Source organism: Dreissena polymorpha, chromosome 7, assembly GCF_020536995.1.
Source record: "Dreissena polymorpha isolate Duluth1 chromosome 7, UMN_Dpol_1.0, whole genome shotgun sequence".
Lineage (NCBI taxonomy): Eukaryota > Metazoa > Mollusca > Bivalvia > Myida > Dreissenidae > Dreissena > Dreissena polymorpha.
The window spans coordinates 50,475,193-50,536,140 of NC_068361.1; the positions used below are offsets into that span (position 1 = coordinate 50,475,193).

Here is a 60,948-nt window from a genome sequence, read left to right on the forward strand (position 1 = left end):
TATTCGTGAAATACAAGATAAAAGCCAGCCTTTTCGGACTCGCGACACAAAAAGTTGTGTCTCCGCAATGCCCAGTGATGAGCGTGAGACTCCCCAGTTACTTAGGTCGAACATACAGATACAAACAACGAAACAGTCGATTGTATCGTGTGCTAATTATGATGGGCGTTGAACAAAGTCACGTGTCTAACAACTGAAACGTAAATATACAACGGAAACATAACGAATATATACGGCTTTGACCGATGTTTTGACAAACACGGTAACAAGGACTCGTGTCCGGTACTTATTTGACGTTTGATACCCGAGGCAATGAAATGTTGATCTAGACGTGACTACCGTTTGAAGATTGTTCGAAATTTGGTTTATTTCGATGATACAAATTTCGATTATTTTATTAATTCAATAATGCCCCGAACGTTACAGAAACCGAGCTCTATATTTTGCGATCCGGGTCCTAAATTCTGCATGATAGACATTGTGCTAGGAATCCGAGCCCTATATTCTGCATGATAAACATTGTGCTACGAATTTAAGTCCTATATTCTGTATGATATACATTGTGCTACGAATATCAGTCCTATATTCTGCATGATATGCATTGTGCTACGAATTTTAGCCTTATATTTTGCATGATATACATTTTGCTACAAATCTATGCCCTATATCTTACATGATTTACATTGTACAACGAATCTAAGTCCTATATACTACATGATAAACATTGTACTACGAATCCGAGCCCTATATTTTGTCAGATATACATAAATAAAGGATTCTAGCAACTGAAATTCGAAATTTAAAGTGTATATCGATAAACAAATTATTGTTCTAGGTTTAACATAGATTTTAGGTGTTTGAAGGTATCACATCTTGATGAATTTCCAAGAGTTTCAAGCTAGTTCTGTGTTTTGCAATCAATACATCTTTGTTTAAATGACATTAAGAATAATTCCAAATTTCCTATCTCTTGACTTATCCAAACAAAACCAAATGTATAACGGTACAACATGCTTTATAGATGTCACCCAATTAGTTCTTCCGAATTCGTCGTGCCGCTTTAATATAATATAACAATTTCTAGGATATCGATCGTCTGTAATACTAATGAATTTACACATATATTTAACGCATTTTACACGATATCCTATACAAAGCGGTAATTTACTACATTCTCCTAGTACAATGCTATAATTTACAGAGTTATTTACACCAAGAAAATATTTAAAATTCTCGATTTGTATTCAAGAATGTCTGAGAATTATATTCCATACATCTCGGAACCATATGTAAGTATAGGTTTGACCATTGAATAAAACAATTAGAAATATTCCGTATATGAAAAACTTCCATTGTTTCTTTGGTAGGTTTTAATAGCAAAAGTAGATTTTCGGGCCTGAGCTGCCCGAAAGTTTATCTTTCGCTTTTCTCCATGATAGTTTGGACGTAAAAAAAACATATATTTATATACAGATGTGACATTTACCTTATTATTTTTATAGGTCCAATGTTCGTACGATCATAGCGGACCTCCGTTTCTAAATACAATTATTTCATCTTTTGTCGATTAATTGTCATACCAGTATGTTCACAAAATTCCGATATTGAGTTCTATTGTGATTGTAGCTCGATCGCAGTATCAGCGCAGCTCGCAAGGTCATCCGCAAAAAGAATGCAAATTATGTCTGAAATGTCTTTGGTGATAAAAATCCCCCTATGCCCTTTAGATTTTATAAAGGTAGACAACTCGTTTATGTACAAATTACAAATTATTGTGCTGGTTACGTCCCCTTGCCTAGTGTATTATATTGTTGTTATATATGACAAGTCAGTGTTGTTATGTATGACAAATCAGTGTTGTTATGTCAGTGTTCTAATGTATGACAAGCCAGTGTTGTAATGTATGACAAGTAAGTGTTGTTATTTATGACACGTCAGTGCTGTTATGAATGAATAATCAGTGTTGTTATATATGACAAGTAAGTGTTGTTTTGTATGACAAGTCAGTGTTGTTATGAATGACCAGTAAGTGTTGTTATAAATGACAAGTCAGTGTGTTATGTATGACAAGTCAGTGTTGTTTTGTATAACAAGTCAGTATTGATATATATGTCAAGCCAGTGTTGTTATTTGTGACAAGTCGGTGTATCTATCCATGACAAATCAGTGATGTTATGTATGAATAGTCTGCCTTTATGAAATGTCCGATAATTTTAACTCATGGATTACAATTATTGTTTTAAAAAATGACATCTTTGTTCGCGTACATCTCAATAATAACTATGTTTTTTCAACGGGGTCTCTTCAAAGACAGAAACATATTTGCCGTTCAAACAGATTTCTAAACGATTTCAATTAACCTTACCCTACACTTTTAGGTTTTTGATACCTCGTCCTAATGACTGCCATTATAACACTAACTATGTATTACCTAATGCCGCAAACACCATGCGAATGTTACAATCGTGATACATCGGCTATCTCGGATTCCTCCGTAAGATAGGCCTCGTGGCTAACGGTCGCCATATTGCCTTGTATTACTACTTTACTACCCAAAAGGTTGTCAGTCTATTGTTATGAGGCTGTATACGATGCGCGTTGAACTAGCGCCAAACTTTTTACCGAAACTTTGATATTAAGAGCACTATTAACGTTCATTTGTGTTGCATTTTGACCTATTATCCAAGTGATTTACTTTTCCATTATTATTTAATCACCCTATCATCCAATTTTTAAGATGAAATTACGGTGTTTACAAAACCAACCAAACCGAAAGTGAAACTAGATGCATTACGTTTCGCGATGTAAAAATTAAATATTTGTTCAGTTTGAGGAAGCGAATCGATAATAGACGGTAGAATATGTATGCAATACAGACTATCATTGCCGATTGTAGTACTGGCTAAAAAATACCTTTTATGACAGGTACAAATGACTGGGTTGATCATTAATATAATTAATGCACGTTTCTGATCTAATTGCCTGTATCTAGTTGTATCTAGTTGCAAGCATGAACACAGTTTCATTTTTTGAGTATTTAAACAAGAGGGCCATGATGGCCCTGTATCGCTCCACTGCTGAAAAAAGGCTGTAACAAATTTCTCTGCATGTGCAAATACTTAAATACAGGCCCTATTTAAGCACATGTACACTTTTGTGACCTTCTGGGCTGGGTCAAATTTAACCCCAGGGGCATAATTTGAGCAAACTTAGTAGAGGACTACTATATCTCACTTCATACAAAATGTGGTAGCCCTAGGTCCTAGAGTTAAGGACAATAATATTTTTTAAAGTTTTCACAAAATAAGCAAGATATAAGCGTATATAATGTTCAATTTTGTGACCCGCGGGTCAGGATCAAATTTGACCCAAAGGGCATAATTTTAACAAACTTGGTAGAGGACTATACGATGTTATTGCATACCAAATTTGGTAGTCATAGTCCAAATGGTTTTTCGACAAGAAGATTTTTAAAGATTTCACAAAATAGGCGCTTTATAAGCGTTTATTCAGTTTTGTGACCTCCTGGGGCAGGGTCAAAGTTGACCCCAGAGGCATTATTTGAACAAATTTGGTAGAGGTTTATTAGATGTCACTACATACCAAATTTGGTAGCCCTAGGCCCAATGGTTATGGACAACAAGATTTTTAAAGTTTTCACAAAATAGGCCCCATATAAGCGTATGTTCAGTTTTGTGACCCCGGGCAGGGTCAAATTTGACCCAAGGGGCATAATTTGAACAATCTTGGTAGAGAACTATTACATGTCACTACATACCAAATTTGGTAGCTCTATGCCTTATGGTTAAGGACAAGAAGAGTTTTAAAATTTTCACAAAATAGGCACTATATAAGCATATAATTGATTTTGTGGCCCCCGGGGCAGGGTCAAATTTGCCCCTGGGGCATAATTTGAACAAACTAAGTAGAGGACTATACAATGTCACTACATACCAAATTGTGTAGCCCTAGGCCTAATGGTTATGGACAAGAATTTTTTTTAAAGTTTTCACAAAATAGGCATTATATAAGCATATGTTCAATTTTGTGACCCCCGGGGCAGTGTCAAATTTGACCCTAGGGATTAAATTTGAACAAATTTGGTAGAGGACTTTTAGATGTCACTATATACCAAATTTGATAGCCCTAGGCCGGATGGTTATGGACAAGAAGATTTTTGAAGTTTTCACAAAATAGGCCTTATATAAGCATATGTTCAATTTTGTGACCCTCGGGGCAGGGTCAAACTTGATCCCAGGGGCATAATTTGAAAAAACTTGGTAGAGGACTATAAGATGCCACTACATACCAAATTTGGTAGCCCTAGGCCCAATGGTTATGGACGAGAAGATTTTTAAAGTTTTCACAAAATATACCCTATATAAGCATATGTTCAATTTTGTGCCCCAGGGGCAGGGTCAAATTTGACCCCAGGGGCATAATTTGAACAAATTTGGTAGAGGACTATTAGATGTCTCTACATACCTAATTTGATAGCCCTAGGCCCAATGGTTATGGACGGGAGATTTTTAAAGTTTTCACAAAATAGGCCTTATATAAGCAAATTTTCAATTTTGTGACCCCCGGGGCAGAGTCAAATTTGACCCCAGGGGCATAATTTGAACAAATTTGAAAGAGGTTTACCCCAGGAACATTCCTAAGAAATTTCATCAGAATTGGACCAGTAGTTTAGGAGATGTTTAAAGGAAAAGTTAATGCACGGACGCATGATGGACACAGGACCTTTGGCCAGTGGAGCTAAAATTCAAATTAAACATTTAGTTTTGATGTAAAAAAAGTTTTTATTTGCAAGTGTCTATTTCACTTATAAATTAAAACAGCATATTATACATTATTGAAAAGATTATTCCAAGCTTGATGTCATATTTCAACTTTGCATAGTGTAGTTAATTGAACATTGTATTGAACTGTATGGGCAGCTATATTTTTTAATTTATGTATGTTGTATTATACAAAATGCATTATTTCTACCACAAGTAGACCATATAAGACCTACTGCTACTAAATAGGCACTGGTATGAATTTGACACTGTTTTTGATGCTCATACAAAACTTTAATTATTACTTCACTTTAGTATATTAAATATTTTCAAGTTTTTGTTCAACATTTTTTGCAAAAGAGTGTCTTAATGCATTTGAAAATATATTTAAAACAAACTAAAAATGCATTTTAACATACCTTTTTCCTGGTAACGTGTATTTGGGATGATAAAAAATACACTTGACGAGTATAAATGCTGTAAAAATGCAGAAAAAATACATTTGTTTCTGTTAGAAGTGTGTCTGGTCTGCATTTTTAAGTGTATTAAATGCACATCAAATGCAGATAAATACAATGCCAATACTGTTACATGTATTGTAATGGACATAAAATGCACTTGTTCTTGTAATTAAATGCTTTAGTGAATTGAAATAACCTTTTATAACGTTTTAACAATTAATAATACCTTTTTATATAAATTTTCTTTTGAAATGTGACACTTAATTGATTTTTGCACCACTAGTAAGAGATATAATTTGTGCTCATAATGCTTTATCATTACACTATAAAATATCATTTGTTGTATGAAAATACCCGTTAAATGCATGTGAAAGCTCAAGAGATCAATAGCAGCATGCTATACCCTGCTCCTTTTTACATGACATGAATTTAGTCCCCAATTCTACATGGCCAAGGGCAAATTAATGTGCAGATTTGACAAATAAGTCATAACTGGGATCCAATAGGCAGACTTTCATATTACTTGTATTTAATTTAAATCATGATCTGAATTGCTCTTTGGCAAATCTTCGTTCGTCACAGTATTCGACTGAATTTTGTTCACGTTGTAGTGATTATATTTTCAATATTTATCAGACATCTTTCTCCAAAAGTTTAACATGATTGCTTGGTTAATTTAGAAACAAGATCAATGCATCATAACATAAAATGAAAAAATGTGTAATATTAAAAATGGCAGCAAAAAAGCACTAGATTATCTGCCTTAAATCTGAGACGTAATGTTGATGTATTGGAATTTCTCATACATAATGTGTTCCATAGTTATATAATTGTATAGTCGCATGCATGAGTGTTGTCAATGTCACAATACCAATTAAAGCCTATAATTTACTCAAACAATTTGAAGTTTGATGTGTGTTTTTTTCAAGATCTGTTATATATAAGTATTTTATATATATATATATATATATATATATATATATATATATATATATATATATATATATATTATAAAAGTTAACATGCAATAAGTTTACTGTAATTAAGTGACAAATAGTTTTACTGATTTGGTTAGATGCATATATGCAGATATATCATGGTTTGTGCAGAGGACAGTAACAAAAACAAGAGCTGTCTCTGTAGGACGACATACGCCCCCGATAAACGCTTTGATAGAAGTTATGAGCATTTTTCAAAACCTAAACGCCGACCCTTAGTTCAAGGTCAAAGGGGTCAAGATTTGTGTGTGTATGGGAAGGCCTTGTCCATATACACATGCATACCAAATATGAATGTTACATCTGAAGTGACATAGAAGTTATGAGCATTTTTTCGAAACCTAAATGCAAAGTGTGATGGATAGACAGACGGACAATGCGATCACTATATGCCCACCTTTGGGAGCATAAAAATGTGTTTCACATTGTTTTGGTAAATAAGTAATGTAGTTAAAAGAACAGAATCATCAATTATAAAGTTATTGATTATAAAGTGTTGCTGGAATATTTGATGCATTCATCTAGCTATAAGAAGGTCCCTGTTTTATCCCCACTGGCACTGAGCGAGGGTTCTCAAAATCTTTAAACAAAATGAATAAGTACATATAGGGGCGATAAAGCCTTGTTGATATGGGGGCTAAACACCTGTATTCAAAGCGACCCAGGTTAAAGGCCGAGGCCAAATAAATAAACCAGAGGCCGCATGAGCCTGCTATACTCTGAACAAGTATTGTTTCTTCTCAGAAAACTGGCTTAAGTGTCTTACTAAGCTTTAGACTTTGAGTTTCAGTGCAATCTATCCTAAATAAATTGGTTAAATTAAATAATAATTTGTAAAAAATAAACATTCTGCACAAATTCAATTATTTACTTTACCTGTGTGCATGAATCATTTCAGTCTTGATGGTTAGTGAACTATGTCAAAAGCACCATAGCTATGAAACACTTGTATTTTGAATATTGCAATGTTCCACAGAAATGATGCTGATGATAATTCTACACGATGATGAATTACTAGATATATTTCTTAATTCCATTTCCACCAACAATTCGGTTATTCCACTACCAGTTCAAATGCTTTGTACACAGTTGAAAATAACACTATTCCACTCAACAACCGTGACACATGTACTCAATTTTTCAACTTTTCGCAATTAAAATTGTCACCTACTGTTATTGTTGTTGTTGTACTTTTGAAAGTAGTTCGAAAGATGGCGACCATTAACCCAGAGATTGATTTATGAAATAAATCGTCTGCTGATCCAGAGTGGCGAATGTTACAGCTTTACCATACTGTCCGTAAAACGACGCCTGTGCAGAATTATAAATCCTGTTGTACACAATACAAAAAATAATGAGTTATTTCCGTCTATAATCTAAAATGTTGATGTTCCGTTCCTTTGTTATACATTGAATAGTTTGAGTGACTAATATTAAAGATTCTCGTTGGTCGCATCACAATGCTATAACAAGTAGAACTTTGCATGCTGACATATACGTTAGGATGTTTAAAAATGTTCAGATGAGCGTGTAGATCTGAGGTTAAAAATACTTGTAGTGCATTTAAAGTTTCAACGAAGAAACGTTCCTCAAAATTAGCCCCAATATGCATTATAATTATCCAGCTATAATTGAGTTGAAATAAAACTGTTGAGGTAAAACCAAGATTTAAACGCGTTCAAATGTTAACACAGCTATTTAATGAAAGTATCAACGATTGACGTGTGTATGTTTTAAACACGTTCGAATATTTCATGATTTCACACAAAACTAATTAACCTTTAAAACTAAACATAACCTATTTTAAAAATCCCCCCTTCTCCCATTTTAGTTATAGTTTACAGACTTATTTTCTATTGTTTATTGCACATGTTAAAAGCATACATTAATATGCATTAAATAGAAAAAAAATATTATCATTTATTGAATTATTTTTGGAGGACTTTGATTGGTACAGTGTTCATAACTCCTTCTGTAGTATTTTGGAGTGATTGCTATTTGCTTATGTGTTACGCATAACATAATTACATACATTGTTTTTTTAGTATTCTAAACGGGTCAACTTGGTTGGCACCCACAGATGTGTAGCGTTTTCCAAAATCTAGCAAATGACGGTTTAAGCCTGTACACTATTTTTCATGGTTACCTATAAAAGTTTCATTACGATTGATCGGAAACATGTACGCACACAAAACAAACGAACACAACAACTAATTTATTTATTATAAACTAAACAGTTTAATTTACATTGTTATGGAATGTTAAGTTTGTACATTGGTCTAAATATTGATAATCAGTATGTATAGTAAGCATATTGCTAATTATAATCAATTAATTTCAGTGTAAACCATGCCAAGAAACAATATAATTATGAAACAGCATGCTGTTTTACTAATACATTATTTAACATTACGCCATTATTTGATTGTAATAGAGTTTGCTGTTTTCTAGCAACTATATATATTTGTTTATCCAGTGATGTATCATGATTAAGTCGCTAATTAATATGCCTAAAGCTATTTGAGGCAAATGAGAGCTATTCAAGGCACCTTAGTAATAGGCATGTACTCATCGTTATCAATTCGTCAAGAAAAAAAACTTCCAAACGGCAAATCGGCAGTCGCTTAACATTTAAACTTTTTTTCCAGATGACAGGGAATTCCTTCGACTCTTTTATACTAAATCTGTCCAAGGGATACCACTCGACTTTTGTAGTGAGAACAATCAGGAGCTAAGTCTGCAAAATGCATTTAAATGTGAAAATGAGTATAAACACATCTGTAATAACATTCTTCAACAGTGTTCATGCTTGTTATCGATGCACGTCACTTTGTTAACCAAAACAAAAAAAACAAACATCAAAATTATGAACAGTCATACATGCAGTCAACTTGATACAATGTTGTGGAGTTCAAAATTTTGGGGTCAGGAAAGTAACACGTAATCAATATTTATTTCATTATGTCCTAAGAATTGTTATTCCAGCGCATAATTTCATTTCGCTAAAAGTATCCTGTATCTATCCAAAGAATGATCCTCCTTGGTCAAATCTAGGAAATTGCTTCTGCTCCCTTTCTGTGAGTTATAGGTACTTTTGGTTAATTTTACACTTTCCGCCATTTCGGACTTTCCGCTTCCGGTCGCAGCAGACGAATCACTACGGCTACCACGTGAGCGTCTACGTATAACAATTTTGTTTCCTGGTTTCGGTGGGGGTTCTAATTCCTGAAATGGTTGGAAGAAAGAGTAAGTCAATTATGTTTTATTGTTTTCTTTTTAAAATGTCAATATTGTTTTATTATAAAATATTGGGGGGGGGGCGGGGGTATATTTATTTTTGTATGCATGTTGAATGCATACATGCACTTTGCTTTTATTTGCTTTTTTCCCTGGCTTTCAGAGAGGGGCCTGTAGATTTGACCTTATCCTTCGATTCTTGTCCATCCGTTGTAAAATTCTAGCGTATAACTTCTATCAATTCAAAGAGTTTCACGACACATTTAAAGAGTTTATTCTTTGTGAGAATGTGAACATGGGCTGCTCTATATGTGGTGCATTTTTTTGTTTTAAACTAAAGCGCGGTGATGTCGTTTTTGTTAGCAAAGTTTGGTATTTTTGGAATTGTAAGGCGCACTCGAAAAATAAATGTATGACGATTTTTAATCTATGTATGGTTTTGGTGCATGTTTTCCGGCATCAGGGAAGTGATGGCCTTTATTTCTTTTATTGAAACTGAAAGTTTTGACTTGTTTGACTGTTCGAAAAGTGTAACCGGTAGAGGTAGACGTTATCTGAGAGCAACGCAGTTATGACCCTTTTGTTAAGAAAACATTGCCATGTTGTAAATGGGACATGTGTTACTAAATCTTCTGCTGAGAACTGATCATTTTAAAGATGTTATCTACTGTACATTGATGTATGAATGGCATATACATAGTTTCTTGTGACAACCAACGCTTGGTATATTTATATAGTTGCATTCTTTATTAACCAGTTTCAAAAGATACTTCTCATTCCTTTCTCTGTGTCTAATTTTTGTTTGTTTTGAGGGTTCCAAGTAAAAGATCGGATCAACAAACAATGTGTTATAGACGGTATTTAACAGAAAGACAAAAACGCCTCGCTCTGTGACATCTGGGCTTAATGTTTGTGCGTTCAAGGTCGTTCAGGATTACCTTTTGCAGTCCGCACAGACATATCAGACACGACACTTTCCGCCATTATTGTATTTTCGTGTTGTAAATGAAGTCACTTTTTAGCAAAAAACTTAGGTGGAATGCAAGGGCTAATTTGGGACGACGCTTTACGCGCATGCATTAAACCCCGTTTTCCCATATTAAGTCTTTAACTCATTTATATCTAGCGTCTATAAAAAGGCCTTGGCAAACAGCGTAGACCAAGATGAGACGCCGCATAATGCGGCGTCTCATCAGGGTCTGCGCTGTTTGCTTAAAGGAATTTCTGTAAGAAATATTATAAATATAGAAATTAATATAATAGACATCCCTAATTTTGGAAATAAATTGATCCAATTTTGAAGGATGGGAGAGTCCACTAGGCATAAATGGGTTAATCAAAAGTGTTTAACCCAAACCTTGACTAACCAATTGGTACTGATTGATCATGCCTATTTATGAGCCGTTTTCTTTTTTTAAATCACACCGGGAAAACTTTTGAAACTTAAACTTACATTACCGGAATGAAAAAAATAAACCACGCTTATGTGGAATTTTGATGCGTTGATTGTTTAAAAAATAGAAAAGACAACCGGTTCGTTTTATTATCAGATTATTGAATCCGACTAACCTCAACTTGAAGACGCCTCAATTTTGCTACGTTTGCGCATGCGCGCGGATTATCCTTCCGTAACCACTCGGCCACTTTTTCCTCCAAGTTTTGGAGTCTTGTTTCAGTCGTGCTTCTGTCAAAATGTATTTTCGGAGAATTCGGCAAAGATCTATTCTCTTTGTCGCTTTTAATGCTGGAAGCGCCCGTTTGTTCAATATCATTTAAATGTCTGTTTTTGTCTTTATCCGCACTCTGAATACGCCTGAACGACCTTGCAATGGACGCTCGAACAGTATTCGTCCTTTCCACAACTTCAGATGTCTGCATTTTGTTGTCCTCGGTACTATGACTAACAATTACGGGGGAAAAGCTTGTTTCAGTATTATCAGGATTGTTTGAACTTGCGACCGTGTCAATTTCACTTCCACGCAATTGCTGGATATTTTCCATAATTTTATTTTCATTCGATATATGGGCATGTTCAGGGTACGCCGCTTGTGTGAGCTCGGAACCGGAATTCTGGGCCGCCATTATGAGCGACTGAGGAACACGCACCACATGGACGTGCCCAGGCGGCTTGTTGCGCTGTTGAGGGCCAGGTCGCTCCTTCCGGTGGGCCTTCAACAGTCTGGACTTCTCCCGGGCACGTATCATGTAGAACACGCTACCTGGACCGTCGATATCCAGTAGAGGACCTGATAAAACATCATGATGTCATTATTTTGCGTGTATTGTTAAATTTTTATATTAGAAAGTTTTATCATTTTTGTAGCGTCTGCGCAGATAGAGAGGTCATAGATCAGGTCCTAATGGTAACTTACATGCAAAATGTCCGATTTTTGAAAAATACCTATTGTTTAGTAAGACTGTAATGTCATCATTACACGGGGCCTATACCACGTGACTTTTTCTGATCTGTGTTGGGAGAATAAAACGCGACCCAGTTAACATTTATAATGATGTCTTTTTTAATATTTCACCATTTTTAATGGGATAAAGTGGAGAGCCCGCTCTTTAATGAGAGTTTTCTATAGGTATCATGATCTTTTTAAACAAATAAGTATTTTTTTCAGTAAAGTGCAACCGCGCGCTTTTTTTTAAAGTCCCCACACTGATCCGACATTTTTCTAACCGTTCAAACGCGCGGTTGCACTTAACTAAAAAATACTTAATTGTTTAAAAAGATCATAATACCTATAGAAAACTCTTACGAAAGAGCGGGCTCTCCACTTTATCCCATTAAAAATGGTGAACTATTTAAAAGGAGATCCTTAAAATTTGTTAACTGGGTCGCGCTTTATTCTCCCAACACAGATCCGAAAAAGTCACGTGGTATTGGCACCGTGGTTATTGATCATAAGATTAAAAACTTATTTACTAAAATTGTTCACCCATGGGGAGCATCTGCCACGACCTTTGCACCAGGGCTTTCTTTATACAATAAATCAATAGTGAGATGTATTGAGCAAGAAATGAATCTATGTATTTAAAGAATTACAATATTGACTCGCGTATGTACATTTCTCGCAAACAATATCACTAGGCTGTCAGCGTTTTGAATTTTTAAAACGCCTGTAACAATGAATAGCAACAAAGTTAATCATTATGTTAAGTGAGATTGAGTCATTATTTTGAAAATGTAGAGGCGTTTACGTTTGTACAATCAAAGTACTGGCAGTACTGGTGTGACGATGCTTTTGAAGAGGATGGATATAAAACATCAATTTAAGTTTATCTATATCACCACAATTGTGTATGTTGATACGAACATTTGGGTACGATAAAAAATTTGGGTACGAAAATTTTGGGTACGAAAAAAAATTTGGTACGAAAAAAATCTGCGTACGAAATATTTTTGGTACGAAAAAAAGTTTAGGGGTACGGGGAAGTAGTACCCGTGGGTAACTTGACCCATTGAGCGAAACTGGGAGGCGGGTCACATTCTTGTTCATACCTTCATGATGATTCTCGAAAGAAGGTATGAGCACATAGCCGGACCAAGTGTGCTCAATCGTATGACCACTTGACTATCCGAGTTCGCCCACGAACATATGGATAAGTTAACTAATAGCGAAATGACCTTATACATGTATATGCTGAAATCTAACAATCGAACGAAATATCAAACATGGTATGTACACCTAGGTGGTTGTGTAGTTTCTGTTAGAATATCGTATTCAATATGTAAATTTTAAATGATTGTGCCCGCACTTGAGTTTGTTGCCTTGTTTGAGTCTATACGCGCCTAGGCTGCACCCAGTGTGTGTATTTGTGCTTTTCCAAGGTAATGAGTTACCTCCGCGCTGAGGCTGCATAATGTTGGGACCCGGAGTGTGTCCAGCACTCATACCTAATAAGATTAGATTGACGACAGTTGGGGCGAATTTTGAATGATAGCTGCAATTTCCAGCTATTTGTTTTGTACTGAAATACTTTTTAATTTTTTATATGGTCAAATGCTGCGAGGGGGGGGGGGATGAGATTATCCGGAAAAAAACACCTGTCCGGAATGGTGACCACAAAACAGACAAAATATAACATTGCGCCGGGAGCGGGAATCAAACCGGTGTCGTAAAGGTGAAAAAGCGAACGTCCTTACCACTGCGCTAGCGGGATGAACAATTACTCAAAGCAATGTTGTTTTATCTATAAATATCATAGCAGTGCAGCGTTTACAATTTGCAGGTTCGAAATTGTTCGCATTCTTTAGTTTTGTGATCACGTAAAAAGTTAATTTTACATGTTTTTATTCGCAATTTATTTACTAAATCGGGAACATCTATCGAAAAAAATAGAGAAAATATATAGTTGTTTCATAGGTCCATAAAAATAAAATGGATGTAAAATTACTAATTTGAAATTAACGTTCTGATACACTTATTGAATCTGTTTCCCCAGAATATGCTGTTCTATTAATATTTACCTTTATCAACACGAACGACAACTCTGCTAGGAGAATGTTATCAATGAAAATCAACGAGCAATCTCCTACGCAGTGGCGAATGCCAAGGGAAGTAACTGAAAAATCGAGTTATCTCAATCGGACTGGCTCGGTCTTTTATATAGGTCGCCATTGTGAAGATTTTTGTTACTGGTTATCATACCTTAGACGATGCTGTTCCAGCATCGTCAAAAGGCGCATAGGATAAAGCATAGTCTCTTACCCTGGTGGTTAAAGAATAGTTTCTCTGCGATTTGCACGGAGCTCTCGTGGGCCTTTTGTTTGTCCCCAGGGATTGATGGAGGGTTGTGTAACAACTTCAGTTTCAGTTGCAGCAGCTTGAGTAGAGGCACCGCATCGTATTCCTACGAGTAAAGCAGAACCGTGTCGTGTGCCATAATGTTTTGGTCAGTTTACGCGATCGTTATTTTGGCATAAAGGAAACAGAATGTAAGCACTGAAAACTATGTGCGTGTACTAAAAGCGAAATGTAACGTTAAATGTTATATTTAGTGTGCAGTGTGTGCAAAGAGTAAACCCTTGTACAATAACCTCGAGTATTAGCAAATGAAAAAAATACTATATATAACTGTGTGCAGAGTATGCAAATAGGACAACCGTGCACGAGTACCTTTAGAACGGAAGTGCGCGTGTTGAGCTTCACCTCAATGCGCCTGCGCATGACGTCGATGGTTCTCTGGTGCTTCTTAACGAAGAGACGCTCATAGTGCTTCATCTCGAGCACTAAGACCTCGGTGCGCTCCGTGCAGATGGCTGACGTCATATACGTCTCCATATCCATGAGGACCTCTATCTCGCCTGTGAGGAATATGTAATAATCGCTATTGGCATATAATTGAACCTCGCTCTCGAAAAACGGTGACTTAATGCATTTGCGTAAAGTGGCGTCCCAGATATGCCTCGAAGTCCATATAGGCTATTCAGGGACGACACTTTCCGCGTTTATGGAAGTTTTCGTTTAAAATATAGTATCTTCTTTGCGACAATCTAGTTAAGGCGGAAAGTTTCGTCCAAGATTGGCATGCGCAGACGACACAGGCTTATATGGGATGACACTTTACTAGCATACGTTTAACCCCGTTTTCCCAGAGCGATGCTGAATGCATTTTGCTAATTAACATAACGTACAAATACAAATAACATTTTCCATGGGTTTGTTTATTGCAAATAACGCTAAAGTTTCTTATTCCTGTGACACAGGTATATATACAGTCAGCGCAGGCTTATCAGGGACGACACTTTCCGCTGTGATTGTATTTTCGTTGAAAAGAAGAAAATACAGTTAAGGCGAAAAGTGCCGTCCTTGATTAGCCTATGTGGACGACACATGCTAATCTGGGATGACACTTAACGCACGTTCAATACACCTTACTTTTCCAAAGCGAGAATCGTTTTATTTGCTAATTTACATAACGTACACATAAAAATAACATTATGTCCGTGGGGTGATATAGACCGAAATAGATTGTCACGTGTGAATATTCATGTGACCCAGGCGCAAACGCAATTCGGCTAACAAATTTTCCATGTAAATAATAATAATGGAGAGACATTTAAAAAGCGTATTTGGTATCATATAAATAACATATTTTATAAAAAAATATGATTTTCTTGTCTATTCTGTGCTTAATGTTATAACTACATCTTGATTTTAGACAATGGAAGGAGCTGATATTTTCTTCAATAAAGTCGACATTATTGAATCATGCAACATATGCCATAAAGAATACTTAAAAAATATAATGTGTGAAACGGGTATATGTGTACCTTTAATGACAGACAATTATCACTAAGACATATTTAGCTCTCTGTTCATTTATACTAATACAATTGAGGTGCGTGAAGTTGGCTCGCCGTTCGACGTTCGACATTAGTTCAACATTCAAATTACTGAATGTCGAGCTGGCTCGGCATTCCAGCTCGACATTCAGTTCGACATTCGGAGAAAGTGTTGTACAATATTTTTTGAATGTCGAGCTGGCTCGGCATTCCAGCTCGACATTCAGTTCGGCATTCGCAAATAGTGTTGTACAATAATTTTTGAATGACGAGCTGGCTTGGCATTCCAGCTCGACATTCAGTTCGACATTTGTATGGTTATTTTCGAATGTCGAGCTGGCTCGGCATTCCAGCTCGACATTCAGTTCGGCATTCGCATATAGTGTTGTATGCTTATTTTCGAATGTCGAGCTGGCTCGGCATTCCAGCTCGACATTCAGTTCGACATTCGGTTATAGTGTTGTACAATAATTTTTGAATGACGAGCTGGCTCGGCATTCCAGCTCGACATTCAGTTCGACATTCGGATATAAAGTTGTACAATAATTTTTGAATGACGAGCTGGCTCGGCATTCCAGCTCGACATTCAGTTCGACATTCGGAGATAGTGTTGTACAATATTTTTTGAATGTCGAGCTGGCTCGGCATTCCAGCTCGACATTCAGTTCGGCATTCGTAAATAGTGTTGTACAATAATTTTTGAATGACGAGCTGGCTTGGCATTCCAGCTCGACATTCAGTTCGACATTTGTATGGTTATTTTCGAATGTCGAGCTGGCTCGGCATTCCAGCTCGACATTCAGTTCGGCATTCACATATAGTGTTGTATGCTTATTTTCGAATGTCGAGCTGGCTCGGCATTCCAGCTCGACATTCAGTTCGACATTCGGTTATAGTGTTGTACAATAATTTTTGAATGACGAGCTGGCTCGGCATTCCAGCTCGACATTCAGTTCGACATTCGGATATAAAGTTGTACAATAATTTTTGAATAACGAGCTGGCTCGGCATTCCAGCTCGACATTCAGTTCGGCATTCGCATATAGTGTTGTATGCTTATTTTCGAATGTCGAGCTGGCTCGGCATTCCAGCTCGACATTCAGTTCGGCATTCGCATATAGTGTTGTATGCTTATTTTCGAATGTCGAGCTGGCTCGGCATTCCAGCTCGACATTCAGTTCGGCATTCGGAAATAGTGTTGTACAATTATTTTTGAAAGACGAGCTGGCTCGGCATTCCAGCTCGACATTCAGTTCGACATTCGGAGATAGTATTGTACAATAATTTTTGAATGACGAGCTGGCTCGGCATTCCAGCTCGACATTCAGTTCGGCATTCGCATATAGTGTTGTATGCTTATTTTCGAATGTCGAGCTGGCTCGGCATTCCAGCTCGACATTCAGTTCGGCATTCGGAAATAGTGTTGTACAATTATTTTTGAAAGACGAGCTGGTTCGGCATTCCAGCTCGACATTCAGTTCGACATTCGGAGATAGTATTGTACAATAATTTTTGAATGACGAGCTGGCTCGGCATTCCAGCTCGACATTCAGTTCGGCATTCGCAAATAGTTGTGTATGCTTATTTTGGAATGTCGAGCTGGCTCGGCATTCCAGCTCGACATTCAGTTCGACATTCGGATATAGTGTTGTACAATAATTTTTGAATGTCGAGCTGGCTCTGCATTCCAGCTCGACATTCAGTTAAGCATTCGCAAATAGTGTTGCATGCTTATTTTCGAATGTCGAGCTGGCTCGGCATTCCAGCTCGACATTCAGCTCGGCATTCGCATATAGTGTTGTATGCTTATTTTCGAATGTCGAACTGGCTCGGCATTCCAGCTCGACATTCAGTTCGACATTCGGATATAGTGTTGTACAATAATTTTTGAATGTCGAGCTGGCTCGGCATTCCAGCTCGACATTCAGTTCGACATTCGGAGAAAGTGTTGTACAATATTTTTTGAATGTCGAGCAGGCTCGGCATTCCAGCTCGACATTCAGTTCGGCATTCGCAAATAGTGTTGTACAATAATTTTTGAATGACGAGCTGGCTTGGCATTCCAGCTCGACATTCAGCTCGACATTTGTATGCCTATTTTCGAATGTCGAGCTGGCTCGGCATTCCAACTCGACATTCAGTTCGGCATTCGCATATAGTGTTGAATGCTTATTTTCGAATGTCGAGCTGGCTCGGCATTCCAGCTCGACATTCAGTTCGACATTCGGTTATAATGTTGTACAATAATTTTTGAATGACGAGCTGGCTCGGCATTCCAGCTCGACATTCAGTTCGACATTCGGATATAAAGTTGTACAATAATTTTTGAATGACGAGCTGGCTCGGCATTCCAGCTCGACATTCAGTTCGACATTCGAAGATAGTGTTGTACAATGATTTTTGAATGACGAGCTGGCTCGGCATTCCAGCTCGACATTCAGTTCGGCATTCGCATATAGTGTTGTATGCTTATTTTTGAATGTCGAGCTGGCTCGGCATTCCAGCTCGACATTCAGTTCGGCATTCGCATACAGTGTTGTATGCTTATTTTCGAATGTCGAGCTGGCTCGGCATTCCAGCTTGACATTCAGTTCGACATTCGGAGAAAGTGTTGTACAATATTTTTTGAATGTCGAGCTGGCTCGGCATTCCAGCTCGACATTCAGTTCGGCATTCGCAAATTGTGTTGTACAATAATTTTTGAATGACGAGCTGGCTTGGCATTCCAGCTCGACATTCAGTTCGACATTTGTATGCCTATTTTCGAATGTCGAGCTGGCTCGGCATTCCAGCTCGACATTCAGTTCGGCATTCGCATATAGTGTTGTATGCTTATTTTCGAATGTCGAGCTGGCTCGGCATTCCAGCTCGACATTCAGTTCGACATTCGGTTATAGTGTTGTACAATAATTTTTGAATGACGAGCTGGCTCGGCATTCCAGCTCGACATTCAGTTCGACATTCGGATATAGTGTTGTACAATAATTTTTTAATGGCGAGCTGACCGATGGACGACCAACCGAAGACCGATGGACGACCGACGGACGGGAGAGTGATTATCGATGGACGACCGACAGAAAGATAAGGGACGACCGATAGACGACCAACGGACGGACAAGGGCAGACAATGGACGACCGATGGACGGCCAACAGTTGGAGGAGGGACGACCGATGGACGACCGATGGAAGGCCGATGGACGACCGATGGACGACCGATCGACGACCGACGGACGACCGATGGCCGACCGATGGTCGCCCCATGGTCGTCCCTGGTCCAACTGTTGGCCGTCCAGCGGTCGTCCATTGTCTGCCCTTGTCCGTCCGTCAGTCGTCCATCTTTCGTCCCTTATCTTTCTGTCGGTTGTCCATCGGTTATTCCTCTCCCGTCCATCGGTCGTCCATCGCTCGCCCATCGGTCGTCCATCGGTCGTACATCGACCGTCCATCGGGCGTTCATCGGTCGTCCATCGGTCGTCCTTCGGTCGTCCATCGGTCGTCCATCGGTCGTCCATCGGTCGTCCATCGGTCGTCCATTGGTCGTCCATCGGTCGTCCATCGGTCGTCCATCGGTCGTCCATCGGTCGTCCATCGGTCGTCCATCGGTCGTCCATCGGTCGTCCATCGGTCGTCCATCGGTCGTCCATCGATCGTCCCTCGTCAAAACTGTTGGTCGTCCATCAGTCGTCTTTCGGTCGTCCCTCGTCCAAATGTTGGCCGTTCATCGGTTGTCCATTGTCTGCCCTTGTCCGTCCATCGGTCGTCCATCGGTCGTCCCTCGTCAAAACTGTTGGTCGTCCATCGGTCGTCCATCGGTCGTCCTTCGGTCGTCCCTCGTCCAACTGTTGGCCGTTCATCGGTCGTCCATTGTCTGCCCTTGTCCGTCTGTTGGTCGTCCATCGGTCGTCCATCGGTTGTCCCTTAACTTTCTGTCGGTCGTCCATCGGTTATCCCTCTCCCGTCCATCGGTCGTCCATCGGTCGCCAATCGATCGTTTATCGGCAGTCCATCGGCCGTCCATCGGTCTTCCATCGGTCGTCCCTCGCCCAACTGTCGGCCGTCCATTGGTCGTCCATCAGCCGTCCGAGGGTCGTCCCTCGTCCAATTGCTGGCCGTCCATCGGTCGTTCATTGTCTACTCTTGTCCGTCCGTTGATCAACCATCGGTCGTCCCTTATCTTTCTGTCGGTCGTCCATCGGTTATCCCTCTCCCGTCCATCGGTCGTCCATCGGTCGCCAATCGATTGTTTATCGGTCGTCCCTTATCTTTCTGTCGGTCGTCCATCGGTTATCCCTCCCCCGTCCGTCGGTCGTCCATCGGTCTTCGGTTGGTCGACCGGTCAGCTCGACATTTAAAAATTATTGTACAACACTATATTCGAATGTCGAACTGACTGTCGAGCTGGAATGCCGAGCCAGCTCGACATTCGAAAAAAGGCATACAACACTATATGCGAATGCCGAACTGAATGTCGAGCTGGAATGCCGAGCCAGCTCGTCATTCAAAAATTATTGTACAATACTATCTCCGAATGTCGAACTGAATGTCGAGCTGGAATGCCGAACCAGCTCGTCTTTCAAAAATAATTGTACAACACTATTTCCGAATGCCGAACTGAATGTCGAGCTGGAATGCCGAGCCAGCTCGACATTCGAAAATAAGCATACAACACTATATGCGAATGCCGAACTGAATGTCGAGCTGGAATGCCGAGCCAGCTCGTCATTCAAAAATTATTGTACAATACTATCTCCGAATGTCGAACTGAATGTCGAGCTGGAATGCCGAGCCAGCTCGTCTTTCAAAAATAATTGTACAACACTATTTCCGAATGCCGAACTGAATGTCGAGCTGGAATGCCGAGCCAGCTCGACATTCGAAAATAAGCATACAACACTATATGCGAATGCCGAACTGAATGTCGAGCTGGAATGCCGAGCCAGCTCGACATTCGAAAATAAGCATACAACACTATATGCGAATGCCGAACTGAATGTCGAGCTGGAATGCCGAGCCAGCTCGACATTCGAAAATAAGCATACAACACTATATGCGAATGTCGAACTGAATGTCGAGCTGGAATGCCGAGCCAGCTCGTCATTTAGAAATTATTGTACAACACTATATCCGAATGTCGACCTGAATGTCGAGCTGGAATGCCGAGCCAGCTCGACATTCAAAAAGTATTGCTCAACACTTTCTCCGAATGTCGAACTGAATGTCGAGCTGGAATGCCGAGCCAGCTCGACATTCGAAAATAAGCATACAACACTATATGCGAATGCCGAACTGAATGTCGAGCTGGAATGCCGAGCCAGCTGGACATTCGAAAATAAGCATACAACACTATTTGCGAATGCCGAACTGAATGTCGAGCAAGAATGCCGAGCCAGCTCCACATTCAAAAATTATTGTACAACACTATATCCGAATGTCGAACTGACTGTCGAGCTGGAATGCCGAGCCAGCTCGTCATTCAAAAATTATTGTACAACTTTATATCCGAATGTCGAGCTGAATGTCGAGCTGGAATGCCGAGCCAGCTCGTCATTCAAAAATTATTGTACAACAGTATATCCGAATGTCGAACTGAATGTCGAGCTGGAATGCCGAGCCAGCTTGACATTCAAAAAAATGTACAACAGGATATCCGAATGTCGAACTGAATGTCGAGCTGGAATGCCGAGCCAGCTCGTTATTCAAAAATTATTGTACAACACTTTCTCCGAATGTCGAACTGAATGTCGAGCTGGAATGCCGAGCCAGCTCGTCATTCAAAAATTATTGTACAACATTATCTCCGAATGTCGAACTGAATGTCGAGCTGGAATGCCGAGCCAGCTCGACATTCGAAAATAAGCATACAACACTATATGCGAATGCCGAACTGAATGTCGAGCTGGAATGCCGAGCCAGCTCGACATTCAAAATAAGCATACAACACTATTTGCGAATGCCGAACTGAATGTCGAGCTGGAATGCCGAGCCATTTGAGCGGTGTTAGGTCGACTTATAAAGATATAATCAAAATGACATCGTCTATTGGCCGATAAGTATGTTGTATACAAAATATCGTTTTACTATGAATTTTACCATGAGTTGATAAACATATGAGAAATGACATGATTCTCGCTCTGGGACAACGGAACTGAATGCATGTGCGAAAATCAGAGACGACCCTTTCCGCGTAAATTGGATTTTCGCCCAAAACAGACTTCCTTTAAACAAAAAATACCATAAAAATGGAAAGTGTCTGCACATGCACATGCTTATTGGAAGACTCTTAAAGCACATGCATTAAACCCATTGTCCTACAGCGATGCTTATCTGTTGCAATCAATCGTGGTGATATCCATAAGACTGAAATTTTTTTTTTTTTTTTTTTTTTTTTTTTTTTTTTTGTATAAGTATATTTATTCACCAAATGACGATACAATTGCACACATTTTGACATAGCAATAAAAAAAAAAAAAATAGCAAAAAAAAAACATGCGATAAACATATCTGTCGAAATTTATAAACGAGACAGCAGCAAGCAATATTCATAATTACATACGGTTCGACAAATAGATCAAAGCATACAAATGCATGTTCTGGCAAAAAAAAAATTATGTTAAAAAGTTGTTCCAAATTGCTCGAAAAGTTTCTATTTGATCTTTATTGAAAGCAATTATCTCCTCAATGTTAAGCCTATTATGAAGATACGTGTTAAAATGATAAATATTGGGAATGGTGTTCTGATACTTATTTCTAAAAATATAAAATTTTGCCAACAATATGATAAAGTTAACAATATGTGATGTTTTGGAATGACCAACCGAAACGTTACAAAAGCTAATATGTTCATAATCAAAATTTGAAATGCTCGGCAAATTCGCAGTTTGTTCGATATACACTTTTACACTGTTCCAAAACTGTTGAATTATAGGACAATCCCAAAACATATGCATATTTGAATCTACTGACATGCTGCAAAAATCACACAAATTGGAATGTGTCAAACCACACTGCAGTAAATAACTATTGTTAGGAATAATTTGCATAATATATTTATACTGAAAAGTTCTTAGTTTGGTATCGTGGGTCAGTCTAAACGGTTGAGTAAACAGTTTATTCGTTTCAAATTCTTTATCAAAAATTAATTCCCATTTTGTAACTGCCTGGATTGGATTGATTTGCTTCGTCAGTACGAATTTTTGGTATACTAATTTGCAGATTTTAGTTGACTCTGTAATTGATGAAAGTAAATTTTCTGGTGGTTGATAAATTATGTTTTCAGTTTTCAGCTTTTCTATCCAATCTTGTGGCACACTTTTTATGAGACTATAGTATTTCAGAAAATCACTGTTATTTAACTCGTACAAGTTTTTTAATTGCTCAAAACTATAAAATTGCTTTATTCTATAGTCGTATATTTGTTCTACATGATTGAGTCCTTTAATATGCCAGCTTTTGTAGAAAAATAAACCCTGAGAGTTTTTTATAAAAGAGTTGTTCCAAATTATTTCTTTTCCTATAGTTGTGATGTTATTTTGAGCGTTAACCTTATTCCAGACCTTAAGTATCTTTTTTAAGAACACTGATCGAATTTTAAGTGTGTCTATATCGTCAGGTTTAATGTGATTTTTTAAAATGAAAAAATTTCCATAGCTTTCCAGAAAAGTACTGTATAATTTTGTTATTTTGGATTCCGGTTGGTGTATAAATCGTTTAACCCAAGAAGCTTTGAGACCATCCACAAAGCTTTCTATGTCAATCATTTTTAAACCGCCATTTTTATATTCTTGTATAATTTGGTCACGTTTTATCCTGTCTGGTTTATCGTTCCATAAAAATTTGAACATAGTTGTTTTTAAAGTTTTAATTTTACTTTCATCTGGTCCTTCTAACACTGTAAATGGGTATATTAGTTTTGGCAATGCAAAAGTTTTGATAACTGTGATTTTTCCTATAAGTGAAAGATTCCATTTTTTCCATTTATGTAAACAGTGTTCAAATTCCAGAATTTTTTTACATATATTGTGTTCAACCGTTAGATTAGTAGTGTTGAATATAGTTATCCCAAGTGTGGTCGCGCTTTCACATTCCCAATCAAATTTTTTATGTGGACAGAATTTTACATTTCTCCTCATAAGTGCACCTAGTTTCATTACAGAGCATTTATTGTTATTCAATTTTAAACCTGATATGGTTGCAAAATTGTCAAGGGTCATAATTAAATATTCAAATGATTTTTGACTGCCGTCAAGAAGAAAACATGCATCATCTGCAAATAATGTTTGTTTGAGTTCAATATTGCCTATGTAAATTCCTTTTATATTTGTATCATTTCTTATATAATTCGCTAATAATTCAATACATAAGATAAACAGATAGGGCGAAAGGGGGCAACCCTGCCTCACTCCCTTTTTGATGTCGAAGAATTCCGAGAAATAACCATTATTAATAACACTAGTTTTTGCATTACTATAGAACAGTTTCACCCACTTTAGTAGAGATTGGCTGAACCCCATGCCTTCTAAACATTTATACATAAAAGTATGGTCTAAACTACATAAGACTGAAATTTATATGTGACAAGTTTAGTAAAAATAATACCTAGCATAGTTGTGCTTCTGTCGCTATGTTAAGTATTCTGGAATGCATTATTCAAAACCAACATGACAAATAATCATAATAAACAAATAACGCAATGTGTATGCTTTGTCCTGATAACACTCTATATTTAATGACAACTACAATTTGCGCATTATATATGCAGTTATATGAGTCGTGTTCTAATAAAACTGTTCATAATGCATGTGCGTAAAGCGTCGTCCCAGATTTTCTTGTGCAGTCCGCACAGGCTAATCAGGGACGATACTTTCCGCCTAAATTGGTTTTTTGCTAAGAAGAGACTTCATTTAAACGAAAAAATGTCATAAACGCGGAAAGTGTCGTCCCTGATTAGCCTGTGCAGACTGCACAGGCTAATATGGGACGACACTTTACGCACATGCATTATGCCCAGTTTTCTCAGAACGCGGGTCATATGCAATGGCACTGACCATAGCGACTTACCGAGCGACTCGTTCTTTCCGAGGTAACACATTTTCAGGGTCTTAACAGGCGCGTCCTTCTTTCTGAGCGGCGGCGGGATGTTTTCCACTTCCGGTTGTTGACGCCGCTGCCGTTTCTCCTTGATCAGTCTATAACAAGGAATTAATCAGGGCTGAGAGTGAAAGTATCATATTACAGTAACATTTCTATATCAGACACAGATGTTTCGCGATCGAGTGGAATGCGTTTGAGAAACAATATAGACGAACAATGGGTCTAGATGTAAATTATCAAGTAGAACCAAACATGTTCTAAAGGTTACCAACAACATCAGGTAACCAACGTATCCCATTTTAGTTGTCAGAAGCGTTTTCGTTTTATACGTATTGTTATTATTCTTGTTATTTTCAATTGCTATCAATTTAACCTCAAGGAAGGCCATGTTTTAACCAGGGCCGAAATAATCAAACGATTAACAGTCTTAAGTCTAAGAATAAAGGAAAAGGGAATTCTTTAAATTGAAATATGCAAGGATTTCTTTAATATTGAGTCAGATTTCTCATGAACCACCTATATTTACATCATTCTTCTTGTAGGGCATTTAGTTTATGACATTCTTTTCTAAGTATATTCTTCATAAGTTACTTCAGTCTGAGAATGGGTTGGTGAACACGGTACTTAGTTGTCTACAGGGGACACATCGAAGAAACTTCAAGAATAAGACTACACCAACGAAATCAAGCTTTTCAACTCGTATGTAAATACCATGCTACGGTATGTATAAGAGGCAAGCAGGTGAACAAAGATGATGAACCAACTAAGAACTATGGTGTGAACAAAGGAGGAATCATTCATTAAGTAAAAACGCTTACGCACATTTGTGGAAATGTCAAAAACTGGTCAAAGGGCAGTCCGCAATAATTTAATAGGTCAAACGAAAAGAAGTTTAGCAGTTTTGACACGGAAATGGAACTGTGCATGATATAATTTTTTCGTGTGGAATCAAAACAGAGTGGCATATGATTGGTAAAAACTGAGAAATATATGTAATGTCCTTTTCCCAACCGCAAACGATGTGTGTCCGAACAGGTGAATTACCATTGAAGAAAATGCGATCGAAGAAGAATTTAAAGTCGGCAAAACGCATTTGATTCACGTGAATAAGCATATCGTCCTGTAAACATCAAAAGGCGTAAACACAATGAGACGATAAGCTAGTCTGGCTTTCAATGTACAAAATAATAAGACGACGATAGAAATATAGAATGCAAAACACATGCCTAGGCTCGATTGGTCATTGTCGACTCGGGTACTTATATATACCCCGGGTACTCTTATGTACGCACATGTACCCCGGGTAAGGTAAATAAACTATAACTTACCCGTGAAATTTAACGCTAAATGGGTCGTTGTTGGCTAATTTTTGTGAAATTGATTATATTCACATTTATGTTAACCTTTCTTTTAAATGGCCTCTATATTATCGAATCTCATAATCAAAAAGCACGTTGATGCTGTTTTTAAGAGAAGTTTTTGTTTAAGATAAACAATATCGTTTTACGGTATTCGTTAGCGCGTTTAACGACATCGAATTTTTAGCGGGAATACAACTCGGGTACAGTCTCAAGGTGCCTGAACCACGTGACTTTTTCGGCTATGTGTGGGACAATCGGATGTAAACAAAACGTCGCTTCAGGTAACGTTTTTGATAAGTTCTTCATTATTTCAAAACCATTTTCAAAAAAAAAAAAAACGAGTGCCCGGTCATTGTCAAAAGACACAACTTTGGTAAGTTTGCGCTAAATTAAATAAGTAATTTTTCCAAAAAGTGCAACCAGGTGCTTGAAAACGCACGAAGTGAAATGCTATGTGTAGTATATTTTTTATTCGATCAACAAAAACGTTGATTACAATGTTGTCGAGGGTTTAAAAAATAGGGCGGACATTGTAATTCTTCATAGAGAAGCTACATACATTGTATGTTTGCGCAAATACATCTAATTGGGATTGGGTATGACATTAACTTCAATAATATTTAAAGTCTGTCTGAATAACAAAAGTTGGTCAATAAACATTGGTGGTAGTGTTTTGCGCGCCTTAAATATGATACTCCTACGTTCATGTTACTCAAAATTATCATGATTGTCGATAACTTATATTCATATTTTGTTTACTTTTAGAATGCCATTTGTTTGCGAACAGTGTGGCAGAGAGGTCAAAACACGGTCGGGGATCTCCTAACACAAAGTCACCCACGCACGGACAGAAAAATAGTTCCGTTGGGCAAACTTTTTCTTGTTTGTTTCTATAAAATTGATTGTTACAAAATGTTGAATTTTCAGTGAATTGTTACTGCCAACTAATGCACTTGTTTAATACACAAAATTGTAAGGATTGATTGTGCAAGATGTCATGTGAATATTATTGCAACAAAACTACAAAAAGTGTTAGTTGTGTGTTTTTTAGCAGGAATGTTTAGGCATTTTTGACTGTAACGTTAAGTGTTAGTTGTGTGTTTTTTAGCAGGAATGTGTAGGCATTTTTGACTGTAACGATAGTTATTAAATAAGCATAAAGAGATCATATAGCATTTTTAAACAAATAGACACTAGGATCAATAACATTTTTTTTCTGGAAAATCATGTATTTGTATCTAAATCCTATTGAGCTATCTGATATATCACGCATGTTTTTTTTTAAGTTTAACAGTTTATTTCATTTGTATTTTGTTCTTTTCAGGGAGATTAAAGTATTTTTGGAAGCACCTTCAAGAGACGAACTGATATCTTGATCAATGAAATGTTGTCATATACAAACATGTATAGTAAATATTCCAAAGTTTAAATGACTGTTTGTTTCATTACCAGATGGTGCAAGTATTGCAGGGAAAGAAAACAATCAAAGTAAACATTATATAAAAATTTGACATTTCAACAAATTGAACAACATTATATGATTTAATGTTAATTACTTGGTGCAGTGGTAACAAGATCTTGCAGCGCCCTTTCATGACCGGGGCGAATGAGTATTTTTATTAAACATCTCCAACTATTTTCAGTTATTCAGATTTCATTTGAATTTGAGTAAATGAAGTATTGATGCAATTCAATATGTTTGTTGGTATAATAACCCCCACAAGTCACGACGTTTTGGCGATGATCATTTGTTATGACTTAATTGGAGCATTCATATGTTTGAATAGCAAGATTTGCAAATTCATAAATTGACTGATTACAATTTCTTTGTGAATACTAATGTACTTCTTTATGTATTTGGTGCTTTAATTTCTATTGTTAAATTTGCATGCTAGTTATAAAGTAATGTTATTATTAATGACGTGTTAGTTTTGATATACTAAAGATATTCATATGGAGATAATAATGGAATAGACCACAAACAAGCATTATGGATTCGAAGATGTTCATATGGAGATGATATTGGAATAGACCACAAACAAGCATCATTGGATTTAAATTGTTATTTTTTATGAAACACCTGTTTTATTTACACACATAATCAGATTTAATATTCATCTAATCAATTTTAGTAATAACATAGAAACAAAACCCATAAATATTCACACATATCAATACACACACTTGCTTATGCAAAAATACATGTTAAATGGTATGTTTGCACAGGGACCTATACATAGGTCCTTGGTTTGCATAGTTAGTTGAAATAGCTTTCCATAAACATCACAGAATGAAGCGGGGTCCCTGTCTCTGCCACTGTGGTTTTGATAATTAACTTGCCACATATCACCTTCCGTGTGGTTTGATGGTGTTTATGTAGTTCTTACACAGCTTCGAACCTCAAAAGCGTTACAGATCTTTCGACTAATCCTTTTCAAGTCTGAAAAACAATAGAAGTAAAACCCATTTTAAAGCATGTGCTCTTATTTTCTTTGTCATTTATTAAAAAATGGACCAAATTCAATAATCAGGCAGAAATATCAATCATTATATTTATTTAAAGACAATAAGTAAAACAAAGAAATAATATATTTCAACATAACATGTATGCTTTTATAAGAATTATGTTCAGTTAAACATAAATTGTTTAATCATTACACGATTACTTCAGTATTCAATAATGTAACATTTGGTTAATTTGATATATTTTCAGGACAGATCTTGTATACCACACATAGCATTTAAAAAATGTGTTCCACACATAGCAGTTTAACATTAATATACACACACTCCGAATTAGATGTATTTGCGCAAACATACAATGTAAGTAGCTTATCTCTGAAGAATAACAATGTCCGCCCTATTTTTTAAACCCTCGACAATATTATAATCAATGTTTTTGTTGATTGGACAAAAAATATACCACACATAGCATTTCACTTTATGTGTTTTCAAACACGCGGTTGCACTTTTTGGGAAAAATACTTAATTAATTTTGCGCAAACTTAACAAAGTTGTGTCTTTTTACAATGACCGGGCACTCGTCATTGTTTTTTTTTGAAAATGGGTTTGAAATAATGAAGAAATAATGAAAAACGTTACCTGAAGCGACGTTTTGTTTACATCCGATTGTCCCACACATAGCCGAAAAAGTCACGCGGTTCAGGCACCTTGGTCTAATATCGACCGGATAGGTTTAAGTATATTTACCGTACCCGGGGTACATGTAAGTAGAACCCGAGTCGACAATAACCAATCGATCCATATTACTGTATATCCGTTAACGTACACATCTAGAACCTGTGCATTTGTCCAACTATTACGGAACTTACTTTTCACGTTCGTCCTCTAGTAGTCGGTACAGTTTTGGGTATTGAGACTGATGCATATTGATATCGGCTCGAATCTCAACTTGACCGCTGAAACGAACAGATGGATTTTCTAGTCTTAAAAAAAGAATTTAGAGTTTCATTGTGTTCTATTTTTAGACAAATTTTAAGTATGTTTTTGGCCTGGGGCGAAGCCCTAAGGCCATAGCAATGAAACAAATTTCTGAGACAGTCAGAATTGGCTGGCTGCCAAAACCCACGAATGAATGAATTCCCAAAAGTCCGATTTACCACTTGGCGGTAATTCATGCGCTATCAAAGAAGTTCTTCGCAGATCTCAATAACCCGCCTTGTAAATACAGAACATCACTACATAACATGACAGTGTTTTACAACGTGTAAAAACATAGTATTTAAGCAAAATTGTTATGCATTGTCTACGACATAGTTTTTATTATTGTTTGCATATTCATGCGAGAATAAGTTCCTCACTTGACGGTCTAGGCCGAAAAGATACGAGTGTCTACGGAGACAGTAAGAATACTTTTTTTCTGATATATTTTTTGGAGACATAACATTTGGTATTTATAAACATATTTTAAGATATTGTCTTTTATTTTGCGTTAACGAGACATTCAAGAAAAAAAGAAAATGAAAAAAAAACACAATAAATATTCATGATAATTCTCGGAAATATACGAAGTTACCGGATATGATATTTCACTGCGCAGATCGAGCGCGCAAATTGAGCGAAAAAAGTTCTACGTGAGACAACGTACACAATCTGTACACCGTTCTTTATCAGGGTAAAGTCCCAGTCTCAACATGATTCCGGCGGAGCCCCTTGCGTGATCCGGTATCTACCGGGCTGAACCGTGGCTCTACCGGGATGAACCGGGGCTCCATCGGGGACGATCGGGATGCACCGGGGAAAACCGGGGCTCTCCGGGAAGTATTAAAATCTTTAATACCTCCGCGATGAACCGGGAGTCACCGGGAAGGACCGGCAACGACCGGCGCGGCACCGGGAACAACCGGGATGGCACAGGAAACAACCGGGACGGCACCGTAGCTCCACCGGGACCCATACAGACCCCGGCAGAGCTACGGCAACGCCCCGGTGAATGCCGTTAGAGTCCCGGTATAGCTACGGTATATAAGAAAATAGGCGCTCTGCCGGAACGCCACCGGCATTCACCGGGGCTCCGCCGGGGCATTACCGGCGACGACCGGGGTAAAACCGGGGAGTTGCCGTAGCTCTGCCGGGGTCAGATGCCGGTATAGACACGGTGAGTGCCGGCGGTGTTACGGTATAGCGGGTCTCTGCCGGCTTTCATCGGGGCACTACCGGCGACAATCGGGACTATGCCGGGACGCTGCTGGCTTTCACCGGGGTACTACCGGCGACAACCGGGGCTCTGCCGGTGCTTCACGGGTATAAACCGTAGCCAGTCCGGGTAGACCGGGACTCTTCCGGGCTGTTGACCGACTTCAACCGGGGCGGCACCGGGAAATAGTGTGACTGCGTAAAACAAATGCTACGAATCATCCCGGTCCTCGCCGGTGAACCGGCGTTAGCAAACCGGGATGGACCGGGGCTCTACCGGCAAAAGTGAGACTTGGGCTTAAGTGGATTTTCTTTTGTTTACACATTACAAAGGAAGTATGAGTGTTTTCCTGATCTGTTAATTATGTAATAGAAAGCTTTTTTAGGCTATTGAACGTGATTTATTTGACGCCAACAATAACAGTTTTTTGCCGCCATGTTGTTGTTGTTGTATATTTTCACCGCCTATGTAGGCGAACCTCTACCAGATCTGTAGAGTTGAACAAAAGGTTATGGTTCCCACAACCAGTATCGTATTGTTCTCCACCGTATATGAACACTGTAGTATATACACAACTATTGTCTTGTCTTACAGTCTCTGAGCTTCTGCACTCAACCGCTAGGGTCAACCCGTATAAATTCGGACAAAGGTAGAAATTCAGACAAAACATCGTAAATGCATTTAATGTCACACTAAACCTAGCCCCAGGCCTTCAGCGCCTACAGCGCTTTGAATTAATAACTAGTCATTATATAAACACGTTCAGTGAATCAAATGATGGCAATAGACAAAACACACCCGTAAAACGAACCACAATCCGTACAAGAACAACGGAACATATTGTTGTGTTGCCTGATTTGCTAGAGCCTTAATGAAATATTTCACAACATTAGTTCTATAACGAGAACTATTTCTCGAATACTTGATAGGTTTGCTGCAAAATAGCTTATAGAAAGTAACAATGCTGTAAAGTAGAATATCTTTGTACAATGAATATTACCTTAAATTGTGTTTAGTAGAAATAAGTCAGGCTTAAACACGAGCTAGACATACAATGATTTCACACATTAAAGCGAAATGGCGTCAATGGACTGCGCGTGTTTGCTTGATCACACAGTGCGCAAATACATATGAGTACGCCACATGCGATGGTATGTTATAATCACATTCGTACATTTACCTGACAATAAAGTAAATGTTTTGAACGGTGTCACCCTGTCGAACTAGCACCGATTCATACGGAAACGTCTCTTTGTACATAGCCATCGCTAGTTGCTTCCGGTACTTAGGAATCCACGAGGAAAACATGTCGTTGTGCTTGATAAAGAACTGCTTTTCCTCGAACTCCGCCGCGAGGACATCTCGGACCGCTCGATTGTAGAGGGCCCGATCGACCACGAGCAAGTCCGTTTCCTCTTCGGCAATAATCGTAGCCGTACGTACGGCGTCGTCGGAAACGAGCGCCACTTCGCCGAACGGAAATCCAGATCCTGTGTGTTAAATCAAGTCTTTTTTTAACTAATCAGAGCATAATTAGACAATAGTTAATCAAATACAATTTATAAAGAGGTTCGAATTTGCGTGCTAACGGACCCACTTCATTTTGTACTGGTAGTCATGTTTAATGAATGTATTCAACAAATTTATCTATTTTGTAGACAGACTTTGCAAAGTTTGTATACAGCACAAAACACCTAACTCTGTGCACTCCAAAGTAAGTCAATTTAGATTGTAGAACGTATATCACTTGAACACTTCACATTTTTCCACTAGTGCATACTTATACAAAACTCTTCCTGACTGTGTCCACTCACCAAGACTTGTGACAAAGTTGCCCAATTTGCTCCGGTCCAGATTTCCTTCACTGTCAAGGCTACCGATGACGTCATATGCAGACTGCTCGTCGCTGCTTCCGGTCCCCTCTCTGTCCTTGTTGATGATGAATATGGAGATCTTACCCGCCAGAATAATGTAGAAACTGTGCAATTGTGGAAAGATTATTATATGTGTCTTGTTCTGTGAAAAATGGGCAAAATGCATGTGCGTTAAAGGGGCCTTTTCACAGATTTTGGCATTTTTTAACTTATTCATTAAATGTTTTATATCGATAAATGTAAACATTGGATCGTAAAAGCTCCAGTAAAAAATCAAGAATAAAATTAAAAAAAGGAAAAGAACATTGCCCGGACCAGGTTTCGAACCAGTGACCCCTGGAGTCCTGCCAGAGTCCTGAAGTAAAAACGCTTTAACCTACTGAGCTATTCCGCCAAGTACACATACTTGACGTATTTTATACGTTATATAAGCAATCTTCGTAGTTTCACAAAATTTGACGACAAAAACAGAACTCTCCAAATTATTCAATCGTTTCGCGTTGCAACGCTTTATAACTTTTAGGTTTTAAAATCGTCAAAAGATGCATATAATGGCTATATTAGACCATGGTAAATGTCCAGTATTACTGTTTCCTCACAAATATCATAACTAAAACGAAAATTTGCGAATCTGAAAAAACTTTTTTCAATTTTGTCAATTTACCAAAGCGTGAAAAGATCTCTTTAAGTGTCATCCCAAATTAGCCTGTGCAGTCCGCACAGGCTAATCAGGGACGACACTTTCCGCTTTAATGGTATTTTTCGTTTTAAGGAAGTCCCTTTTTACCGAAAATCTAGTTTAAGTGGAAAGTGTCGTCCCTGATTAGCCTGTGCGGACTGTGCGGACTGCACAGGCTAATCTAGGACGACACTTTACGCATATGCCTTATGCCCAGTTTTCTCAGAACACGACTCATATAAACACATTGATACATAACACAGGTATTCATAGCTAATATGTACAGCTGAAAGTCTTAAATACAAAAGGAAAACAACAACAACAACAACATTTATACGTGGAATCGTTGAATTAGTGTGCACAGAGCATAATGTGAGTTAGGATATAGCTTAAGTGGAATTTAAGGGGAGGGGGAGGACATTTTCATGTGTTTTCACCGCCCTGTTTGACTGTGTTGCTCTTCCGTTTGTATGCGCTATCCCCTTATAATATGTCCTACTCTTTTGTTCCTTTTTCATTTCCATTTTCTTATAAATTTATCGTGATTTATTGGTTGTGTACGATCCGGCAGAAAGTATCATAAAGAGATACTTGATATTAACATAAACATATTTTAAATTAAGAACATTCCTCATGGAATTTAGGATAAATACATTATTGAATATAAGTACTTAAGATGAACAGAACATATCAGTCACTTTCAACTTTGAACTTTTACCATCATAGGATTTTCCCGAAACGCAAGTTACATGTACATACCAGTCGCCAATCTCCCCCTGACGGATGATGACGTCATCTATTTGGAACTTTCCTACGCTGCAGTTCCGTACTATGTCCTTCAAGCATTCTGGAATTAAGAACATAAAAAACATTGAATGGTTAAATGTAAATAAGTACAATAATGCTAAACAAAGTTTCAAAGATCGAATAAGTTGATCTAAACATTAGCACTATCATGCTGAGTACAATTTCTAGCATTTTGACGGTGCTTGAATATTGTACACGTTTGTAAAGACAATGCATTAAGCAAACTACACTAATGTCAATATCGTTCAAATTGACAATGAAAGAAAGGTTAAGATAAAAGAAAAACAACATCGCCAAACACTTCGTATCACCGGATAAAGAGGCTGCATAAACTCACTGTGTTTTATGACAAAAAAAAAAATAGTTATAAAAAAAGAAATACTATATTATGCTGTTTTCCTTGCCCTTGTTATACATTAGAATATGCTAAAACGCATATTAAAAATGGTGACATATAAATACACAGTACAAAAGAGGTCAACCTCATTTAAATGGTAGCACATGTTTAACTTATTGCATGTTCATCAAATCACGAGATTTATGTTTCGCAAATGTGTGGAGATAATATAATTATTTACGCTCACATTTATATCTCTTCTATTTCTTTATTCATCCTTATGTGAAAGTTATGCACCAAAAATTTCGGACATTGAACTGTTAAAAGAAATAAAATGGCAAGCATATAATGTGCTCTGTTGACAGATCTTAAAAATTTTCATCAAAGAAAGATACACATCGAATTTGTTTTGAACATTCATCTTGAAGGTTATTAATCGCACACCAAAGAAGAGTTTCTTTGATGAAAAAAAATCTAAATATCGCAACTGAAGCAACAAAAACTGGTTTATAAGCATTTGATACTTGACTTGAAATTAACTATTGGGATTGTATGCAGTTTGGAATATTCAGACACACAATAAGATCATTTACTACATAGGGCATGCTGATTAACTCTTCCGTTATGTATACGTAATAAAGGCGTCCAGCATAAACATACACACATACGTACCTACCTTCGTACCTACCTTCATACCTTACCTTCGAACCTACCTCCATACCTTACCTTCGTACCTAACATCATACCTACCTTCGTACCTACTTTCATACCTACCTTCGTACCTACTTTCATACCTACCTTCGTACCTACCTTCGTACCTACTTTCATACCTACCTTCGTACCTACCATCATACCTACCTTCGTACCTACCCTCGTACCTACCATCATACCTACCTTCGTACCTACCATCATACCTACCTTCATACCTACTTTCATACATTACCTTCGTACCTACTTTCATACCTACCTTCGTACCTACCATCATACCTACCTTCGTACCTACCATCATACCTACCTTCGTACCTACCTTCGTACCTACCATCATACCTACTTTCATACCTACCTTCATACCTACCATCATACATTACCTTCGTACCTACCTTCGTACCTACCTTCGTACCTAACATCATACCTACTTTCATACCTACCTTCGTACCTACCATCATACATTACCTTCGTACCTACCTTCATACCTACCTTCGTACCTACCATCATACCTACTTTCATACCTACCTTCGTACCTACCATCATACATTACCTTCGTACCTACCTTCATACATTACCTTCGTACCTACCTTCATACCTACCTTCGTACCTAACATCATACCTACCTTCGTACCTACCTTCATACATTACCTTCGTACCTACTTTCATACCTACCTTCGTACCTACCATCATACATTACCTTCGTACCTACCTTCATACCTTACCTTCGTACCTACCTTCATACCTTACCTTCGTACCTACTTTCATACCTTACCTTCGTACCTACCTTCATACATTACCTTCGTACCTACCTTCATACCTACCTTCATACCTACCTTCATACCTACCTTCATACCTACCTTCATACCTACCTTCATACCTACCTTCATACCTACCTTCGTACCTACTTTCATACCTTACCTTCGTACCTACCTTCATACCTACCTTCATACCTACCTTCGTACCTACCTCCATACATTACCTTCGTACCTACCTTCATACATTACCTTCGTACCTACTTTCATACCTACCTTCGTACCTACCATCATACCTACCTTCGTACCTACCATCATACATTACCTTCGTACCTACCTTCATACCTACCTTCGTACCTACCTTCATACATTACCTTCGTACCTACCTTCATACATTACCTTCGTACCTACCTTCATACATTACCTTCGTACCTACTTTTATACCTACCTTCGTACCTACCTTCATACCTACCTTCGTACCTACCATCATACCTACCTTCGTACCTACCTTCATACCTACCTTCATACCTACCTTCGTACCTACCTTCATACCTTACCTTCGTACCTACCTTCATACATTACCTTCGTACCTACTTTCATACCTACCATCATACCTACCTTCGTACCTACCTTCATACCTACCTTCATACCTACCTTCGTACCTACCTTCATACCTACCTTCATACCTACCTTCGTACCTACCTTCATACCTACCTTCGTACCTACCTTCATACCTTACCTTCGTACCTACCTTCATACATTACCTTCGTACCTACCATCATACATTACCTTCGTACCTACCTTCATACCTTACCTTCGTACCTACCTTCATACATTACCTTCGTACCTACCTTCATACCTTACCTTCGTACCTACCTTCATACATTACCTTCGTACCTACCTTCATACCTTACCTTCGTACCTACTTTCATACCTACCTTCGTACCTACCTTCATACCTACCTTCGTACCTACTTTCATACCTACCTTCGTACCTACCTTCATACCTACCTTCGTACCTACTTTCATACCTACCTTCGTACCTACTTTCATACATTACCTTCATACCTACCTTCATACATTACCTTCGTACCTACCTTCATACCTTACCTTCGTACCTACTTTCATACCTACCTTCATACCTACCTTCATACATTACCTTCGTACCTACCTTCATACCTACCTTCATACCTACCTTCATACATTACCTTCGTACCTACCTTCATACCTTACCTTCGTACCTACTTTCATACCTACCTTCATACCTACCTTCATACCTACCTTCGTACCTACCTTCATACCTACCTTCGTACCTACCTTCATACCTACCTTCATACCTACCTTCATACTTACCTTCGTACCTACCTTCATACCTTCCTTCGTACCTACCTTCATACATTACCTTCGTACCTACCTTCATACATTACCTTCGTACCTACTTTCATACATTACCTTCGTACCTACCTTCATACATTACCTTCGTACCTACCATCATACCTACCTTCGTACCTACCATCATACCTACCTTCGTACCTACCATCATACATTACCTTCGTACCTACCTTCATGCCTACCTTCATACCTACCTTCATACATTACCTTCGTACCTACCCTCATACCTACCTTCGTACCTACTTTCATACCTACCTTCGTACCTACTTTCATACCTACCTTCGTACCTACCCTCGTACCTACCTTCATACCTACTTTCATACCTACCTTCGTACCTAACATCATACCTACTTTCATACCTACCATCATACCTACCTTCGTACCTACCATCATACCTACCTTCGTACCTACTTTCATACCTACCTTCGTACCTACCATCATACCTACTTTCATACCTACCATCATACCTACCTTCGTACCTACCTTCATACCTACCTTCATACCTACCTTCATACCTACCTTCATACCTACCTTCATACCTACCTTCATACCTACCTTCATACCTACCTTCATACCTACCTACGTACCTACCTTCATACCTACCTTCATACCTACCTTCATACCTACCTTCGTACCTACCTTCATACCTACCTACGTACCTACCTTCATACCTACCTTCGTACCTACCATCATACCTACTTTCAAACCTACCCTCGTACCTACCATCATACCTACCTTCGTACCTACCATCATACATTACCTTCGTACCTAACATCATACCTACCTTCGTACCTAACATCATACCTACCTTCATACCTACCATCATACCTACCTTCATACCTACTTTCATACCTACTTTCATACCTACCTTCGTACCTAACATCATACCTACCTTCATACCTACCATCATACCTACCTTCATACCTACTTTCATACCTACTTTCATACCTACTTTCGTACCTACCATCATACCTACTTTCATACCTACCTTCGTACCTACCTTCATACCTACCTTCGTACCTACTTTCATACATTACCTTCGTACCTACTTTCATACCTACCATCATACCTACCTTCGTACCTACCTTCATACCTACCTTCGTACCTACCTCCATACATTACCTTCGTACCTACCTTCATACCTACCTTCGTACCTACCTTCATACATTACCTTCGTACCTACCTTCATACATTACCTTCGTACCTACCTTCATACCTACCTTCGTACCTACCTTCATACATTACCTTCGTACCTACCTTCATACATTACCTTCGTACCTACCTTCATACCTACCTTCGTACCTACTTTCATACATTACCTTCGTACCTACTTTCATACCTACCATCATACCTACCTTCGTACCTACCTTCATACATTACCTTCGTACCTACCCTCGTACCTACCTTCGTACCTACCCTCGTACCTACCATCATACCTACCCTCGTACCTACCATCATACCTACCTTCGTACCTACCTTCATACATTACCTTCGTACCTACCTTCATACCTACCTTCGTACCTACCTCCATACATTACCTTCGTACCTACCTTCATACCTACCTTCGTACCTACCTTCATACATTACCTTCGTACCTACCTTCATACCTACCTTCGTACCTACCTTCATACATTACCTTCGTACCTACCTTCATACCTACCTTCGTACCTACCTTCATACCTACCTTCGTACCTACCCTCGTACCTACCATCATACCTACCCTCGTACCTACCATCATACCTACTTTCATACATTACCTTCGTACCTACTTTCATACATTACCTTCGTACCTACCTTCATACATTACCTTCGTACCTACTTTCATACCTACCTTCGTACCTACCTTCATACATTACCTTCGTACCTACCTTCATACCTTACCTTCGTACCTACCTTCATACATTACCATCATACCTACCTTCATACATTACCTTCGTACCTACTTTCATACATTACCTTCGTACCTACCTTCATACATTACCTTCGTACCTACTTTCATACCTACCTTCGTACCTACCTTCATATATACCTTCGTACCTACCTTCATACCTTACCTTCGTACCTACCTTCATACCTACCTTCGTACCTACTTTCATACCTACCTTCGTACCTACCTTCATACATTACCTTCGTACCTACCTTCATACCTTACCTTCGTACCTACCTTCATACCTACCTTCGTACCTACCTTCATACCTACCTTCGTACCTACTTTCATACCTACCTTCGTACCTACTTTCATACATTACCTTCGTACCTACCTTCATACATTACCTTCGTACCTACTTTCATACATTACCTTCGTACCTACCTTCATACCTACCTTCGTACCTACTTTCATACCTACCTTCGTACCTACTTTCATACATTACCTTCGTACCTACCTTCATACCTACCTTCGTACCTACTTTCATACCTACCTTCGTACCTACTTTCATACATTACCTTCGTACCTACCTTCATACCTACCTTCGTACCTACTTTCATACATTTCCTTCGTACCTACCTTCATACCTACCTTCGTACCTACCTTCATACCTACCTTCGTACCTACCTTCATACATTACCTTCGTACCTACTTTCATACCTACCTTCGTACCTACCTTCATACATTACCTTCGTACCTACCATCATACATTACCTTCGTACCTACCTTCGTACCTACCTTCGTACCTAACATCATACCTACTTTCATACCTACCTTCGTACCTACCATCATACATTACCTTCGTACCTACCTTCATACCTACCTTCGTACCTACCATCATACCTACTTTCATACCTACCTTCGTACCTACCATCATACATTACCTTCGTACCTACCTTCATACATTACCTTCGTACCTACCTTCATACCTACCTTCGTACCTAACATCATACCTATCTTCGTACCTACCATCATACCTACCTTCGTACCTACTTTCATACCTACCTTCGTACCTACTTTCATACCTACCTTCGTACCTACCATCATACATTACCTTCGTACCTACCTTCATACCTTACCTTCGTACCTACCTTCATACCTTACCTTCGTACCTACCTCCATACATTACCTTCGTACCTACCTTCATACCCTACCTTCGTACCTACCTTCATACCTACCTTCGTACCTACTTTCATACCTACCTTCGTACCTAACATCATACCTACCTTCGTACCTACCCTCGTACCTACCTTCGTACCTACCTTCGTACTACGAGCCTACGTACCTAGGTAAGCACCTACTAACGTACCTACCTACGAGCGTATGAACCTATGTACGCACGTACGTAATTACCTACCTACGTACCTACCTACGTACCTGCCTACGTACCTGCCTACGTATCTCACTTCAAACCAATGCACTTAAGTGCGTACCTACGTAATTACCTACCTACGTGATACCTACGAGCCAATGCACCTAGGTACGTATCTGCGTAACGACCTACTGACGCATATACCTACGTACTTGACTACGTACATACGTACCTACCTATCCTACGTACCTACCTTCATACCTATCTGTCTACCCTCCAACTAGCCGCTGCATTTTGAACACATTGCAAATAATTACAAGAGCCTTTGCTAATACGGAAAACTGGAAACCAAGAATTTCAGTGCCGAAATTACGCAAGGATGTTGGACAACCGTCATTAGGGTTAAAGTTATTGACTTCATCGATTAAGTGTTTCCACAATTGTTTACTGACGTTTTGTGTTCATGTTACTATGTAACTTCGGTACTGACTTATTGAGGTTTCAGATTTCGATTTTATTATGGTTATTTTTCCATGTAAGCCTGTCTGCACAAGATGATCCTATTGTGACGTGATTAACTATACGCGTCATGTTTGTAGACGATAAACGTATTGACAATGGTAATTCCATGTGTAATAATCTTTCATTTAAAATCAACAGTGTTTTTCAATACACCCACCGGTGCTGCCTACCAGTGCTATTTACGTACACTTAATGAAAGCTCTTACACCAACACACGGTTGATGTTCGATTACAAGCGCCTTTGTCAATACGGAAGTCTGAACACCAATTGTGAGAGCGCCGGAATTCCGGAAGGAAGTTTGACAAAGGTTATTATGTTTATAGCCATCGACTTTATCGAATAAATGTACTTCCCCATCGTTAATTGTCGAAAGTGTAGCCATGTACCTATACAACTTCTGTACAGACATATTGAAGTTTAGAAACATGTTATTCTCAAGGCTTTTATGCCAATAAATGATTTATCTGGTTATTTTTCTTATGAATGACTGTAATGGGTATTACGCCCATAAATGATTGTAATGTGTATTACACCCATAAATGATTGTAATGGGTATTACGCTCATAAATAACTCTTAGGGTATTACAACCATTCATGATTGTAATGGGTATTACACCCATAAATGATTGTAATGGGTATTCTGCCCATACATGACTGTAATACGTATTACGCCCATAAATGATTGTAATGGGTATTACGCTCTTAAAAAACTCTATGGGTATTACGCCCATAAATGATTGTAATGGGCATTACGCCCATAAATGATTATTATGGGTGTTACACCCAAAAATTATTTGAATTGGTATAACACTCATAACAGAATGTAAGGGTACTACGCAAATAAATGACTGTATTTGGTATTTCTCCAAAAAATGATTTAATTTATACGCCCATACATTACTGTAATGGGTATTACGCCAATAAATGTTTGTTACTATGGGTGTAATACCAATAATGCGGCGTCTCATCTGGGTCTGCGCTGTTTGCTTAAATGAATTTCTTTATGGAATATTCTAAATATAGAAATAAATATACTTGACACCCCTTATTTTGGAAATAAATTGATCCAATTTAGAAGGATGGGAGAGTCCACTGGGCATAAATGGGTTAAAACATAATAAATGTAAAGTAATGAGCCGCGTTCTTGGAAAACCGGCCTTAGTGCATGTGCGTAAATTATCGTCCAACATAAACATGTGCGGATGGTACACGCTAATCTGGGCCTACACTTTTCGCACTTGTATAAAGGCAGATTTTCCTAACGCGAGTCTCATATATTAAAACACATAAGATGTAAAGTATTGATGAGCATTCGTATGCATGTCTTTGTTTTCTACTCCATGATGACAAATAAGGCACATGAAGCTTTATCGAACTCGTTCGTTGTCTTATTTTTTTACACAGTGCAACTGCAGTCGCTGAAAACCCGATTAAGCATTGCGGTAGATACCATATTTTTATTGCAATATGGACTAATCATATATGACATGTTTAATGGGTTTTCTAATCCATTTGGACAATTTGTTTACGCTGGTGTGAGACAAATTTCATCAATCAATTCATAGCTAAGAAATATCTAATCACACCACGAGAAAAACACGTGAACTGTGAAAAATTTTAAGAACGGAAAACGAACGATGCGCCATTTTGACAGATCTTTACATTCTTCAAAGCCAAAAACAAATCGAATTCAATTAACCAAGAGAGTTGTCTGCCCCAAAGGTCGTGTGAAAGCAATTGTCAAATGAGATGTAAATCTTTCGAATGCATCAAAATAAACTGGTGTATCAATATGCGCGAAGTAGAATTTATGTACTAGTATTCGTAATGTGTCTTACCTGCTATTTTATATTAATTGTATATAGTTTACAAGTAAATCAGTGACTACTCAGAAGAACAATGCCTATTGTTTACAAGTAAATCAGTGACTACTCAGAAGAACAATGCCTATTTAGACCGTTAATATTGATGAACCGACGACCTGTTTTATCACGTGTCGGAAATCAGTGGGGCCGCGAGAATCGACGGGAACTCAAAATAACACGTATTTGTGTTCATTGATGGATCTTTAGCGTGTATGTCTTTATTTGCCTAGTACATTTATGCTGTGTCTTACTGTCGTTTTGGTAAATAAAAGCCCACAATCTATACTAAGGTTTATGCTCTTCTGGTGCAGCCGAACTTGTCTGAGTATATATCTGAGAAAAAGCAGTAAATTTCTCTTAAACTAACTGTAATATAGGCTCTTATTTACAGAAAAATGAGTAATTATAAATCCCTGATATAACGGAATTTCTATATTTGAGCAGCGTTGTTATAATCCACTCATCACACCAGTGCGGCGTGCAGATGTTTAAACAATTACTTAAGGTTTGGTAAATATGTGCTTAATTCACACGGTTTACATTGGCTTTTCCAATAAGCGTTGGTTGTTTAACAGGCACTATCAAATATTATGACTGCGTTCGATCCTTAATTGAATTTACGAATTAAAGCCCCCCCCCCCCCTCAACATACGAAAACTCTCGGATGCGGAAAAAAACTACACCTAAATAGATACTCGTTTGCTGCTGCTGCTGCTGATGCTGCTGATACTGCTGCTGCTGATGATGCTGCTGCTGACGATGATGATTAAACTGTTGATGATGATAATAATGATGATGATGACGATGACGACGATGATGACGATGCTGATGATGATTATGATAATGCCGATACATTACTGCATGACTGCACTAGTTAATGCGACAATACATGACTGCAATAGTTACTTTGCTAAAACATAATTGTAATGGTCATTGTTCACATAAATCACCTAGAAAAACAACATGTGGTAAAATGTTGATTGCATATGAGGAACATTGGGTCAAGGCTTAGCGTCAATGTTATTTGTAGCAAATACATAAAACATAAGTTTAATCTAAATATAAATATGACAACATAAAATGTTTGATAAAACATCAATACACTTTTCAAATACCGTATGATTCAAACATTTAATTGTGTTACACTAGTAAGATTGATCGTAAGAAACAGTGCGCTTTAATTAAAAGATTCACTTTGATTGCATTCGTTAGCGACCATTCACCTATCGCCGACATATGTTCAACATGATTGCCCACATTTAACAGCGTTTGATACCCAGGTTTCACTAGTAAGCCGAACAAATATAAGAAAATGTGATCCGGAACATGAACACAAAGGATGTTGTTGAACGGCGTTCACTGTTCTGTCCAGGGGCGGATCAAGGATTTCTGGTTAGGGTGGGGGGATGAGATATTAAAAGATTTGCTGAGGGTCCAGGGAAAAGCACTGCTAGGGAGTGCAGGGGGCGAAGCCCCCCCCCCCTCCCCCCGTAAGCTCCAAGATTTTAGTGATTTTGAAGCCTTATATACCTTCATCAAAGTACCTCCTTATAATGCCAACAATTCATAGTTTAACGTTTAGGGGGTCCGGGGGGAGGTGGCGAAGCCCCCCCCCCCGGAAGCTCAACAATGTTTGTGATTTTAAAGGCTTTGACAAGTTTAAAAATTCGATTTAAATCTAGTTAAGTGTGAAACATCAAATGAATTGACTTTACTTCGGCGATTTTAGGGACGGGGGGCGTACGCCGCTACCGCCCCCCCCCCCGAAACCGCCTATGCTGTGAATCAATGAACGCGTCAGATGACATTTTGTATGTCATAGATATCAATGCTCCGATATCAATTCATGTTAAACAATGATATTCCTTGGTATTCCATGGTATTAACAGACACGCAATGATTCCAATTGGTTTGCCTAATAATAAAATATTAAGGCATATTGTGATCGTATTATAAAATGACAATTTTTATTACAATAATGCTCTCTGTTCTTTGCATGTGCGGTCGGATGGTAGCTTTATTACCGGTATATTATATTATATTATATTATATTTATATAAACTTGCATCACCAGAAGATGCGAACACAGCGGGTCAGTTTGATGACACCTTTAAAAAGAAAAAAGTTAAATATTTGTAAAAGATATTATTAGTATAATGTCTTTCCTGAGCACGAAGTTTCTGTTTCGCAAAAAAGAGGAAATAATCGAATGATGAACGATCAGATTTGAAGTTGTTCTATTTCTCTATTCATCCCTTAGTGAGATTTATTCATCGATCACTTTGAACCATGGACTGTGCAATTTTTCAAAGAAAAATTAATAAGCGAAGTGTTGTGTAAACAGGTCTTCGCAGTCATCAAAGAAAGACATTAACCAAATTTGTTTTGACCATTCATCTTGAAAATTTATCTGTCGCACACCAAAGATGAACGGCTTCCTTTTGGGAAAAATAACGCACACACCATGTGAGAAGCGGCTAATGTTGAGACTGCACCAACTAAACCTGAGGTCTAGGCATCCTAGTTGTGTTTTAAAGCGGGTATATACGATCTTGTCAAATATTTATTAATTAATATAAAAGGTGTAAAAAACTTATTATACATATATTTCAATATAAACTAAAATAAAAGTTAAGAAGAACATGTGTCGAAAAATGCTAAATAAGCCAGATATTTAATTCTGATATCGAAAAAGGCTGTACAGCCGAATTCGCCAGCATGTATATCATGCATGTACGATGTGAATCTAAATTTAGTTTAACGGTTCATTTGAAATTCCTGCAGCGATATCGATTCATACGACACACGAACACTTACTAAAAAGACGAATGCATCGGTTATTGTAGGAAAATAATTACGAATTATCTTCGTCACAATCGGCTCGGGGCGCTAATTTGTATTTGCTGCATTTTATGAAATTCGTCTTAAATGTATCATTTTTCTTGCATATTGTGTGTTATTATAACATATTTGTATCATTATTTTACAATTCAGCACATATAAAAATCGTATATACCCGCTTTAAATGCGTTATGATGATAGTGCTGTAACGATAGTTTATTGTATACGGTCACACGCACCGTTAATTGCAATAAACATCTCACCTCTTGCCCTCACTAAGAATATGCAAAAAATATTAAAACGAGTAAACCACTCAAATGACTGATTCCCCGAAAATTCCATGTTTTTAAATGTAGCAACTTATAATAAGCATAACATAAGTTTAACATGTGCTGTTTTAAATTGTAAGGAAAAATGCATTCAGGTTGAGTGTTTTAAGCAGAAAAGAAAACTTGCAACACTGTGTCTACGGAATCATAAGAAAAACATATATGATGAATATAGTATAACTTCCCTTTGACGTACTTTAAAATGACAGAATCTCTTAAAATAGGTTTTCCCTATTAGAAAAGCGTAATATTAAAGACCCCTGTCAAATAACCTTTTAACCCTTAAAAATGATCGATATCGTTTTCTTCATTGTGAGCATGATTTTTCTATGCTTATTAAAATTGAAGCTTAAAATAAGAATCTAACATTAAAATACTTTCGCAAAGTTGTAGCCTACCTTATTTATGCCTAGCGTCTAGAAAAAAGACCTTGGCAAACAGCGTAGAACCACATGAGACGCCGCATGAACGGCGTCTCATCAGGGTCTGCGCTGTTTGCTTTAAGGAATTCCTGTATGAAATATTCTAAATATAAAAAATGAATATACTAGACATCCCTAATTTTGGAAATAAATTGATCCAATTTTGAAGGATGGGAGAGTCCACTAGGCAAAAATGGGTTAACATGAGAGCCTATCATTTAAAAACTTAAGTTCAACACCTCTTGTTTAAGCTGAGAAACACGTACATGTTTTCATTCATGTTATATATCTGTGTTTGTAATTGGTATACTCTATCGTCAAATAGGCAAAATATTTATAATCTCTCTAGCCGAGGAACTAAAATCTCTGATCAAGTGTTTGTTTGAAATATAACTAAAAGTAATAAAACAATCCACAAAAATGCGGAGTACAACGTTTATATAAAACTTCTCTATAAACGTCAATGACACATTGGCGCTATATTTGTTCATACGGTGTAAGAGTGGATACCAGTTTTTCAAGCATTAAGGCACAAACCACGAACATGAAGACTATAATATCATAACCTTTCAACACAGAAACAAAAACAACTCTTGAATATGATAAAATCTGGCTGTATTGCATTTTTTGAAGAATACTCAACGTTACTAAATGACATGCATCAAGGGCCTTGGAAGGAAATGCCCAACCACAAATGTGTACACCCCAAAAACTATTCATTGACGTATGTTCAAACATTGGCATTTTTGCGTCAAAGATGACTTCAATATTTTCATACTTAGTCTTTGTAAAATACTAATGAAGACAGCCAGTTTTAAACAATCACATATGTGAACAGTACGGTGTGAGGTCATACAATAATTATTCTCACAATAAGCTAAATCGTATTCCATCATACTCGTCTGTAAGCTTCTTTCCGCTAACACCTATTTTTACAAAAAGGCTAAAGGTTTTGGTTTTGCTGATTAAATTAATTTTATCATTAGAAATAGTTTGTCGAAATTATTTTATGACGACTCAAACTGTTTATAATAATATTTAAACAAAATATGTATACATGGCCATGTCGTTACCATATTGTAAGTACATGGCGCTCCTTTTGTGAAATAATGAATGCAATGATGCTTGTCAAGGATGACGATTTCAGATTTAGAATTATTAATCATTAACACAATTTACAAAGGTTTTATTAACTTGCCGATCATCTTAAAAAAATTCTCCGAGATAATAACGCACATTTATTTCACTCGTTTTCTTGTTCTCTATTATTACCTCTGAAATAAAGTTCGATTATAAATCAAAAGCAGCAAATACTTCAATGGATATTCTTCATTATTGACTCACAATTTTTTAAGAATATAAAAGAACTTGTGACTTTTGCGACATAATAGGCCATCCTGCCTCTAGATATCTCTATATGTGCTAGAACAGACGTCTAAAGACATCCAGACATCCCTCTGGAGATTCAATACATAGAGACGTCTAGACGTATTACGAAATAACCGGACTGACGTTGTTCGCTTTTGTCGTCCTCGATAAGCTTGTGCGCATTGCACAGGCTAATCAGTGTGCACATGCTAATCTTATTTGACGTGCATTAAGCCCCGTTTTCCCTGAAAACAGCCAATATGTACAGATTTCAATGATAAACACTAGACTGGCCAATTTCGTCTTACAAGCTGGTATATACACTTACTGCTAGAGCAAAAACATTTGTCGTCTGCTGCAGACAGGCAGCGGTAATCGTCCCTAGCAGAGTGAGTTGCGGTTCTTACCGTAGCTAAGGCTTCTAAGCACATACTGATTTGCAAAACATGCTCTGTAAATTAAGTCGGCCGCTAACCCGACCAACTAAAAATGAACTGTTAAACTAAATTTAGATTCACATCACATGATTTACATGCTGCCGAATTCGACTGTACATACATTTTCTACTTCAGAATTAAATATCTAGCTTATTTCGCATGTTTCGACAAATGTTGTTCTTAACTTTTACACATTTTATATAAATTAATAAATGTTTGCCAAATTCGTATAATCTCGCTTTAAGACTTTTGGTATCATTGGGAACTGACATGTGTAGGCATTTTACAACGGAACTCTTTGGCTTTCAAAATTGCAGCGGAAATTCGTGTATCGTTATGCAGATAGTTCATTAAAAGCCTTGTATTTTAAACTAATTTTTATAACTATGTGTTTGTTTGTTTTCGTGAAAACGGATATACTTTTTTGGAAAAACAACAAGAACTAAATTAAAAAACCTATCTTTAAAATGTACAAATTCAACGCATTACCGTGTGCAATGGTCAGATTTTTACTTTAAGAATTTAATTGTTAATAGCTTTAATAGTAATTTACATATAAGACACTCTCTATTTAGCATATGCATGTAAAATGAAATCATTATTGTTTAATGTACAGCCTTTTAGAATTGGAGCCGGCTTTTATTTATTTTCTGTCTCTATTGTCAGTTTTTATGGTAAGTATCAAATGTTATCAGTAAGTGACGTGTTTGTTAGAATAAGCAACACATTGATCTGCGAGACACTTGTTTCCGATTTAACCAAATGACATAAAGATTGAGTACGCTAAATTATCATGTAAGTAATAAACATTTGTTTTTAACATGATGCCAGCGAGTAAAAGTCTACATTGAACCTCTCTTGCCGAGGTAATTAAAGTTTAAGTAAACTATTATTTAAAGTCACAGTCCACATTTGCCGTCAGTATAAAGTGACTTGTGGGACTGATTTAGCATGTTAAAAATGGCACCTGAATGTAATGGTACATGTTCGTGATGACGATTAAGGGATAAAAGTTATTTATAAAAAAACAAGTCGTCTTTTTTTAATCAGTCGCCGTTTGTAACGACTTTAATAAAACGAGCCTCTTGTTAAAAAGAAGTATCCGTGTGAATGAAGTCTTAAAAACTAGAGTAATGGCATTAATCAGTATTTCGTATGTATATTCGACTTGACTAGCTATCATATTTATAGCGGGAGCTGTAATTTTGTATTTCCGCTAAGATAAGTCTTAGCTAGTTCGGTCAAGATATAAAACAAATATTAATACGAAATTAAAGCTAATTACTATCGTGCTGATTTGGCTAGTAAGTGAGTGGCATTTAAGAGTAATACAATTAATACAGGGCATAACGCGGCGAAAAATACCTGTCTAGGCATCGAGGTTGCCATCTTGTTTGTCAGGAGATTAACTCGCTGCCTAGATTTATTTGTTTCAATCTTTTGTTTCAAACAAACAGTGATCACATAAATAGTGATACAGTCATTAAAATTTTGCAAACTTTTCGATGAGATAACAACATTGAATAAAATAATCTAGGCAACCTATAACTTGACGTATTATTGGTGTGATTGAACGTTGCCCGGTGATTGTTTCTTTAGAGTAAGGCATGCGTGAAAAACTTAGATGCGCCCCGGTGTTTTAATGAATAACAATATCAGCCAAACATCATCCGCGACTAGATGTAATGACATGTGAATGTCCGCGTATTAATTTGTTGGTTTATTGAATTGTTATTGAACTGACAAATATGATATTCAATGACACTTCAATGCTATTGAGACCCGTTTTGATCGAAGTGCAGGGTCGTAAATTATATTTATGCCTATGACAACATTTTAATGTCAATGAGTACAAAAGAAATGCTCTGGAGAATTGAAATACAATACGAATGTCAGTTTGTTCATGTTACAAAAGCGTTCGATTTTTTTCATCTCATAAATTGCTTTGTTTTAATAGTAGAGGTATTGAAACGTGTATTTTTATTTTGTTGTATTTTTGTTACACCCACTGTTTTAGGAAAAGCGTTTATATGTCCTGAATAGAATAAAATGTTGACAAAAACAGCACGGCCTTTAAGTTAATAAAACCCGTAAATCTACAAGTAAGATACAGACAACGATATATTCCTGTTACAGTTTGTCATCTTTGACACTTGAGTTTAACATGTTCAGCAAGTCAATAAATGTAAAACTCCTACATGTCTTCGGCTGTTAATGTATCAGGGCGTCTCAATAAGCTAGAGTGATTTATGAACGTATTTACAGATAGCATTGTAGACGTGCGGTATTAAATAATTAATGTATCAAGCCCAAGAGTAATAAATAAGTTATAAAATGTTAATTCAAGATTTATTGCTCTTTATTATAAAGTGGCAGACTTTTCCTACCGAATATCGGTTTTAAAGAATCACACACATGTGATTTTTGACGCTGTCTCATTTTTAAGTGACTAAATGCATATTGGTTTAAAATAACATTACTACTCAAAATCAACGAAAATTTCGTACAATTTTCTGTTAAATAAACTTAACCAATTTAAATTAGTGTTCCTTATGGCAATTGCCGAAGTTTCAACGCCATATATGGTCTGGTAAAATAGATGTTTGTAGATACAAAATGATCGTTTTTATTATAGTTTTGCACATTTAATCCCATTTTAATTTCCCGCAACGATATCTATTCATACGACACATGAACACTAACATGGTGTTCGTGTGTCGTATGAATAGATATATTCGCGGGATATTAAAATGGAATTAATTGTGTCTCAGATAAATAAAACGAGCATTTTGTATCTACACAAATCTATGTACATGTAATATTACCACATCTATGTACCAGTGAAATTGTGGCTATTGCTATAAGGAACACTGATTGCTTAGGTATTAACTTTTTTATACGAAAAACTTTACGAAATTTTCGTTAATTTTGAGCGTTATAGAGGCATAACAATAATTAAAAATGTCATGTCGTTTAAAAATAATATACTGTTTCAAATCTTTGATCTGGGTGAAATAGTTTTCAAAATTGTATAACACACATAATTCTCTGTAATACTCTTAAGTGAAATGCTTAATAATTAACAAATAAAGGTCACGAATTAAACTAATAATATCATACAATTATTCCGATCAATACAACAACCTTTCAAAATCGTATGATACAATGGTTTCATTGAATTGATACTCTCCAGTACTTGTTCTTTGTCATGCAGGTTATAGCGATGTTTATTGATTGATTTCTTTTGATTTATTACAACAGCGACAATTCGCTTAAATGAGTACTGTGTAATACTGCATTCCATATTCAGCAGCTTTTCCTCTTGACTTATGACTAGTAATCCAAACCTATGGCAGCAATCGATTTGATGGCATTGAATGGTACGGTCTATGGTGGAAATGTAACTGAGTATTTGCTTAGTCGATCCACGCATCAGATTGTATGTTTTCAATATAGCTATGTCACATTATTTGCTCCAAATTAGAGGTCACATAGATAAATAAGACGAAGAAGCAAACATATATGTGTCGTGTTCTGAGAAAAATGCGCTTAATGCATGGGCGAAAAGTGTCGTCCCAGATTAGCCTGTTCAGTTCGCACAGGATTATCAGGGACGACACTTGCCGCTTTTATGGTATTTTTAGTTTAGTTTCACGGAAGTCACTCCTACCGAAAATCAAGTTTAGGCGTAAAGGTCACCGTGGTGTAATGGATATGGTGTCAGCCTAGCGACCGGGAGGTCACGGGTTCGATCTCACGGTGGGGGCGTTCTTCACATCTTCCACAAAGACACAAAGTACTGGTTCTAGGCACAAAACGGACTTGAGAGAGTTTCAATAAAGTAGTAAGAACTTTTAATGCAATCGAACTTAAATAAATAGATATAAACCAAATAAGGACAACGTATCACGCCAAGTACATACACGTACAGGAAAAATACGTACATATTGAATATATTTTTCCTTTTAAGTTATATATTAATTTTGACAGTATTTTAAGTTTAGAATTCATACACATTGCATCACACCAAAGTTGTATAATACTTGTTGTACAGCTTTTTTCGAGTCTTTATATCATGTGTCGTGATGTAAAATATAGTAAGTTCAAAAGGTTACGTACATAAATACAAGCAGGCACGTTTCTTAGATAAAGAATACAATTACTTCGCATGATTATCTCATACATTTTTATACATTTATGAATATTTTGTATCACTTCGACGACACAAACTACTTTCAATCCATTACTACTAAAATCAAATTTGCAGTATCATCGGTGTGTGGAATATTGCCCCGGGATTCAAAAGTACATGTAATTTCCAGGCATGCGTGACAAGCCTAGATGTACCACTGTGTTACAAGAAATTCACATTTGCCAAACACCATGTACGATAAGATGTAATGATATGTTAATGCGGAGCCATTACTTTGTTGGTTTATTGATTCGTTATTGACCTAACAAATCTGATGTTTACTTGGACAATAATTATGTCTTTGTAAGAATCAATCCGTTGTGTTTGGTCGTAGTGTAGCGTACTTAAATTATGCAAAGACGTTTTTTTGTGGCGATGTTAACATCACTTTTAGTAAGAACACTTTACATAAATCCAAGTTTATGTTACGTAAATATTTTTTGGCGTAATGGACAATTAATATTATGGTTGTCCAGTGTTGTCCATTTCTTTAAAGTTGGGGCTGTGTAAAATTATTGTCAAATAATTTGCTTCAGTACTGTTGTTTACTGAACACAAATTAAGGAAATGCAAATATATTCTATGGGCCAATATTGTTTCAAGATAAGCTGTAAATAAAACGAATACTTGACAAAATTTCTACACTCAACATGGAATGCAATAATAAGAGAAAACGAATTTTCATACTAGAAGGAACTGAGCGTTAAAAAAACCCATTGTACATGTAGTTATTAATCTAACCGTTTAATTTGTTTAAGAACATACATTAGAAAATGCCCAGGCTTGAAAAAATGGCTCTCATCATTGTTACATGGAAGCAAAATAGATATATAAGCATATGTACAGAAATTCGGTTATAAGCTCATTTTGAATTCAATGGAATAGTGATCTGGAGGAACAGCCCTGTTTCTTTAGTGAATCAATCCCTTAAATGTAATAGTTATACCAGAACAGTCGATGTATTACTATATTCATTTAGAATTCATCTTTAACAAACCAATTTATCAGTTAAATAACTGTATTCTTTCTACATCGTACACGGTTGTTTAAGTATCTAGATGTCTCAATAACATAGAGTGATTTATGTAATTACATACTCCAATACACGAATTGTAGACAGTCGGTATTAAAAATTAATTTATCAAGCCTAAAAGTACTTAAAAGGTTCTAAAATGTTAATACAAGATTTATTGCGTTTTATTTCCAAGTGGCTGTCTTTTCGTGCCTCGTAAGGGTTTTAAAGAATCACATATGAAGTGTCGACTTGAATTTGGAATGAGTGCATTGAACCTTTGATGTGTGAGCGAGATTGTTTACGGTATTTGTTCACATGCACTTACTTGCTTGTTTGATGTTAGTCTTATGTCAAATTTAAATATTCCGTAGAGTATTGAACAGAATGTCAAAGATATTTATCGCAATATATTTTTCGAAATATACATTTTTGAAAATGTATGCTTTCTTATAAAATTGTTAAACAAAATGTTATAGATTTCTCCACGGTGAATATATGTTAGGGGAATGTTGAAAGTATGAAAGCATGTTACATAGACGTGAACCAAATATACACGTCTTACGAATTAAATACACGAAACAACATATGCGAAGGATGGCGATAATTCACAATGATTGAGTTTACGGTAATAAACCCTACTGGATTTCCATATTCGCATTTCACACGTAAAATACTTTCAAATCAAGTCTTCACACGGTTGATTTTCTGTAATCAAAATCTTGTGCCGATGTTTAAACAAATTATTTACGTTTGTTACATATGTGCTAAGATTATTTTGTTTGCATAGATTGTTTCGCTGTGTCGAGGCCATCAATCCGCTGCAGTTAAACACCTTATGCCATTGTTATAGAACCTCAGTATGTAGTAATTGCCAATTCCACCACGCCCCTAATAAAGAAAAGTTAAATTAAATAAAAGACGTTATTAGTAATGAACAAAATACAAATCACATGGTAATGCGTTGAAGATTCAATATCGAGGTCAAAATCGATGTATACAATGGTTTCATTGTACAACACAACTCGGATAGTTGTTTAACGCCTTGCACTTGACAGCAATATACCTATTTAATACATTGGCGACCATTCACTTAACGCAGAACACTGTTCAACATTGTATTCGCACTTTATAAGCTTTTCATACCGACGTATGACCAGTCATCCGAACCGATGGCAGAAAGGGCGATTGATTGATATGGGAATATTGAAAAGAGCGTTGCTAAACATCTAGTTCAATTTTTAATAAATAAATGATTGCACGTGATACTATGTCTTCACATTTTCAAAAACGGTCACATAAATGCCTCCAAAATGCAGAAAACTCGCACACAAACACAGCATTTACACAACGATATGTATATGGCGAAAACAAAAGCATTGGTTTTAGAACAGTTAATCACAAACAATAGGAGAATTCTATGGAATTAATACAAAGGATACGTACAATAGGTTTGTACACAAATGAGTGACAATTATAATATAACAAACTTGAAAACGAAACAATAATTTCAGCGGCTATCATCACGTTCGCGTGTCAATTTATTTAACATAGTTTTTAATTGACCATAATTAATTGACACTGATTTTCGTAAATAAATTTTAAGTTATAGCTAAGGTATATGTTATAGCTATGTGTGTTTTATATACATAGTATGAAATACTATTGTTTACAAAAAATAACAACAGATTTTAAAACTGGACAATTGTGACCGTTTTTCAAAATCGTTTTATTACGTCCAATACTCTCCTTAAGCCTGTTAATTTCTGCAATGGAATATGCAAACGCGAATTTAAACTGTAGAACTTTCCTGGTCAACAAATAAACTGGTAATGCAATTTTTTCACTAATAGCAGTAGTGTGTTTTGTCTTCTATTATTATCACGTTGAAGTGAAGTAAGAGTCATTTTAAGCTTGCATTTGATTTATGTCGTTGAATTGAAAACCCATATTTATTCAAGGCCACAACACTATAGATCACAATATTGTTTATATGTTACTGAACACAATTCGTAATGTCTATTCAGTAAAATGTTTGCAGAGGGCTTCCAATATTGTAATGCTTATATAGCATTGGTTTTAATGTGCCGGTCAACGGGATATTTTTTTTTTTATTCAATATAAAACATACAATGAAAATATGTGCATGAGCGAGAACAAAAGTGATATCGTACAGCAGTAATAATATCAAACATATTATACATGATATGCTAGTATATACTTTTTTTGCTTTGGTTGCCTCTGGTATATGTTGTTATTTTTAAATGTAATAATCAATACTATTGATGAGTTGTGTTAAGTGGGGTAGAAGACAACTGGACTGGATTATGAAAGTTTATGTGTTTCCATTTTGTTAAAAAATATGAAGTGTATCGTTGTTGAGGGCTATTTCTTTTTCAATTTGGATCTTTAGTTTTAAATAATTTATAAAACAGTTATAAAATAGTTTAAAGAAGGTATTTGTTTTTTGTATTTCATGCTGAATATGAAATATTTATTTAATTTAATAATGTAGTTCACAGTGTTATTAATTTCTGGTATTTTTGGGATATTTTGGCAAAATTTACGTTTGTAAAAAATTGTACAATTACATTCGTTTGATGAAAAATTTTCATGTAATATATTGTTCACATAGTGATAAATTGAAAGAACATCAATCCAATGATACATGAAGTGTTTTACTCAAAGTGATATATTTGACACTGAATGTCGCATCTGATAACCATAGATGCGCGCGGTGTTTCAATGAATCTCCCATTAGCCAAGCACCGTTAACGATAAGATGTAATGAAGTGTAAATGCTGAGGTATTCATTTGTTTGTTTATTTAATTTATAAAAATCACGATCCATGAGACACTTTAATGCCGATGCACCAGTCACAAGCGTTCTGTTTTAGTCAGAGCGAAGGGCCATTAAACTCAATTAATACCCAACCCAAACTTTGCATGCCAATGTTTCCACTACACTAACATTTGACACATTAGCTCAATTGGACTAGTCTAAAGCGATTACGTGATACTTTAAAATGTTAATTGTCAAATGAGTCGATTAAAAATCTCGAATTTTTTTTATATCTTAAAGTACGACACATGCAACAATATATTCCTTTGATTATAAAGGAATCGTTTTTTTTTAAACTGCAGTTAAATATATCACTCATATACCTCATTGGTTGATTAGGTAAAGCGTGTTTCAACTACTTTGAGTGACAAACATACAGTAAATATTGCAGACAAAGGGTATTCAATAAGTTGCTAATACTATACTAGACATATTACACTAGTTGAGATTCAAGAGGCTGTCCTTTTTTTCGAATAAGTTTTTTTTTTTAAAGAATAGCACATGAATTGTCGATTTGAATTTGAAATGACTGTGTTGAACCTTTTATGTGTGCGAGACAATGTGCAGTAGTTTTTACAATCATTTTGATCTGTTTCTTTTCATCTGTTGTCAAAAACTATTAATTTGGATATAAGAACAAACCATAAAAAGAACCACTCTTCAAAGTATGCATGGTGTTTTAAATTGTTTGTTTGCGTTGCAAGCAAAACATGATTATTTTATGAACAAAATATTGAACTATATTAAAATGGGGAAAGAAATATCCGTATAATATCATCTACATTCCAAGATAGTTTCACATATGATGTAACTATGGGCAATATCACAGTTACATGACATGTCGATCACGGTTATGTTTACTTACAATACAGCAAGTTGTGAATGAACAATTAGCGTATTAGCATATCCAAACATAAAGTGGTCTAAATGCAATGAACATTATCAGATATGCATGTGCACTGGAACGGGCTACACGCTACTATACTGCCTTTCTATGTTTATGTTTTTGCGGCTGTATTTAAAATGAAAGCTATCAATAAATGTCGGTGTTAATTGCTACTCACAGCAAATGTTATTTTGTTAATATGCCTCCCGACAATATACAGTATAAAATCTGTGTTGTATTGCATTGCTTTGTGCATGTTAATTGTTTATTATGTATAGTGTACATATTATTCAAATATCGCAACTGTGGACTTTTCTCTCTCTCGAAAAATAAACTCAGGTTACACCTAACTACGACTACTAGTGATTGACATTAAATTAAATCTACTTATAAAGCCCAATACTTTAAAAAGACTTCCCATTTTCTGTTTTCATCATTGTCTGCCGGATTCATCATCTCGATATATAACTATTGTATATATACATGTAAAGACATGTCCACTCCCCCCCTCCCAACGAACTAGTTAAAATTGAATGTGTTTGAACACTCCATTTAATAGTTTCCCTTTGTATCGTGTATTATAGTATTGTATTATATGTTTACATTATGCATGCTATAACTGATCAACTTGAACCGGATAATATTGTTAAAACCTGTTTTTTTCATGTTGCCCTTATTGTATACCTTGTATACTTGGGTGAAAATAAAGAGTTGTTCTGTTCTGTTCTGATATGCATGTGCACTGGTTAGAATAAGTCACAAACAATACGTATCATACATATTTCCTTCTTGTCATCTTGTATATCCTCTATAGTATAGTATAGTATATCCTTTGTCGCTTCTTGCATTCAAATTCGCTATCATTAGTATACAATTACAAAACACATACTCGTATAAGATATCAACTTGTTATGCGAATGCTGAACTAGACGTGCCATATTGCATTCTTAGATATGCGGTTCTGTTTATTACTAATAGAGCGACAAATCTAAAGGAATATTGTATTTGGGGTAACATCCTCTAGAGTGCAATTGTTGCATAAAAAAAATATTTGCTGGGGAGTAATATGTCTTATACAATTTGTTGAAGATTGATTACACATATGTACCAAATATTGATGAATATATGTGTTACACATGTATATACGTACACTGTTTTCGCGTTTTACAAAAATTACCAATAATAAGAACTATGTTGAGCCGATTGAATCATCTACTTGTATCAGTTTCTGTATTATTGAAAACTTAAACACACGTATGTAAACGAAGAATCAAATTTTACACAGCGGATATATTCGAGCAAAACGTTAATTTCCAGACATGTTGTCCTCTGAAAAAGAAAATTTAATATCTGTTCATATTAACCATTTTCAAAATATGCGCTTTGGGTTTGAACAAAACTTACATACATGCTTATTGATAACAAAAAAAATGTTAATTTAAACACAATAATGAAAAAAGATGAAAAATGGCGAAAATTTTCACACACTTAATAATTTGACCATGTGCAAATTTGAAATAACACAAAACGGCGACGACCTTTCTGAGGGATTTAAACGGTCAATGGCCGTATATATAATATTTCTAATTGCAATATCTCGCTTAATGTACACATATATGTGTATTCGGTCAAACACATTGTTTACCTTAGTAAACGCATTATTTGCATTTATAATTGACAACGACCTTGGTCAATCACATGTGTAAACACAAATGTTATTTGTATGTGTCTAATAATATACGTTTTGTTTGCTTTTACATCTACAACATAGATAATGCCGCCCCGTTTTTCAGTAAAAAAATAAATCCTTATAACGATTTAAGTTAAGTCTGTTCGCGTTTGAATATGGGCATTGTATTCATAGTCGTACGTTTTTGCATATATTTAGTGAAATACACTATTGTTAATTCTGTTATATTTTAGTTGTTTTAAAGAGAAATATCATTGGCAACCATTTCCTGCTTCATCGTCTTCGTGAACTGACCAACAGAGCGACACATTTCAGGCCAAACTAATAGGCTATATGGATAAAGCTTGTAATACCAGATGTCGTTACACATCTGCCATGTTTGATTTGATCTCCAGAATAACAAAACAAGTTCGAACCGTGTACAGCGATTATTGTACTAAAAGTGTTCAACAAACACTGCTTTCACTCAAGAAAAATGCATATGTCGAGGTAAGACGTGGCATTTTTCATACTTGTTTGGAAAGGAAACATACATTAGATTGTCCATGAAGTATATTGGACAATTAATTATTTGGTACGCATTATTATGCGGCAAGCAACAGTATGCTTCGAAATAAACATTCGCATTGAAGTCGAATTACAATGTGATTTCAATTGTGATCATTTTTGTGTGGTTTGGAACCAAAAAGTTCAAGAACAAAGCTCTCTATCACTGCTATAACCAGAATCAAATTTTAGTCTAATGCTTTTGATTGAACGCTTACAAAAGAAAAACGCCACGTACAACTCATAATCAATTGAACGTAACGTATCGCCAAAATGCAACACTGCAGGTAACAAAAACACGACTTTTGTGATTCTAAAGAACATCCGAGAAAAAATGCACGTATACATCTTAACACCAAACATTTTTTATTGATATATCTGTGGGGTAACGCTGTATGTATTGCTCTCTATTTCAATGACCTACAATAAAACTATATCGGATGGCACCATACTTTATCTCAAGATACTGAGTCTAGAGCTTCATAGTCCCCATATTTGCAAGTATTAAACATATCTCATAAGAAACTTCGCACAAGACGATGCTATATGTATCATTCATAAAAGTTCTGAACTACTTTATATGCTGCTATAAGAACGAATATCATTCATAAGAGCATTTTAATACACAGAGACTCAATATGCTATCAGCTACATGTACCTGTTTTCAAGGTCGAAAATAGTTTGGACTTTTTCCTTAACCATGGTAGAAGTCCTTGTATCTCGAAGTCCTGACGGAGCGGTGGTTTCTTCCCAATCACGTTCAGCACTCTCTCGTAAGTGTTCGCCATCTTTGTTAACAAGGTCTTATCAGATTTCAAACTTGCGAAAATCTTTAAATGCAGACTCTCAATGTCCTTTATCGTTTATTTATCCATATTGTAATCGTACATAGGTCAAACAAATTAATTGACCATTTTAAATTAACGTCTTTTTACGTTTTTAATTGCTTATGTTAGTACTTTTATGCAATCAAATATATTCAAAATTTGTAAATGAAAATATCAACAAGACAGTGCAAAATCAATTTGTTTCATGGTTAATTCAAAAAAGGAAAATATCGTGTCTGCATCTTTTGCAAAATAGTTGTCATCGTGAATCTACGAACATAGTTCATTTGCTTTGATGCCGAATCTTTTGAAATAATACTTCATCCATAATATAATTCCAAGGTTGCAGCGTTGAGGTATTCTGAAAATAAAACAAAAACGATGTTAACTTTGTTAATGTGTTAACTCGTGACAACACACAACATTTTACAGAAAATTAAATAAACTGAAATTGTATGCCCATACAAATAGAAAAGCAATATATTATAAGTTGCATGTGTTTTC

At 36.8% G+C, this 60,948-nt stretch overlaps 1 protein-coding gene across 1 annotated transcript; it reads right to left on the reverse strand.

The window, feature by feature from the left end:
• Nucleotides 1-8,719: 8,719 nt before the first annotated feature.
• On the reverse strand, nt 8,720-60,405 carry LOC127840150 (uncharacterized). Its single transcript, XM_052368631.1, has 10 exons — nt 60,276-60,405; nt 34,190-34,277; nt 32,692-32,855; nt 32,058-32,367; nt 29,553-29,639; nt 24,827-24,954; nt 14,601-14,788; nt 14,193-14,334; nt 11,047-11,723; nt 8,720-9,465 (listed from the first exon to the last, which is right to left on the reverse strand). The coding sequence occupies exons 1-10, from the start codon at nt 60,403-60,405 to the stop codon at nt 9,235-9,237; spliced, it is 2,145 nt and encodes a 714-aa protein (XP_052224591.1). The 3' UTR covers nt 8,720-9,234.
• Between the last annotated feature and the right edge of the window lie 543 nt (nt 60,406-60,948).

Excerpts from the sequence above, each read along its gene's own strand:
- LOC127840150 (XM_052368631.1), bottom strand. The coding sequence starts at position 60,405 with ATGGCGAACACTTACGAGAGAGTGCTGAACGTGATTGGGAAGAAACCA. Across the intron at positions 32,856-34,189 it reads CAGGGGGAGATTGGCGACTG|TTTCTACATTATTCTGGCGG; the intron begins GTATGTACATGT and ends ACAATTGCACAG. Across the intron at positions 32,368-32,691 it reads CAACTTTGTCACAAGTCTTG|GATCTGGATTTCCGTTCGGC; the intron begins GTGAGTGGACAC and ends TTTAACACACAG.